This window comes from Chionomys nivalis, chromosome 9, assembly GCF_950005125.1.
Source record: "Chionomys nivalis chromosome 9, mChiNiv1.1, whole genome shotgun sequence".
NCBI lineage: Eukaryota > Metazoa > Chordata > Mammalia > Rodentia > Cricetidae > Chionomys > Chionomys nivalis.
In genome coordinates, this window is record NC_080094.1 from 41,593,221 (window position 1) to 41,665,309 (window position 72,089).

The window sequence follows — 72,089 nt, forward strand, 5'->3', positions numbered from 1 at the left end:
GTTCAAACACAGTTATAATGTTGCTCCCACTGGCCTTCACCCTCTTTTGTTTGCCTGGGATGATACTGTTTTCAGCAACAGTGAGAGATGGGTGGTTTTCCTATACTCCAGTGCACACCTTGCTTCTTGTCTTTGCTCACCCCAACACTACAATGGCTCTCCAGATGGAATAAATGGGAGCACCAGGCCAAAACGCCATCGATTTTCTCAGTGCTTACCTAAAGTTCGCTAGAAGTCTCTTTGCTTTGTTGGCATGGCATCTATTTTAAGGGTTGCCCTTGCTTTTTGTAGGGTTGTGGGAAATCCTACCTCAAAGGACAGACTTTGTGCCTTGGAAGTACTAGCAAAGGAGCTCCTAAATGGAAGAAATCTAGTTAATATCACCCCATTCTAGAGTAAAAATCAACAATTAATTTGGAATTTGGAAATATTGGCCAAATAGCGCATGCAGAGTGCAGTCATATATAATACGTGCATGTTTCTCTTTACATATGCTATTTTAGTGTGAGACTACGGTAACCTTGTTCTGGCACTGATGTCACAACACGCAGTGGGAATAAGTAATGCATTCGTTTGTAAGACAGGCTATCGTTGAGAAAATCATATAATCAATTTTTACAAATGAACATTTCAGTGTTGGGAGAACTCTGTTTAGTATTTGTTAACATTTACTCTTCCAAGTCAAAAAGTAGTTATTTTGGCCTCCTCTGTTTGTAACTATTCCTCCCCTCCCCCATCACTCAGGATTTGGGGTATTTTTCTTTTTTCTTTCTTTTCTCATTTTTTAAAAAAAGAAATGTAGAAGGGGCAAAATGGAAAGGAAAGCAACAGCTAAATTCCCAAGGCTTCACTGGAAGCCAAGGCTGCATTGCTAAGAAACTTTGATCAAGTAAATTGCCCCTAAGTGTCTCAAATTTTCCCTCTAGAAAACTGAAATAATGGATTACCTTTGATGTGAGGATTTGTCAGAGTGTTTGGAGACTGAATAAGACCCATCAGCTGAGGCTGCTGTTTCTAGGAAGAGGCAGTTGCTATACTTTGCCCTCTTTATCCCTGGGCAGTAGATAAACGACAGACAGACAGACAGATGATAGAATCACTGAAAGGTGAGGGAGAGGCAAGCAGTATATCAACATTGGGGCCTGGAAGACAGGTTTTTGATAGTTTCTTTTTGCTCCATATGTCCCATACAAGATGATGAAGTCATAACATATACACACATACACACATGCATGCACACACACACACACACAAATTTTTATCTAAACATCCCCAGAAATGAATCCAAGGTGGACCACAGATTTATTTTTTTCTATTTTATTTTTATATGTTTTAATTAAATTACATTAACCCCCTTCCCTTCATCACTCTAGCCTCACCTAAATCCTCTCCCTTCAACTGTTGCTGTATCCTCTCTCTCTCTCTCTCTCTCTCTCTCTCTCTCTCTCTCTCTCTCTCTCCTTTGCTTTATTTTTCAAGACAGGGTTTCTCTGTGGAACAGCTCTGGCTGTCCTGGAATTCACTCTGTAGACCAGGCTGGCCTCAAACTCACAGAGATCCGCCTGCCTCTGCCTCCCAGGTGCTGGGATTAAAGGCATGCGCTACCCCTGCCTGACTCCCACACTCTTTTATCAGTAGACAATTTTATTGATTAATATCGTTACATAAATATAACTGGACAGCATGGCTTCCTTTAAGTTGTGTATAGGTCAGCAGTGGACAGCGAGAGAGAGCTCCCCTTGTCCTGTCACCTCGCCAGCATCTCTTGTCAATTGCTTTTTTAATCTTGGTTATTCTGACTGGGATTAAATCTCAAAGTTGTGTGAACTGGCATTCCTCTAATTGCGAAGGATGATTAAGAGTTTTTGAGTTCTCTCTTAGCCATTTTTATTTCTTCTATTAAGAACTAAGTTGAGATCCTAAGCCCATCTTTTGCATTGAGTCACTTGTTTCCTTGACTGCTTTTGAGTTCTCTGTATATTCTGGTTATTAGTCTTCCATAGGATATATGGCTAGCAGCCGTTCTCTCCCATTGTGTGGGTTTCTTCTTCATTCGGTCGATTGTTTCCATAGCTGTACAGTAGTTTTTTAGTTTCCTGTATTCCCACTTGCCGATTGTTGGCTCTAATGGCTGGACAGAGTCTTACTCAAAAAGTCTTTCCTATACCTAAAATAGGATATTGCCCATGTTCTAGCAATTTTGACACCTTTACCTATCTTGGGTACTAGAGTAATTAATACCAGCTTTATAGAATGAGTTTGGGGGTGGTCTTTCTATTTCTATTTTTTTTTTCATAATTTGAAGTATTGGTTGTAGTTATTTGAAAGTTTGGTCAAATTCTGCTGTGTTTCCATCTATACCTGGATTATTTTTTTAGTTGAAAGATTTTTTTACTGTGTCAATCTCTTCTCTTATGGGTCTTGTTAGGTTGTTGATATCTTCTTAATTTAACTGTGGTAGTTTAGGTAAATGAAGAAATTCATTTGAATGAAACCTAATTGTTAGTGTTTGTATAAAGGTTAACAACTGAACTATCACTTATACCAGTTTGGAGAGGGACAATCAGTTTTCTTCAATGAGTGACACTGAACAGGTCAACTAATTCAGGGCAAGCCTCATGTTCAGGAGTAATTGACCAACAACATATAGTTGGACTCCACAGGATTTTCTCTGTGCTTTTATTTGGTTACAAGTTGGGCTTTTTGTTTCTTTTCATTTTTTTTCTTTCTTTTCTTGGTATGACTTTCTTGTTTCTAAGTTTTGGAAGATTTTATTGTTGTATAGAAAGAACTTAAGTTGGGTGAGTAGGGATGGGGAAAAGATCTGAAGGGACTTGAGGGAGAGGAAGAATATGATCAAAGTGTATTTGAATTTGAAAATTGTTTTAAACAGTAAAAAATATAATAAATTAATTTAAAAATAAATTCATTCATTTCTTTTTGATTTTCTAGCTTGATTGGGTATAGCATTTTAAATTGTACTCCCTTAAATGTTTCCTATCTCTTTTGTATCTTTTATAATGTCATTTTTCTGTAATGTTCATTCCTGATTCTGCTAATTTGGGTCATCTCTTTTTTTTTTCACAGTTGGGCCAGAGGCCTGTTAATATTGTTTATCTTCCAAAATAAGTCTCTTAGATTCATGGATTTTATTTTGTGTGTACAGGTGTTTTGCCTGCATGTATGTCTGTGTACCATGTGTGTGCCTGGTGCCTTTAGAGGCCAGATGGCCCCAGAGCTCTGTGGGATTAAAATTGCAGATGGTCACGTGCTACCATGTGAGAGCTAGAAAATGAACCCGAAACTTCAGGACTTGGGAAGAACAGCCTGTGTTCTTAACAACTAAACCATCTTTCCTGTCCCTCATTTATTCTTTGTATTGTATTCTTTGTTTTTTGTTTCAGTAATTTATGTTTTGATGTTGTCGTATCAAAGAGTTTCACAATAGCCCAGAATGGAATATAACAAAAGTTTATTTATTTGGGAATAAACTCACAGTAAGGGTAGCACTCCACAGTCGTCTGCGTATGCTGGGACCCCAGAAGGATATAATACTACCTAAGTAAACAGAAAGTGCATTGTAAGCAACTTCCAAAGCTCTAAAATTGATAGAGATATCTCGCTGCCTGAACAGTCACTCACAGGGCTTCTGTAACATTGGAGCATCCATCTTCAGCCTACAGGTCGATAGCAGGAAATTTGAAAGACTGTTTCACCTATATTGGCAGTTTGTCAGTAACTTTCTTTTCTGTCCTGCATAATGTTTGGCAGTTTCTTCTGTGAAACATGAACCCTGAAGGACGATTCTGTCTTTTGGAAAGTTTAGCAGTCACTTTTCTGTGGGTCCTGCATGTCTAGTTCATGTAGCATACTGTCAAGCAATCCAGGCAAGAGCACTTTCTTGCCCAAATGGCTAGCTTTGTCACATTGAGAGCAAATCCCATAATAAGTTTCTTTAATGCCCATCAATCTCTCTGAAGTAATTGGTGCTGTCAGAAGCAGACATATTTCACTGTTGAAAAAAATCTAAGATTTTAAAACATTTTGAATGCCATATTCTGTAGGTCTTTAAAGGTTTGAAGAATACCTATCCATCTGAAATATATCTTTTTACATCTAGAAAAACCTAACATGACTACAAGTTTGACTGTTACAGATGACTATCTGTGAATCTATAATTTTTAATTATACATTACATTTTAAAATGAACTGCACAAACACAATACCTTAAACTAAAGCAGAAAAACAAAATTGACCTTAAATTTGTATCAATAGACAAAAATCCACATCAATGTAAAGTATCCATCTCTATATCATATCCCCCTTTAAATGAAAACAAACATTTTTAAACAATAATTTTGGGAATTTGGGTGTTGTTTTTTTTTTTTTTTTTTTTTCTCAAACTGCTTTCTGCTGTTTGTTGGGTGAAGTATTTTTAAGGTTGATGAAAACTTTTTGGGGGGTCTTGTTCCATTAAATCACATTAGCCTAGAATGAATTCACAGCTTTTCATCTTCTGTGGAAACAAAAGCAGAACCTCTTTTCCAAAGCAATATATCCTTAGACCCAAATTTTGAAGTCAAGATACCTTTAATTTGGTTTAACTTAGCAGCTCCCGGAATCAAATGTCTCTCTGAGGTCAAAATTTTCAAATAATAATAATAATAATAATAATAATAATAATAATATGCATAATCTAGACTGTGTTTTTTCTGTCTTTACATGGCATTTTTTTACTTTATTGCTTTTTAGTATTATTGTATTGTCTTTAGTCCTTTAATCTATGACTGTCCATACTCTTGTTTATACTATTTTTCCTCTCTTTCCCAAGCCTACATACGTTCTTTAAGTACACTGTGACCCATCAGAGGTTATTTTCCTCTGAATCTGTCTTTATTGTGCATCTATAATCATTTTCTTACCAGGAACACCTTTTTTCTTTTTTAAAGTACGAAGTGAGCACAGCTAGGACAAATTCTGTGGCCCTACCTGTTGGATGTATCCCATCCAACATGGCAGAAGTATGTTCACTGCTTCTGCTAGCCATGCTACTGCCCCAGCTCCAGGGATGCAGCAGGTCTATGCTGCCATTAACTAATATAAAACTATATATAATAAGAACAAATATCAGCTATTGTCCAGGGAAAAGAAGAGGCAAAAACATACCTAAAAATTTCAACCAGCATGAACAACAACAAAAACAAAACATCTGTTAAATATTTAGATGATGTAGGACTTCCCTCTGTATATTGTGCATATATTTTATTACCATTTGTCAATAAAGAAGCTGCTTCAGTCTATGGTAGGGAAGAATATAGCCAGGCTGGAAGAGATATATAGAGTAGGCAGAGTCAGGGAGAAGCCATCTAGCTGATGAAAGAGAAAGACACCTACTGGTAGGCCACAGCCTTGTGGTGATACATAGATTGATAGAAATGGGTTAATTTAAGATGTAAGAGCTAGCAAGAAATATGCCTAAGCTATTGACCAAACAGTGTTTCTGTGTGATTATTCAAACCTGGGTGGCGGAGAAACCAAAGTGTAGTCCCCGTCTATATTCTTCTCTTTTTCAATATTATGTTTGGATTTTTGGTTGTTGCTGCTATTGCTGATATGTATTTTCTAGGCTGCTTATATCATTTGATTTCTCCTTCAACTATAGAAATTTTTGAGCACAGTAGTTTATGTTGGCAGCTGTGATCTTTTAGAGCCTAGAGTACATTGCATCAGGCTCTCTGGCCTATGAATCATATATTAAAATATAAATTAGCAAATCATTTAGAAGAAAACAGGCAAAAGTCTTCAAACCTCAAACTTAATGAAGAGGTGTTAATTATAATAGCAATCCACAGGAAGAAAAAATCAAATGTTTGTGTTATGAAACAACCTGTCAAGAAGATTAAAAAGTGAACTATAATATATAATATTTACAAACAAAATACCTAACAAACCCATGACTAAAACATACAAAGAACTCTTAGAACTCAAAGTTAAAAAGCAAGTGAGCAATATAATTTTTAATAATTTTTCATGGAAGAGAAAAGAAAGAAGCAACAAATAAGCACTGGGCATTAGGAACTTACCCAATTACACCTGCCTAGATAAGTCATAGATGCTAGAGGAGATCTTACTACTGCCATTGTCCTAAATCAACATAATTCTGAGTTGTGTTCTAAATATTTACCATAGAGTCATAACTAAGTTTTTATTACATCCCTCAACTAAGAAACTTCTTTATACAACAGACAGATACTACTACAAAAACCCCAACTGGTAAAAATTCAGAGAATAACCAACAATGGAATTCCTAGCCCCAACTGGCACATCTATGATGCAACCACACACCTAAGACTCAGGGAACATGGTGGAAAAGGAAAGATGGAAAGATTGGAAGAGACAGAAGTCCAGGATGTATGTTGCCAGATAGTGTCTATGTGGTACAGGGAAGTTGTGGCCATGAAATCTCATCAATATGGTAGTTCAATCAGAACCCGAATAGTGAAAACATTAGTGAACATACCAAGGCAGATAGGGGGAAATTAATAAGGTATCACTCCTAGATAAAAACCTACTGGCAATCACTGGCTACTAAGAGAAGGAGACTCAGTCTTCTTCAGGGATGAAGTCCCTGATAAGTTACCCAGTCCCAATCAGTCAACCCTAAACACATGTGCATATGAGCAACACTAAATTGGATCAGTAGGTTCTGTTGTGTATGTGTGTGTGTAGCAATAATAATTATAGAAGATGAAGTCTTGAACTCAAGAGGAAATGGGGAGACATGAGAGGAGTTAGAGTATGGAGAGGGAGGAGTGGAAATGGAGTAAATACTGTACTCACAAACAAAATTATAAAAACAATTTCTAATTCTCATTTCTAAAGATTAGAACTTTGAGTGCAGCTAAAATTTGAAGAAATATTATAAGGAGACAGAGAATTATAATACAGTTGTTCTGGAGAAGAGTGTGATCCTTTCATAAGAAAACCAAAGAGTGATCATACTATGTGATCCAGCATTTATCAGAGAAAATAAAATGTACATTCATACCAAATTCCAATGCCTCCTAGCAACAGAAAGCTGTATTTTTATAACAGTCTTATTCACAATCGTCTACTTGGAATTACTCAGATGTATGGTCAAACCATAGCACACTTACATAATGGAACCCTGCTTGGCAACCAGCTGCTGCTACATTCAGGGGTCTCCTCCAAGGAAGTAGGTAGAGTGGAAAAAGGCAGTATGAAAAGTTTGGGCACTCCTTGATCTCATTCATATAATATTTACTAAATGATGAAAATATAAATAAAAAGCAGATTCATGGTGTGGGAGGTCCTTCTGTCTATGTATTGCTTTTATTGGTTAATGAATAAAGGAACTGACTTGTTCTATAGCATGGGAGGAGGAAGGCAGAGTTAGAGAAAAGTCATGGAGCCACCAGAGATAGACGCTGGGAACTTTGCCTGGTAAGCCATAGTCATGTGGTGATATACAGATTGATAGAAATGGGTTAAATTAATATGAGTTAGCCAATAAGAAGCTAGAGCTAATGGGCCAAAAAATGATTTAATTAATATAGTTTCTGTGTGGTTATTTTGGGTCTAAGATAGCCACATGGCCAGGAAGCAATAAGCAGCCTTCTCCAACAGAGTCATGGGTGGAGAGGGTTAGAATCTTGGTACCTGTTTTAGTTAGGGTTTCTATTGCTGTGAAGAGACACCATGATCACAGCAAATCTTTAAAAAAAAAAAAAAACATTTAATTGACTGGTTTATAGTTCAGAGATTCAGTCCATTATCATCGTGGTGGGACGTGACAGCAGGAAGGCAGATGTGGTCCTGGGGAGGTAGCTCAGAGTCCTACATCTTGCAGGTAACAGTGGGAAGTATCTTGGGCACATATGAGACCTCAAAGCCCATCTTCACAGACACACTTCCTCCAATAAGGTCACACCTGCCATTAGTGCCACACCCTTTGAGAGCCATTTCTTTCAAACCACCATCGTACAGTATCTAGAGGAAGTCACATAAATACACTAATGCCACATTCCAGGGTTTTGTGAGGAAGCCTTGGAAACGGACATGCAAATCTCTAATTATAGTATGTCCATGTTCTTTTTGTTTGTTTGTTTTGAGATAAAACTTCCCTGTATAGCCTTGGCTACCTGGAACTTTTTCTGTAGACCAGGCTGCTTCTTGAGTATTGGGATCACAGGCCTGCACCACTACTGCCTAGTGTATGTCCACATTATTGTTTCTGAGTTTCACCTAAAAAAAATGAATGCTTCTACATATTCTCCATCCAGCTCCCTTAAAACTTTTCAGAGACATGGCTCTGCTTGAAAGATTTTTTTTTCTCCCTGGTTATTAACAATTTTTTCTTAGCATATGTTCAAGCATATGTTCATGAGTTAGTATCACATATTAAACATGCACATATAAACTCATGCATATATATACAGACATACACACATACACAGACATACATACACATATATAGATACATATATACATACACATACACATATATCCACTCACATACACATGAATACCCACAAACATACATGGACATCCAGACTTACACATACTCACAAAAATACACACAAACATATACATATATACATACATTCATATACAACTGCATATACACAGATATATATATACACACATACACAGAGTACACCTATACAAATCATACACTTACAACATGATATATTTAAGTACACACATCCACATATATAAACACAAACATACATAAACTTCTTTCAGCCCCACAAAGCCCTGACAGTACTGGCTTGTCACTTTGCTCCACTTTGCAGACAAACATCCTCAATGAACTATTTCTGCTCCATTTCCTGCTCACCTGACCCACCTACCATGGGTGTCCATGACGATGCACATCAGTCATACATCCCAAGTATGATGTGTGCTTTCCGCTCCTGTGACTGTAGAGATGTGTTCTCCTTGCTCAGAGGGTAGCCTTGTGGTTCTCAGGACAGTCTGTGCTCTGCCTAGACTCCTCTTCTTTCCTTTTCAGTCCTTCAGGCTTCTTCGTTTTGGCTTCTGTTTTCTTTCTTGGCTTCCAGATGTCAATGCTTCTAAGACTAAGCTTTGTTTTCCCCTATCCCGTTTGTTTTGCCTGGCCTTCAGCGCTCTTCATATGCTAGTGAGTGCCGAGTTTATATTCCTAATCTAGAGTTCTCTGAGTTTGAATCTCACAGCCACTGGTCACTAACAATCTCCTAGGAAGCCCTTCTTATCTCACTTTTGTCACACCCAGACTTGTAGTGGTTTGAATAAGAATGTCCCCAGTGGTCCTGGTGTGTAAATGCTGGGTCCCCAGAGGTTTGGGTGACCTTACTGGAGGAAGTGCCTCATTTTGAGATTACAAATCCTTGCCCACTTCCAGTTTGTTTTTCCTGCTTTGTGCTTTTGGTTTAGGATGTGAGCTTTCAGTGTCTGCTCCTGCTGCTCGCTGCTGGCTCCTCCCTGCTGCAATTGACTTTTTGCTGGTTTGTTTGTTTTTCCAGATAAGGTTTCTCTGTGTAGCCCTGGCTGTCCTGGAACTCACTCTGTAGACCAGGCTAGCCTCAAACTCAAAGATCCTGCCTGCCTCTTCCCCTGAGTGCTGGGATTAAAGGGAAGGCGTACATCACTGCCACTTGGGCCAGTGGTTAATGGACTCAACCTCTGGAACCAAGTCACTTCTTCCCACAAATTGTTTTTGGTCTTGGAGGTTTAGCACAGCCACAGACGTGTAACTGATTTAAGACTGAACCCAGAAATCTGGTCCTCCTACTTACCCCTCTCCCAAACAAACTGCAGCACTGGACACTCATTTACTCAACTGAAGCATCCTTAAGCATTGAATGTTACTTCTTCCTTCTCCTCCAACACTTAACACATCAGCCCTTAATGTCAAATACACTTATAAAGCAGATCTGGACTCTGTTGCTCTGTATCCACCTTACCTCAAATACCATGAACAGCTAATTCCTTCATCGCCTATAGAATGGTAACTCAACAACTTAAACAAGTAACACAAATTTATTACCTTGTCTTTTACCTGGAGCAGAAGTCCAGGTACAGGACCTGCTCACTGGTCTGGGCTTCAACAGGGTGTTACTGGGACTGTGGCTTCACCTGAGGACCATAAACTGCTATCCTCATTTGAACTAATTGATTGTCCTCAGTGTTTATTTTCTCAGGGGTCAATGTGTCTGCTTTGTTGTCAGCCACTGACCTGGGATGGCTCGGAGCAATCAGAGGACCCCCTACATTTCCTAGTCACATGAGTCCCTATTGTCAGACTGCTGTTTGGCTTTTCTCAGTTAACTGGTGTGCTGTTCTCTTGCCTTCTACAAACGGTTCAGCTGCCTAGGTCATTCTACTCAGGATAATCTCCTCTCGATCAACTCAAACAACAGGTTTTCTTTCATCAGACTTACAGGCCGACTGCCCTTGAGTGGAAAGGCAGGACCTTCAGTTGGATCTCTTGCTAGGCATTTTAGAATCGCTCCATACACAGCCCTCCCCACTGTTCTTCATTTTCCTTTGCCTTCTCCCATCCATTCTTCATGTAGCACTTGGGCACCTTAAAAAGAGAAACCTGCCAGGTGGTGGTGGCGCACACCTTTAATCCTAGCACTCGGGAGACAGAGGCAGGCGGATCTCTGTAAGTTCGAGGCCAGCCTGGTCTACAAGAGCTAGTTCCCAGGATAGGCTCCAAAGCTGTAAAACTATAGAGAAACCCTGTCTCAAAAAACCAAAAAAAAAAAAAAAAAAAAAAAAGTAACCCATTCGAATGTGTCCAATTTCATCTGCTTCCTTTTTAGAAATTTAAATAATTTTCAGTCAGATTTAGATCAACAAAGGGATACAATATGGCTTTTTCTTACTTCCCAACCTTACCTTACATCCGCTTTTGACTAAGATGTTTCTCTTACAGCCATTCCCATCTTCATTACAGACACTAAAGTACAGAACTCAGGGGAGCACACTGGACCTGTTTTTTAAGTTGGTTTTAGAAAGGTAGTTTAATGATTAAATATTTTTAGTGAATGAATATGAGAATAATCTTACTTCTAGAGGTAAGTTAGCAGCCAGGCAGTGGTGGCGCATGCCTTTAATCCCAGCACTCAGGAGGCAGAGGCAGGCAGATCACTGAGTTTGAGGCCAGCCTGGTCTACAGAGTGAGTTGCAGGACAGCCAATGCCACCCAGAGAAACCACGTCTCAAAAAACAAATAAACAAACAAACAAAAGACAGAGCTGAGGGTGTTGAGGGTGTTGAGAGTGAGAAGAATGGACTGTGACAGATAAAGGCTCCCAAACGACAGCGGCTCAGGACTTGTTCCCTGGCCCTGCTGTCTTCTGCTGCACCATTGCTTCTGGCTTTTGCCTGTTCCTGGTACCCTGGCTTTTGCCAGCCCCTGTACTAGGGCAGAGATCAGCCGAGTTAGAACTCCTTGAGGATCATCTGCTATACCTCACAAAGAATTATGTTTGCAAAGAATAAGGACCATAGCTGTTAGTTCTAACAACTGTGGCGTTTAAGTGGAGATTCTATTTTTCAGACTCCAGCAGGATCAAACACTTTCTCAGCACAGCAAGGCTTGGATCTCAGTCCCTTGCAGAATAAATTTGGTGTCCTGTCCACTTTGTCATAAAGGTAGTGAGCGCGCAAAGTTTTGTAAAACATGCACACATGTCTGGATGGTTTGGTTTCGAATGGGGCTTACTACCCCTCCTCCCCTTTCCCTTCAGACTGGGCTGGATTTTGTAATTTGCTCCAAATGAAGGGCGTAGAGTGGAAACGACACACGAACCATTCAGTTTTCCTTCCTTTTTGTCTTGTCAGGCTGTGAAGATACTCAAGCAGCCATATGTAGATCCAGGGAGGACAGAACAGAGACCTCCTGAGAGGGGGTCTCTCAGTTGCAGACAAGCCTGCAAATGACTTTAGCGCTGGCCTACGTCTTGACTGCAGTATCCTGAAAGACGGAGACAATACCACCTGGCTTCGTCATTCCTGAATTTCCAGCCTACAGAAACTATGCAAAGTGCTAAAGCTTTGCTATTTTAAGGCACCATTTGCAGCAATTTGTTTAATAGTAATAGTTGCCTGATGCAAAGTCTGATTATTCCTTAAGTGTTCCCCTTTGTGCTGACTGGCTTTTGTCAACTTGCTGCAAACCTAGACCTACTAGGAAAGAGGGACTTTCAACTGAGGAACCGCCTCCATCAGATGGGCCACAGGTGTCTGTGCAGCGTTGTCTTTATTATGACTGACATGGGAGAGCCCAGCCCACTATGTTATCACCCGTGGACTGGTGGTCCTGATTATCTAAGAAAGTAAGCTGATCAAGCAAGCCTTGGGGGCGGGGGAGGTAGAAACCAGTAAGCAGCATTCCTCTGAGATCTCTGTTTCAGTTCCTGCTTCCAGGTTCCAACTTTCAGACAGACTTTGTACGGAAACTGAAATATGCCCTTTCCTCCCCAAGTTGCTTTTGGTCATGGTCTCTTTCACAGCAGTAGAAACTTAACTAATCCAATCCTTACATTTATAAATAGCCTACATTTGTATTGTATAGTGGGGCATTACTCTCACTATCTAACGCTCTCAGTTATTATAAAAATCTACGGACTAGGAAGGGCTGTTTTAAAAGGGGGAAGAGATGGAGAGTCTGATAGATAAAACTGTCTTCTGAGGGGCAAGCTTTTAGCTATAAGAGGCACACATTTAGCTATCTGCAAAGCCACGGGAACCATATAGACTTCAAGAACTGAAGCACAGCCTCTGCTGTCAGCTCCCTCGTTGTGGCTGTGCATAACGCTACACAGTGGTTTCACTCCAGATCTACCTTTTCCCTACGGCCCGAGAAATTCCATCACCCTGGAAGTGAATTTGAGTAATGCGGATCCACTTTAATGTATTGTTTTAAACTGGAGTTATCCAATAGAAATGCAAATTCTAGCAACGTGAACATTTAAAATTTTTTCTGCTATATTAAAAATAGTGAAATGAAATGGGAAATAATTTTCATTCAAACTTAATGTATATATATATCATGGCAAAAAGAGCGATTATTCATATGATATTTTTTTTCTGTCTTCTTAGTTTTTTTTTACTTGCCATGAAATCAAGGACATATTCAAAGCTATAGCACACTGCCGTTCCCATTAGGCACACTACCCAACTTTCATTGACTCAATGGGTAGTGTCAGCTTTATTGAACTGTGTGTTTCTACTTATATCTTGTGTAAAATCACGCACTTTGTTTCAACGGAAGTGGTTAGGGCCACACTTCACAACTGATTTGGAGATGTTGGTGAACTCTGGACCCAGAGAACTGCCTCTAATGTTCTTTTCTTCTCCCCAATGCCTTCTCCTGGAGAACAAAACCAGAAGGGCTAAAGACAATGGTGAGAAGGTCCTGTGTGCAGGGTCCTAGGATGGTCTGTGTCCTCCTAAGCATTAATAAAGGCAGGCATAAAAACCTCACGAGGACCTATCAGGACTGCCTCTGCAAACTCCTGCAGTCAGTAATTACCAATTTTAAAAAGTACACTTGCTAAGCTGATTGAAAAAGTAACAAAAACTGACTATTCAATATATTTCTAAACAGCAGTTCACGGCACTTATTCTGCAGCTGTCAAAATTAAGAAAGCTGCGCCGTTAGATGAATCCGGTATCTAATTAACTCACTGTAGTCTTTCCCATAAGAGCCATCTATCATAAAGTAAGAACAATTCAGAGCTGTAGAGCAAGCTAATCATTGGTAACTTCACTTCAAACTGTCACGTTAGTGAGAAAATGTGTGTGTGTGTGTGTGTGTGTGTGTGCACAGGAGTGCCTGTTTTCATCCTTGTGACAACACATGTCTTTCCCCCATTACTCAGAATTCCTACAGTACTCTCTGAAAAGCCAGAGGTTAAGATCAGACTCATAACACAAACACAAGAAGGATTAACCCATTTAGCAATGTTGCAACAAAGACCAGAGGAGGTAAGTGACAGTGTTTACTGCTCAGAGCAAGATAAGAGAAACCTTTAAGATAAAACAGGCTGGCTAACAGGCAACATTAGAGAGCTGGGGAATGTGAGTTGCTGCAGCCCTGTGGGCAGAAGTGGAAAGAAACAGGTCACAGCCCTGCTTCTGTGTTTTGCAATTTAATGAAGCCTCAGAGCATCGTCCCTTTCAAAGGGAGACTGTGTTTCTCCCCGGTGAGTGTGTAAATTCCTGAAAAGTAAAGAACAGTTTCAGCCTTTTAAGTTCACATTAAATTATCAGTGAGTCAGAAGAAAAATGCTACCGTCAAAATTAAAGTCAAATGAATCACTGCCCCTGGCGATGAAGCTGAAGCACTCTGACCTGTGCACACTCACTCTGATGTGTGCACCCTCATTTTCTGGGCACACTCACTCTGCTCTGTGCACACTCTTCATGACACTCACACTCATACATTTCCTCTTCTCTGTGCAGTCTCAGTTTTCTCTGCGCATTCATTCTTCTGTGCACACAATCTGGTCTGCAGAAATGCTGGTCTGTGCACACTCTGATTTGTGCATAGTCTCCATCTGCTGTGCACACAAACTCACTCTGGTCTATGCACACACTTGTTCCATAAAGTTCAATGCTGTCTAGGCACCCCCCTCCAGGAGCAGCTCTTCTCCCCAGCCTTGTTGAGGTCCTTTTGCATAGAGGACAGGAAAGTAATTTCTCCTTCGCCATGAGCATTTTCGGGAGGGAACTCAGTGGAACTATTTCTCCCCACAAACTCTGTCCCATAAAGAAAAAGCATGATAGGATCGTGTTCATTGCTCAAGAGGGCATTTTGGAGGAGACTTCCAGCAGTTTCCTGTGTCTTCAACACACCCTTAGTCTGTGATGATGTCGAAGATTTCTCTCCCTGTATTCCAGTAGGTTGATTTCTCTAGTCTCTTATCTCCACATAAGGCCCTGGCATGGGGAATGGGGGGAGGAGAAAGAGGAAGGGAGAGAAGGAGAGGGGAGAATGTGGGATGCTGAAACAGAAAATGCAAACAGGAAAATTCACACTACAGTCTTTCCTAGGAATCTGGTAAGAGATGGGGACATGATTCCAGAGGATAACTTCTATACCAGCCAAATAGATATCCCCCTGCCTGGGACACCTTGTCTATCTGTTGTACAGGTTTCCAGAGCACTGTATCGGCCCATAGATGCCATCAAGAAAGGTTTTAATTTTGTCACCACTGGAATTAAAATACCACCTGTCATTTTTCTAGGAACTTTATATAATAACTGGACTAACCTTCAACCCCTGCCCTGCAGAGTTCCTTCATTCATTTTCCAGGATTAACGGTAGTGTTACACTTTCAGTGTCTGACCCTTGATAACTCTGGATATGGGAACCCTCTGCCCCACTCTGAGAATAGACCCAAATGTGTTGTCAGATCATTCAGCCATACCCGCTATGCTTCGTCATGCCACACTTTTAAAAAGTACCTGTGTGAACTTGCAAGTGTACCGAAGACTGGGTGGTACAAAGATGACCTTTCCATCATCCTGACTTCAGTCTGACTGTATCTTGTCAAAGTGATTGTGAAACACAAAGGGTGCAACAGAGAGAGAGAGAGAGAGAGAGAGAGAGAGAGAGAGAGAGAGAGAGAGACAGAGACAGAGACAGAGACAGAGAGAGAAAGAGAGAGAGAGAGAGAATTGGAGGAATTCACTCATGATCCAATAGGACAGTCAACTAATGACATATTTCTGCAAAATGTAATACCTGAAGCCTGTGTATCAGTCAAGAATGTATTTTCCTTTTGGGTAGCTATTTCTGGCTAAAGAAGTCTAGACATCTTACCCCCCAACCCCACCCCAGCCCTTTCTCTCTTTCTTCATGCAAGTCCTAGTTAAGACTAATGGGAAATCAAACGTAGAACCAGCAGTGACTAAACCTAAAGCGTCTGTGGGGGAAAAGAGAAGCTAGGAGAAGTGGCTAGGAGAGTCATATCAGTGGATGCCTTCATGAGGCAAACAAGGCTGGATAACCAAACAAGTAGTAAACCGAAATGCTGTGTCTGATCTAATTGATGATGAACACAACACGATTTGGTGCAAGAGTTTTCTTATATACATATATTCTCCATCCAAGAATCTTCGCTTCAATGTAATCCAAATGAGGAGATTTCAGCACCATCATTAGGGTGACTGGGGAAAATCACAATACTGAAGCTACATCCATGTTTTCACAGTGCTAACCTGAAGGATAAACCTTCACGTTAACTTATTCTTTGGACAATGCTTTGTATTACTGTAACTCAGTCATGCCAGACATGGTTGTGTCTTAAATGTCCCTGTGCTTCATCACAGTTATCTTTTTATTGAGAACTAGTCTTTATTAGAAATTTAACAAAGAGGAAACTCTTTAACTTTTGAGAGCTTCTCTACACAGAATAAAAAGATGCCACCAGCATCACCAAGGTGGTCTTCCTCCGCAATGCCATTTAGAACGATTCCACTCTAGAAATTTGCAATGATTATGAATATGTAAATATGCATATATTATATTTGAAGTATATATGCATAAATATTTATATTTATACCACAAAAGTTACTAAGTTTATACAGCCCTTCCCTTTTTTACTGTCCAGCCTGACTGAACTTGATGGAATTAGGAAATCTTGGACGTTGGGAGTTTTCACCTAAGACTGTTATTTCTATTTTTATTTATTGCTCCCCTATGGGTTGCCGTTTTTTGCTGCCCAGTTCATCCCAAGCCTTTGGTGTTTAAACCTTATTACTTTTCATACTGACGTGTACCATAGAGAACTGCAGGCTTATTGGAGAAACCAAGTGATGGGATACTTTTTAAGTCCGATGGTGAGGTTTCTCTGTCAGAGGCTAGCTTGTCAAAAGTTCTCCGTACAGGCCAGATGGGCTTCAAATGATTCTAATTTCTAAGGCAGTTTGCGATGAACCAACCTCAAGTCCTCCTTCCTTGATCCTCCTGCCAGGAAATCCTGCCTTTAAACGAATCAGGAAAGTGGTTAAAGTTTTCCAAGGATTTGACTGCATTCCAGCCCAGGGAACCCCACAAAGAGAGGAGCCAGAGCAGCAGCGGCATGTCAGAGGGTAGAGGAGGAAGAAAGATCTCAGCGTGGAGCCTGTCAGCTGCCAACTGTGTACGCATGCGTATGCGAGTAAACTTGTGAACACAAGTCCAACTTGGCCGGTCTACAAAGATCCCGATTTTACAACATGCTCCTGGAGCATGTTACAGAAATCAGAAAATGACTTTGATTTCAAATTAGGCTTTCACGAAGGTTTTAGAAAATATGTTCAATACTATCTACCAGAAGAAAACTCGGGGAAGCTTTCTGGAGACAGTGCACTCCACACCCGGGCCCTGTGCTTCTGAACATTGCCTCGGAAAGGAATCTTTCCTTTGCTTTGAACAATCGGAGCTTGGAGCTGTAGCTCAAGTTTATTAGTAATTTAAAACACACCCTTGGAAACCAAGTTAGCTTCCAGGTGGGAAGTGAGTTCCAGCAACCGGGAACAACAGTCAGAAAAGCTCGCGGACAGACAATCCTGTGGAGCCTGACTTCAAACAACTCTTCTGGGTTAGGAAGATGGCTCAGTCAGTAGAGCGCTCTCTGCACTAATATAAGCAGCTGCATTCGGATCTTCAGCACCCGAATTAAAAACTAGCTGGCCATGGTGGGCCGTGTGTCTATAGCCCCAGGGCTGGGGGTGCACGGGTGCACGGGGACGGAGGCAAGAGGAACCCTGGGGCTCGCTGGCAGACAGCCTAGCTAAACCGATGCGAGCCAGGTTCAGTGAGAGGTCTTGTCTCAAAAGCCAAAGCCCAGGACTATTGAGAGGAACACTGGATGCTTCCTCTGGCCTTCACCTAGATGTGCACACATGTGCGTGTGCACCTGCAAACCCAAACCCAAGCATCACACACACACACGCACGCACGCTGCTCTTCTACCAGTCAGCCATCTATCCAACAAAAGGCAAGGGGATCTTCGTAAGAAACACACACCTTCTACATAAAGACGGAGATAAAAGGGTTCAGCCGCCCAAATTTGGCGTCTCTAAAAATGCCGTTTGAATCGCTAAATTTTGTCTGCTCGGTTGTCTAGCAACCAAGTGCAGAAGAGAAACTCCACCCAAACACTGTGAAGCAACACATTCGGTTCATGGGGCTGGGTGCACACGTGTGCGTGTGTAGTATCGTCAGTGTCGGGAGACAGAAACTTGCCTGCATCCAAAGCAGAGAAAGTCCTTAGTGTAGATGGCAGGAGAGGACGTGAGGAGCGAGGCAAAAGCAACAAGAAAATGTGCAATGCAGGATGAGGGTATAGTTTCCACACACTGTGCTAAAGCAAGGTTTACACTCTTAAGCAATAAAAACAAACCATTAAGCGAGGCCCAGCACCGTCAGGAAGTGTAAAACAGTTCTTGAAGCTTTGCAGTCGCTCTACAAACGCTTTTCATAAACTCTGTTTCCTGATCTTCATTAAACGTTAACATCAAGTTGCCACGGGGCAATTAGCTTGCCTCCTGAAATCAATAAAAAATCAACAATTTGGAAATAGTTGTACAGTAAAATAGTTCAATAATTATTCTCTCATAGTGTTGTGGCCAAGCAGTTCCAGGGTAAATTCGGTCCAGATGAGTTCCTGCGCCTTACGAGGGAAGCTGTGACCAGACCGGAGCTTTGCTGGGAGACCTCCTCATCAGAATGGACTGCGGCAGTAATGGACTCCCGGCAATGCCCTGGCGTGGGGCCCGGCACACAGGCAAACATGAGCTTTTAAGTGCTGTTAAAGTCAGCATCTGCTGTAGCACCTCAGAGGGACTCAATTCAAGATTTAGAGACCTAAACACAATGATAAACCCATCAGGGCAAAAATAGCACCTCTACTCTTCAGCGTTCAGATTCCAGACAGGAGCAAATTAAAATGTCTCTCAGAGACATGCATGCACGTTGGGTGTGTGTGTGTGTGTGTGTGTGTGTCTTACACCACCAAAGACTGGTTGAGATTGAGAATTTATTCATTCCATCTTTTGTTCCTTCAACAAACACTCAAATCTGAGGTGCTTGTTAATGTCTTCTGAACTGAGTAAGGAGATTCACGAATCACCCTCTGTGCCCAAAGGGCATTGTGCTAACAAGAGGTGAGGATGCGAAGCAAAGACAGGAAGCTGTTTCCATGCTGACCCTCTGCAGAGGAAAACATATCCCTTTTGGTTTTTCTCTAGCTTAAGCCATTCGCATAAGCCCTTTATTCCAAGCCAAGTGCAGCCTAGAAAATTCCAACTTCCATTAGATCAAACCTCAAACACCAGCTTTGGAGTCTTACTCTGCCCTCTAGACTCAGTGAAGTTATACCGGGTACTGTCTTGTAACTTACAAAAAAAAAAAAGCATCATTTTGTATAAACAAATGCTTCAACTGCATGACATTTACCCGCTGCCTTCACAGGGAAGTCTTTAACGCGGGTGCTTGGCACTAAGATCACACGGGATCAGCTCAGTGCACTGTCTTAAGTGTTAAAAGTTCCTTAAAGTGCATTTTTAAGGGCTTGCACCTGCTCACTCTCCTTATAGATGTACTGACACGTATTTGAGTATTTGACTAACCTGACTACAGCATGCCCAAGCAAGCAGGCGGAGCAGATTTTACAAGATAAGCAACCAAGTGTTTTCATGTCGAAGAGGAGCTAGAACACAAGTTTGCCAGTCATCTTCTAGTGGAAAAGAATGTCTTTGGGAAAACATGCAGGGCACTGTGTTAGACACCACTGCAACACAGCTTTGCCTTCCATTTCTTTCCATCTGCGCGCGGCTGTTGATCGAAGGGGCTACACTTGATGGAACTTCTGTAGTTCCGACCGAAAGAACAGTCAACAGAATCTTGCCGCTCAAACTGTAGTCCTCTGGCAAGTGATGCCTGGTTTCACCAGGGACTTCATTAGGAATTCAGGACCTCGGGCCCCACCCGGACCATTGTGGCAGGATTTGTAAAGTAGCGTGACTCCGTGAGGGCTGTATTCACATCAAGGTTTTATTTCCCTCAAGGCATTACTGAGGATTGAGGTACACGTTAAAGCCGAACCAGTTTTATTTAGAACGTAGGCACTGCAAGTCAGGCAAAAGTTCACTTTGAAGTCTGTAGAGCAGGGAATTGGTCAGAAAAGTCTGCCCTAGAGAATATCGTAGGCTGTAATTTATGCCAGCTACGTGAAGGAAAGGAGAGATGCAATTTACCTGAGTGGAGCAGATGTTTGGGCCTCCCCCTAACCTCACCCTACCTGCTCTTTCCCATGCAAGACATGAAACAGAACCTGGATATTCTGATTTCCTCACATTGCCAATTTACACCCACCGCCTTTTTTTGTTTGTTTGTTTGTTTAAATACTTTGAGCATTCTTCACTGCAAAGCTCTGTTCCTTTGGCCTTTCAGTCGAAGGAAGGAGAGCGTGAGGGGTATGGCGTATTAGTACCCAACGAATCAGTATCTCAACAGCAAGCCAGCTGAATAGACATTAGCTAAGTGATTGGATGCAGCTTTGATTGTACAGATGGATTTCCATCCTAAAAAACTAGAGGGGAAACCTGAACCACTCAGGTTAGGGAAGAATGACACAGCTCCATCTCTTGAGAAACTTCTACACCTTAATGGAAACCAAAAACGTAGCCATCCACGTATGTAACACACATAATCTTCATATATGTGTATGCATAAATTAGAACAGATACAAACTGTATATATCGCTATGTATATACATACACATCACCTGGGACCTCTTGTTCCTCAAGTAGTTTTGACGAAGAAAATCAGAAACAGTGAAGCAGAGAGCATGCCAAGAATGGCCCTGCCAGAGGATGGAATCCTTGTCGGACATTCCCACTCCTATCTCGAGAACTTGGAGAAACATGGGAAAACATGGGCCATTCTTTTTAAGATGTTAAGACTGTGGTTTGTTACCAGTACCCATGACAAGACACGGCAAAGAATGAGTGAAGGACTTGGCTAGCCATAGTTGGCTCTAATGGTTTCTACCTGTGCAGAAGGAACAGCAAAAAGGGATAAGAAAGAACGCTTTAAAAGATAACCCGGATATTCATTCAAAATAAGATCTCTGAAACTTCAAAGCCTCTAAAGGTAAGCATGCTCAAGGTCATCCCATGTTAATACTGGAGAAGAATTTAATTAAAATAGCTCTTCTCATTGTGAGCACACTGCTTTCTGATTCCGTTTGAAGACAGGGGTTGAGAAAGGGGGTAAAAACTAGGCTTCAGCCATGAGGGACTACAGGAGGACCCACATTCTGGAAACTGACCTGAAACACTGCCTTAACCTGGCGTTGTGGATTCCCTGGTCTGCAAAAATAGCCACAAACCCTGCCTAGGTTGCACTTCCAATCTGAGTGTGGAAGCTCAGCCACGGCTGCTGGTTCACCCTCCCGGGCTGCATTTGACTTCACTCCCTTTGGGCAGCTGGCCAATTGGCAGATGTCTTCACAGAAGCTGATCCCAGACACTCTCTCCTTCTAATTTGTTGGCATTGTGGCCTCCATTGCAAGGGATGGCATCTCTGGAACTTTACCTTGGGCTCGTTCTGCAAGCTTTGCCTTGTTCTAGCCTTGGCTTTCCCTCATTTTCGTTCCCGCTCCTGAAAACTAACTCATGGGTAAGTCCTTTGGTGCAAATGGGGTTTGTTTGGAATTCTCCAACTGTTTAAGCCACCCCCTCCCTGCCACCTTTAAATCAGTCACTTCAGCAATGAAAATGCAAACACAGATAGACCCTGGGAACACTTAACAATGCACTATTTGCTCTCATGGGTTAGATTTTATAGGATGAAATGTCAGAGTTTTTGATATTTATTATCAGAAACAGGGTTAACATTTGGAGAAATGTGTCCTAATACACATCCCTGGGAAGAAAAGTAAGCCGACAGGGCAGAGAACAGGGTGTAGGCAGAAAACAAAGTGCTCAATGTTGCTCAGTGTTGGGCAAATGTAGAAAATTAGGTGCTTTGGTGAATAAAGAGCTTGCTGATATGGTAAACACAAAAATACAAATCAATTTCCACTTCTTTATGAGGGCCACAAGATAATCAATTGTACATATATATGACCACAATGTTAATAAAGAAGAAATATTATATTTTATTTAGTACTTTGGCCAGATCAGCCCCCTGGAAGGGATCATAGGTTTAGGAAAGAACAAGACGCCATTATCATTTCCTGACGTGGTCACAGTTTTCCTATTCGTTTCTACTCGTTCTGCTTTATTCTTTCTGCAAGGAGAGCTTTGCTAGCAGATCAGTAATGTCTGGTTCTTATCCAAATATCCCCCCCTAATAAGAATGAAAGTTCTCACGGATTGGACAACCACTCTGCAACATTCCTGAGAATTGAATAATATAATAATCTTGAAAGTCAGCAGAGTGGATTATCCTTTTTTTTTTTTTTTGGACTTGAACTTGTGAACTTAACAGTAGTGCTGCGAAAAACAAAAAGCAAACGTGCAAGCACTTTGCCCAGTAACCTTCCATGTAGACTTCGTATCTTAAATACACACAACTGAGAAACAACTACAATTTTTGGAAAATTATATACAAACCCGATATTTCTTTTGATTACATATAAATACAAATTAACTATCTTTTTTTTTTCCTAAAAAGTGGTTATAATAGTAAATAAATACAAAATAACTCTGACCATTATACTTCATGTGCTGGAGTTGAACCCATATAAAATGTACAACTAAATACATTTTAAATCTTTAAGGAATAATTCTCTGATTAAAATATTTGCTTTCCCAACTTCTTTTTCGTAGATATAAATATATTTTCAAAATAGCTGTGTTTTTTTCCATTCTGTTCCATAAATAAAGTCTTCATTGGGAAATATTAAAGTGTCAGCTGGTTTTTTTGGGGGGGAGAGTAGGGTTTTTTCTTTTTCTAAAATATATATATTTATGTATTTATTGTCGCTGTGCTAACGGCACCCGCAGCCCTCCACAACCATGTCCTGATAGTTTTTTAGCACAACCTTTTCATTCTCGTCTAGGTACAACATGGAGATTGCGCTGAGCTCCGTTGGCACACAACATGCCTTCGGGATCTTGGAATTCACAGAGTTCACGAGCGTCTGTACTATGGCATGGTTAGTGGAGTTCAGGTGATCCGCCAGGGGAAAGGGACATTCCCCGTGGCAGTAAAAGGCATGATAGCCTGGAGGGGCCACAATCCAGTCGTTCCACCCCACATCGCTGAAGTCCACGTACAAAGGGTGTCTCTTGCAGCTGGACTTGAGGCGCTTCCGCTGTTTGTGCTTGGCTTGACGCTTTTCTCTTCTGTGGAGTGGATGTCCTTTGCCATCGTGGCCAAAAGTCACTAGCAATGGCCTTATCTGTGACCAGCTATGTTCATCTTGGTGCAAAGATCTGCTAATCCTCACATGTCTCTTGGAGACACCTGGTTTCTCCTCCAAATGGGTCACTTCCACCACAAACCCATAGTTGGCATGCCCCTGTGCAGTCCACCGCGTCACAGCTGGGGTGACATCAAAACTCTCCCACTGACTTGTGTTCTGATTCACTAATCTGGTGTCCAGTAGTCTGGTCACAGGGAATTTCAAGCTGGTTGCTGCAGGCTTTATAATTTCATAAATATTAATTCGGTGCTGGAAACTATCGTTTCCCAAAGTTTCCTGTATCTGTTCCCGAAAAATCTGGAGTTCCGCAGACGTGATGAACTCTTCCGTGGGGACAGAACTTAGGTTGAAGAAGAAGCGGCGGGCTGTTTTCCCACTCATTTCTGGGAGTTCTTCTACGGCTTCTAGTTCCATCAAAGTGGGGAGAAAAAGGAAAGCATTAAGTAAGAGAGCCAATGGTAACTGACTTCTCTATGAAAAATCTAAAACCTCAATGTACAATTCAAGTTAAACTGCATCAAAGTTTGCAACCAGAAAGTAAAAATGTCAGGGCTAGAGGGACCCTGTCTGCCTCCTTTCCTTGGCCCTGGGTTTAATGCTCAACACTTTAAAGGAAATAAAACTATCTCATCTCTAAAGTGAAAATAGAGTCTCATTTTCCTTCTTCTATATGATCACATTTAGTTTGTAATTGCTATGCTTTTAATCCAATATCTGAACATAGCTCCTAGGTAGCTATAATAATGGAGGAAATAGTGAAACACTTCTTTGGAATTCACAGACTTTAAGGGGAAAAGTCAGTACTATAGTTAGTAGAGGGCTAATGACTGAGGGGTTGAGGAAATGATTGCATTTCCTAACTAAGAAAACGAGCTTTCATGTCAATCCCTGAAGCGGCATTTGAAAACATCACTCTACAATTTAGATGATTTACAAATCTCAATATACAGATTTCAGTCTCTTAATTAAAGACTCCGAAACGCAACATCAATGATGACATTTTACAAAGCGCACCCTACCATTTTGCTCAGAACTCTAGAGACAAAGGTATGGGTGGCGCTAGGACACTGTAGTAATTAACGAGAAAGGATTTCAGGAGAAATGGCTCCCGACTGCCTGTTCTCTCGTCTCCATTGCATCCTTATTCAATCCCTGTGCCTACATAGCAGTCTTAGACTCTGGCCTGCATAACAGTTGCTCTGGGAAGGGGCCTGCGAGCCTACATTTCCATCAAGCATCTTAGTAAGAGATGCTGCGAGTTATGAACCACGCTTCAGTGTCAAGGATATAAAAGATGTTTCTTGCAAACAAAGGAAGAGTGACAAAGAAGCAGATTTGCAAAGCCCCTTTTATAGAAGAGGCCTAAGTATTGGCCAATGAGTAAGGATTCAGGCTACCATCATCCAGCCAGGGACTGAAACAGGGGAGTCGTCTAAAGCTCTTCTGCTTTGATATGAAGAAGACTAGGCCAGCTGGGTACCATTCATGGTCCTCTTGTACCTGCTTGCCAATAAGTTCTTGATGATGCCCTTAGGGGCCCATTCATGTTCTGAACTCCACTATCAGTTAGTGGTACTTTAGGGCAGGCACGTTCCTAGAAAGTCTGAAGGACTCTATGTAGCTTCTTTTGCAAAAACTCATTTTGATTGCTCTTCCTGGATCCCTTTTCTGCCTGAGGCACTTCTTCAAGGGAAAAAGAAAAACAGTAGCAACATCCCCCAAATCCTAATCACACCAAATCACACTGACTTCTCCTGACATTGGCACAGCAAGGTACATATGACTTCCTTTACAGACAGAATATAAAGGCAAATAACCCAGGGCCTTCCACAAACGGCTGCATTAGTCAAGAGAAAAACACAGTGGCAACAAAATTCCTGAATCCCAATTCACAAAGAAGGAAAACATGACAATAATAAGTATACATGCATGCATATAGACACATACATGACCATAAGACAAAAGCAAAGGGGCAATCCCCAAGATAAATATGGGAGACAGGTCATTGAAACAGCAGAGAACAATATCTGTCAGCCAGAAGCATAGAAACAGTCATTTCCTGTGGCCTGTCTATCACTCAGTAAGGAATATCAGCAAGACAGAGTAAGTGGCCTTCACAAAAGAGAACAATGCACTACCCAATACTAATGACAAGAGAAAGACCTATCTCCAATCTCCCAACAGCATTTCTATTACCTTAATCCTTAGAAGACCCCATCCCAGCCTTCATTCCCATGTATCTACTGTTACTGTTCACTGAGACCATACACAGAAGCCAAGAATTGAAAAAATATCTCAATGCAGGAGGCTAACTGCCTAAGTAGGGTCAGGACACAAACACCTTTTCTCTTTCAGGGGACAAGGTGCAACCTCTTCTTGAGGGTGGGGAATTGAAAATCTCTTTTAAATAAAGTAAATTATAGGAAAAGGCCTCTACAAATCATGGCAGCAAGCCTGGGGCCCAGAAAATACAGAGAGGGTAATGTATACTTTCTGGAGGCTGAACTGGCTGTTAATTCCTGTAAACATCCCCTGTTGAATCAGCTGAACTTGCTAAGGGATTTCAAGATTTTTACCTGGCTCCAACCTGAGTATCAGACTCCTAGTTCTTAATCAAATGGAAGGAATGATATTAGTTGCAAAAATGTTTTTAAAAAGGGGGGAGGGGGAGAGAAAATAGGACAGCAATGCCATTCCATTTTTTTCTAGAAACAAAGCCCAGATTTAGCATTCCACACTATGATCATCTGTCTATGAACTACCTTACAACAAGCTCATTAGAGGGGAACCGTGATTATTTCCATTTTGTGAATGAAAGAGCTGAGAATTCAGAGAGTTTAGGTGACTTCTGCAGCAATGCCCAAGTTCTAGCCATCGGAAGGCGTGAGAAGAGAAATCAAATCCTAAGCAGCAGTCCAAGTCCTTAGGAATTGGTGCCTTATACCATGGTAACTGCCGAGTGAGGTTTTGTTCTGGGAATCAAAACATATTGCCCAGCTACCCTTTGGACATGCAGACAGAGCTGAACGAACAGAAACGTGAAGTGACACAGCCGAACGGGACGCACAGACATTGTTCGGAACCTGCTCTCTGTGGCTACTTGTTTGCCCTAAAGTAGGGCGAGTTTTATTTCAGAAGTTATCATTAAGCTTAGAGGATTTTGCAACCCTTTTTGGACAGAACACATTCCTCCATCCAAACAACAACAAAGCCTGCGGCTGCTCCAGACCAGCAGCTGCATCTCACTCCTGCAACAAGATGCAAGGGGCTCTGGGCCACACATGACTTTCTACAGGATAAAGTCAATGACACACCAAAGAGAGAGAACAAAGTTAAAATACACAGAATTAAGTTTCAGTCTTTGAGATAACAAAGGAAGTGGTGGGCAAGGAAAGCAGACCCTGGTGGTTGCCAGTAACTCCACATGGTCTCTGCTCCCCTGAGCACAGCACCTTCAGGAGGACTCTGCTTCTGGAGGTCCAATCAAAAGACTGAGTGAAATACCCTAAAGTCACAAGGACAAAAGCAGCCTGGAGATGAGTCAGGAGGGATCCAAAGGGACCACTGACAAACAAGAGGCACTGAAAACATCAGTGGCAAGGACTATCTGCAAACTGAGCAACTGCTTTCCCCACAGGGTCTCTGTAATCACACCATTACAGCTAGAGGCAGATAGATAGGAGCATTCCTGGTGTCTGTGTCCAAACGCATACTGGAATTTTGGACCATGCTTTCACCATCACAAGGCAAAGCCACTCAACAATGAACAGTCTTGCAAAATGTCCTGTGTGCGTAATGATGATAGAAAAGAGATGTTACAATAAAAATGACATCTAATTACATGATAGGCTAGTGAATGTTACTCTAAGCAAGTCGATAACTTCTATATAGCTTTACACATGAAAATCACCTTTAAAGACAGAAATTTTTGTTATGAACTCAAGCACACTGAGTGAAACTATCACAGAGAAGCAATGCTTTGCCTGTGTTTATCAAGTCACTTCCAAGGGAAGATTGAGAAGATGCAGATTTTACTCAGGAAACTTTCATTCAATTGTAGCTTTGTGTTTTAATGGACTTAAATGATCCTTTTAGCTTCGTTTAAACTAGGATAAAGTATATACTTGGTTTCTACAAATAAAGAATAGTTTTCATGCTAGAAAAGACTAGCAAATAAAAAAAATACACAAATAATCAGGTTTTCACGTTATATCTCCAGAGGCATCAGGGGAAACAGCTGTGTGCTCCCCCCACCCTCTTATCTACAAAAGCTTTCTGATCACTGTAAACTGGGAGAGATTAGCTTTGGCCAGAATCACCTCAGGGTGGTGGGGATGGAGTGAAACACACCTGAGTCTCCCTGCTCTCTGCAGGCGGATCCTGAGGACCAGGATGGGGTCTCACTATCTTTCAAAACTGAGAAATCTGGTTGAAAGAGATAGATTTTAGAGTGCCCTTCCTAAGTAGCTGCCTCTGGGAAGATACACTTCCTGCTACGTGACCTGCCTGTGGGACTTTTTCCTATAATCAAGCAGAGCAGTCTTCTCAAAGTTTAAGCCATCTCTTATGGGGGTGGGGGGGCTACCATTTCAGGGCACAGATGTTCTTTTGCTTGAAATTTATCGTCTCAGCAAGGCAAAGCAGAATCTTAAAAGGGGAATGTCTCTCCTAGCTCCCTACTGTTCTAGAAATTGCTGTTCACTGACAGAAAACTCTGCATGCTTCTAGAACTTGAAGGAACTGATATTCTATTTAGAATACATTAACCCAAAAGAACATTTAAAGTCACACACACACAGAGAGAGAATTGAGACAGAATTGAGCTGGGGAGTGATGTTTAACTAAATGAACTACGAACTTTGGTGCAAGGAACTTCAGTAGGACCTCTAAGATATTTCGAACCCACTAAACGTCTTTCTGATGAAGTGAACAGAAATGCCACACCTTGGGAAGCCACATTCATACCCAAAGAAAAAACCCACTGCCTTGCCTAGGAAGGTAGCACTCAGTAGAAGAAACAGCTTTTATCTGAAGGCTTGCTCTGTCTCCAGTTGGTGACTAAGATTTAAACACCAGACTGGAAGGTCACTGTGGAAACAATAAGATTGATTGTGGAATTGATCTCCCACGGGAATTAGATAGGTATTCAAAATCTTTCAAACTAGGCCCAGATCAACAGTAAATCTGAATGCTTTGGGGCCCTGGACTTTTAGTCTGTTAATATTATCCTTGAACTTTCGGCCCTTGGTTCTGTCTAGCTCGAAACTCCAGCGTGAACACAAGACACAGAGCTTTCGAACAGATTTTAAGGAAGCCAACCCTCCACCTTCTGTGCAGTTCAGGCACGTTTAGCTGACTAGGGACTGGCCAGTCTTTTACCCTCTTCCCCATCACTCGTTTTCCCTCCAGTTCTTGGAGGAGGAGTCTGTCTTCTGGCTACCTGCCAGGAAAGGGTGCGGACTCACCAGTGGGGAATCCCTGGCTCGGGGCCACAGAGGGGACGGTACAGAAGCAGAGGGGCCGTCCGCTGTACTAGCGGAGGCCCGGGCTACCCGCCGAGTCCCCGCCCGCCGTCCCCGCCCCGCCGCCCGCCACCAGCTCACCTTCGTGGTGGAAGCTGCGCACGGTGTTGGCGCGGCTGGTTGCCTTCTCCAGCCGGTGGTCCGGGGCGGGCGCTCCTGGCTGGCCCGAGTGCCGGCGGTACAAGTCCAGCATGTAGGGGGGCACCACGGCGTCCTTGCTGGGGGTGGGTCTCTGCTTTAGGCCGAACATGCTGAGCAGCCTCAACTCAAACTCACTGAGAACGTCGTCCGAAGGCCGGGACAAGGGGCGGCCGGATGCCGCGGCGAACTTCTTGCGGCCCAGCTCCGGAATGAGGCCGGCCGCGCCGCCCAGGAGGACCTGGGGAAGCAGCAACACTAGAAGACAGCGGGTCCCGGCCACCATGGTCGACCTGCGGACAGGGCCGACGTGAGTCACCCACGTTCCCCGCCCAGTCCTTCGCCCGCCCCCGCGGCCCCGGCTCCCATAGGGCTCGCTGGCCTTCTCCAGGATGCCCTCCTGGCATGTCATGCTCATGGCTACAACCCGGATGATCAAGAGGATGGAGGATCCCAAGTCCCTGTGCTTTCCCTCCTCTCATCCCATTCTCTGCCTACATTGGGCTTCTCACTTAGGGCTTGGTCTTCACTCCCAATAAAAGTCAATGACCATCATGCACCTTTTCATATGACAACCAGCTAGGAAGGTGGTGTCAAGAAGCAGGGAAGCCACCGGTTGGTCTGACACACTGCATCTCTTATAAAACTATACTGTGCTGCACTCGTTTGCACATAAACAGACACAAATGTACATGTGACTTCCTTAGAAGCGCTGTATAGAACTTCCTGGTAGGCGACTATACCTAACTTGTAGATTCGGTAAGCGCTACATTCAAGATTACAACTTCGGACTCCACTTTCAAGTTGTGACCCAAGTTCCTAACCTCAGGGTTGACCCACTGGCCACTCTGTCCCCTTCCCTAGACCCCTGTTAAGTCAAGGAAGTCATGCTCTTTACTGCAATTATGTAAATGGCAGTTTCTCTGAATGCACGTGTAAACTGTGACACATCACATCCTTGCAGTAAACACACAGGGAGCCCAACTGTAAGTACCTTCCTTCCTAAATGGACCTAGCTCTTAAGACAGACTCCTGGTCTCAGGCATAATTGAAGGACAGCCAAGGTATCTCTACCGCAACTAACGGGTGAAATCTACTGAGTTTCTGTAACTTTTTTTTTTCTTTTTGGTAAAGCTATTAAGTCACTAACAGACCTAATTATATACCGAAAATTGGGGAGAAGAACGGGCCGGCAGAAGAGCGCAGGCCAGGTGGGCAAGGCAGAGGGGTCTGGGGTTTGTGATGCCTGACCCCTCTAGGGCGGGCTTCGCTGCACGTGCACCGGGAGAGGGTCTGTTTACGTCCACTCGACCGGTCCTCCGTGGCGCTCAGCGCCGCATGGAGAGAATGCGGTGTCACCCGTCAGCCCCGGGTCCCGGCCCGTGTCCTCTACCTTTAGGAGACCGCAGTCCGTCTAAGAAGCACTCGAGGGCACGTCCATTGAGAGAGTCTCCACATGGAAAAAGCTCTGTCCGAGGGACCTGGAGCAGCGACCGGGTTTCTGTTGTCTTTCTTCACCTTGTCCTCCTTCTCTGGGTGTCAGCCGCTTCGTCCTTCTCCCCGTGGGGAACGGTGTCTTGGGGTGGACCAGGTCGGCCGAGGAGCAGAGAGGTGACGGGGTTGGAGGCGGCAAGACTGGATCCGCCGGGCGAGGACACCAGCGCGAAGTTGGGAGCCCAAGTCACTCTCCCGGCAAGTTCAAGAAGTCTCCAGCCAAGTGCTGACACACAGCCTCAAGCAGGGGGAGGAGTGCGGGGCAGGGACGGGAAAGGAAGGGAAGGCAGAGGCAAGGCTGCCGCTGTCGTCGTCCTCAGGGATCAGCGCTGGTAGGGCGCCGGGTGGCCTCCGGGACTCGCCGGGCGAGGGTCGGACGCTCCGCGCTAGCTCGGCCGCGACCCATGACTCGGGGCAGCCATCCTGGGAGACGCCGGGTCCGGGGAAGGGCGCAGCGAAGATCTGGGCGGCGGACGGGCCGCCACTCCGCATCCCTCAGCCTGACTCTGGCGCACCCCCATCAGCGCTCGCCAGCGGAGTCCGCACGGCTGCGGCGCCCCGGCGTCCTGGGGCGCATTCTTCAAGCCAGTTCAGCCGCGTCCCGGGCCGCCAAACCGGGTGACCTCGCGGTCGGAGCCCTCGGGCCAAATGTCTTTTGTGGCAGCCTGGGGTCCGCTCACTCCTCGGCTCGCGCGCCCCGGACGCTCGGTGTTTGGTTGGAGTGGCCCCGCATTCCGGGCGCGGCGGGGCTGCCGACTCCGGGCTCTTCGCGTCGGTCCGCGGCTCCGGCTTCTCCCGGGCAGCCGAGGCCACAGCGCCAGGCGCGCACAGTCAGGAGCTCCAACCCGAGGCGTGCCGGTGTCTCGAAGCCACGAGTGACCCGCGCGCCGCTCGCCCCGAAGGCGTCCGGTGACCGGCGGCGGCTGGGGAGGCGACGTCTCGGGCTGCCTATCCCGGGCAGGCTGTGGGAAGCGCAGCGGCGGGCGCAGCGCGAGCCGGGCTCAGCGCGGCGGGGCGAGGACTCCGGCGGCGACGGCGGAGGCGCCGTGGCGCGGCGCTCGCGGCTTTTAAAGGGGACGCCGCCTGCCGGCTCCCCCTTGGAGGCGCAGCGCGCCGGGGATCCCCGAGCGGGCGGGAGCGGCGCGCAGGGGTGTGGACGGCGCGCCCAACGGGGCGGCCGCGGTGGGGCGGGGCGGGGCGAGCGCGCGGCCGCTGAGGGTCGGGTCCCGGACGAGAGTGACGCCGACCCTCGGGGACCTGGATTTGCGCCCACAGCAGCCCAACTCCAGGGCAGATCCAGGGTCTGGTCGCTTCTGGGTCCCCCACTGGGCCGTTATTCAACTTGAGTTTGAAGTTTTTAGGTAATAGAGCATAGAAAAGCAGAAAAGAACACGTTATCAGACATCTCGGCAGAGATTCGGGCAAACACCTCTATGTTTTGAGTGATGAGAAGACAATGTCAAGAAATACACATTGAGTGCATTGTTATATTTGTGTATATATATATGTATATATATATATGCATGCATGCATATATGTATTCACACCCATGTGAGTGCATTTATCTATACTCAAAAATGCATATAATGATATAAAAAGATGCATATATTTTATATGTATCCATTTATGTAAAATATACAAATGAAGGCACAGGTTCTGTACACAGATATACACATGTAAAATGGATGTCTCCTGTGTAGTTTGTATGTGTGTTTCCCCATGTGAGGTGACAATGGGAGTTGATTCTTTTTCTATAGAAGCTGTCACTTCACTCCTCGCGATATTTATCTCGACTCCCACCTCTACCAACAGAGGCAGGTAAGAAAACAATTCCGGTTTGAGACCTTAGAATTTTCTGCCTGGCCCTGCTCCACCAGGTCTCCAGAAGCAAGGCTCTGGCTGTGGCCAAGCCACTTTTCTTCCTCAGCTGGAACGTCCCCAAAGCTGCTGAGCCAGGGTTCTTTTGGAACTCTTTCCACTTCTCCCAGAATTTCAGGAGTCTTCATGCTTTCCAGCCACCTGGTTGCCCACATGACCCCCAAAGCCAAGGGCAGAATATTTCTCTAGAAGACCGGATTGGTAACATCGGCTTTTGAACCAGATCTTTCAAGTTTGCGAAGCTGAGACAGAGAAAAACCAGAAGCAGGGGCGTTAGTAATCTATTATCCATGTGTATTAGCATTTCAGTTGGGGAGCTAAAATAACTCAGGGTTCCACTCACCTAAATCGGATTAGCAACCCACAGAGGGAAATGAGGCCCTGGCTGTTTCTAGAGCTGTAAAGGTCAAATAAGGTATTTTGAAGGAAGACTGTCCACTAAGAAAATTAAAGGAAGGGAAAAGATTCAGGAGTCTGCTACTGTGTTGCTTTTTTTAAAAGGTGTTATAAACGTTGTCGCTCTGAATCATGAGACACCAGACAAGTGAGCAATAAAACACTCTACTCAGACACCTAAGAGTGCCCCATCACTTCTGCGACCGTTTCCTTCCCTACCAAGTTTAACTGAGAAGTTAACAATTGCTTCTGTCATCAGGAAGGCAGGAGAAGCAAACCAAAATCCCAAACCTACGTGAGATTTAAATCAGAATGTTGCCTTCAGTGAGGAAGAGAAAGCTGCCAGCTGTTGGACCCACCCCAAGTCGAGATGAAAATGAAACCTCTGGTGATGACATCAACAATGCCTTGCAGCTTTGGGCCTTCAGAATTCCACAAGTGGGGGTTGGTTGTTTCTGATCCCCGTAGAAATCAAGACCTAAGAGAAAAGGGATGCTTCCGGACAGTTACTCCACCTTGGTGGGGCCCGGTGGGTTTTCTTCTGCTTTGGTAGGGCATGCAATCCCTGACTTGCTGCCGAAAGCCTTTCCGGACACTTTCCTCAAGTTTGGCCCAATTTCTCTAAAGAGCAGGACTTTTTTTTTTTTTTAGAGCTGGCTGCCCTCTTGTGGTCAAAAAGAGTGCCCACACCTGGGAGGAAGAAGTGAATCCAGTTTGAAGAAATTCTTCTCTGAAGGATTTGGAGTCCAAAGTGGATGATAAAGTTCAGTCCATTTTCCGTGAAGCATAAATAGTAGAGAAGAAACATATACAGATATTTATTGTTTTCTTTTAAGCATTCTGCTTACGGTCACCTTCCATCCACAGCTAAGGATATGTGGTTACTTAATACTCCAAGAGGGCAGTATCCATCTTCTTCTGAGAATATTCAGGCCTCCTGACCTGGCTTGCTCTTGCTATTCACAACATTTCTCTCAGACCCTGTCATTTCAGAAAGTGGGACTAACTCAAGTTTATCATATTTAGTGTGCCCGTCAGCAAATGTGTAAATAAGTCAGAGGAGACAGGGAGTGTTGGGGGCACGATCTGGTAAGAATTACAATTCCAAATTCTTCAGGCGGGACAGACAAGTTGTATCAAAACACAGACTACTGGCAGGGGTTCTACATAAAAGAGGCTGCTGCTATTCTATTCTAGTCAGTTCTTGCCAGTTTTTCAAGAGGTACCGGAAATCCTCATTTGATTGTGTGTGGACATGACCTGGGATGAAATCAAGTACTTAAAGAGTCATTCTCTGGCAACTTTTCCTTCAGCAGTTCAGCCCAGATAATGTTTAATTTTATTGCATCCTGCAGCTATTAGCATTCAACACTGTTGCTGCTAGGGCCGACCATTATGCAAATTAACATTAAAATAATGATCCTCATGTATTGTAAAGGTCACAGCAGGCGTGACATGATCCATCTACCTTGTAATTGTCATTCCATTGGAACCCTTGGCAACTCCCCTGAGAAACCTCTTAGCCTGTGCATCATTTGTTACTGGTGTGACACCCAACCCAGGCCTAAAATTCTTTCCTAGGAACCAGAAGCCACAGCCAAGAGTAGCATTTGCTCTACCAAGGGCTTACCTAGTCGATGTTTGATTAGACACAGTAGGAATTATGGGCGGAGTGATTTGTATGGCAAACTAGGCCAGGTTGGCCAAGTCACATTGTTTTGGACAGCCATCAAATCTCATTTAATTACCATACAGCAATATACTTGCATTTGTGACCAATGTTATTAAAATGTTCTGCTATTGTCTTAGATTGTGGAGAGGAGGGTTTGGAGGAAATAAAGGAAAGAGGAAAATGGTGTAGCTATCATCTCAAAAAATAAAAGAAGTCATTGTTTAAAAAGGACCCAACCACAGTACTAATGCGTTTATGGCTTAGCTACCAAGTGAGGGCTCTTGGCCAAAGCTTCCGAATCGAAGTGTTCCCACAACGCAAGTGTTCATAGGTGTACGTTGGGGGATGTGACTGGACCATAAGGCCTTTGACTTTGTCAGCAGATTTATCAATTGACAAATTCCAGTTTGGACAGCTTTATTGGGAGGTGATAGAAGTGTCAGGACGTGGGGACTGGTTGACAGAAAGACACTGGAGATAGGCTTTCAAGTTCCTTCCCGGGTTCTTGCCAGTTGCTCCTTCCTGGGTTTTTTCCTGCTGCCCCTTCCTGAGTTCCTTCCTGCTGCTCTTTTTGCTTCCTGGCCACCAAGATATAAGTGACCTTCTTCTCCATGTGTCTCTCCCACCATGCTCTTCTTCAGTTCAGGTCTAGAAGACAATGGAGCCCTGAACCATAGATGAAAATTTCTGAAAACCAGAGTCCAAATAAATATTTCCTTTTTCCAAACTGTTTTAGATATTTTTTCGGCACTAAAAGCAAAAGCAAAAACAAAGCAAGAACAAACTGACTAATACACACTTAGTCTATTTAATCTTTACTGAAGTTCTGTGAAGCTCATAACACCACGTTATTTGGATCCAGTGGATAAAGGACATGTAATCTCTGTACATAATTTATTTAGGAGTCAGTGGAAGAAGTATGATATGTCCAGAGGTTAAATCAAAAACAAAACAAAGGGCAGCAACAACAACAACCGCAAACATAAGATGTATGATGCGGCCACTTTAAGAGAGCAAACAGCCGCTGGAGGACTAATGAAAAGCACCCTTCCTTTTACAATGTGGACTCAGTAAGTTCTTAGTAAAGAAAGGATTGTGGTTTGGGTGTGAAATGTCTCATGGACTCTCTCCGACTTGAGCACTTGGTCCCCATCTGGTGGCGCTATTCCAGAAGGTTGTATTATAGGAACACAGAAGGTAGAGCAAGTAGGTCACTGGGGCAGTGGGCTTTATGTATGAGGTTTGATACCCAGATTCTCATTGGCTCTGTGCCTCCTGCTCTGCTGAGATGTGTTCCCGCCTCCATTAGTCCTCTACCAGCATGCGTTCTTCACTGAGATGGGCAGTTTCTCTTCTGTTTTAATAGCCCAAACTGACCCTGTTGATTCTTGTCAGGGCTTTTTGTCACAGCAATAAGAAAAGTAACCGGTAGCAGCAGCATTTCGGGGTGTGTTCAGGTGAGTACAGCAGCCGGGAGAGCGTTCAGTAGGTGAATTCACAAACACCAGCAGTGGAAATCACATAGGAACTATTCATTATTACCTTCCTTCCTTCCTTCCTTCCTTCCTTCCTTCCTTCCTTCCTTCCTTCCTTCCTTCCTTCCTTCCTCCTCCCTCCCTCCCTCTCTCCTTTCTTTCTTTCTTTCTTTCTTTCTTTCTTTCTTTCTTTCTTTCTTTCTTTCTTTCTTTCTTTCTTTTCTTTCTTGACAGGAGTTCTCTGTGTAGTCCTGGCTGTGCTGAAACTCACTCTGTAGACCAGGTTGATCCACCTGCCTCTGCCTCCCATGTGCTGGGATTAAAGGCATGCACCACCACGGCCGGCTAATTTCTAAGCTTTACACACTAACTGCCATGTGTTATTATTTAATTTAACTTTCACAAAGCCCAGTTCTTGGTGGGTGTTATTAGTTAAACTGCAGTAAAGTATTTTTAGTTTATTTTTATTTACAAGCTATAATTATTCTATTCTCACTTTCGTATACATTTATTTGAAAAGTGAAGGACTATCAGAGAATCAAGTAGATCTAAAGAGGTTCCTCCTTTGACTGTAAGCTGCTTAAAGTCAGCAATTTTAAAACTCAATAAATCAAAATTGTTATTAACTGAATGCACAGAATATTTTCAAGTCCTTGAAATGATTTCTGAACATGCCACATTAAAATAATCAGTTTATTTTACATTTTGGGTGGGAGTGCTCTGTTCGCTAATTGGTTTTGCTTTGGTGTGTGTGTGTGTGTGTTTCCTTGTTTCCTGAGACAGTGTATCTTACTGGGATCTGAGGGCTTGTTGATTTAGCTCTGCTAACTGGCCAGGAAGCTCTCTCTATCTGCCTGTCTCTGCCTCCCCAGTGCTGGGACTACAATTGTTTGCCACCCTGCCAGCTCTTTAGAAGGGTGCTCGGAACGAAATTTGGATTCTCATGTTTGTAGAAAGTCCTTCCCATCTTGGCTATCTCCTTAGTCTCAACAATCAGTTTTTAAATAAAAGTTCGGCGATTTTCGCAACTGTTGTAAATGTTCTTTAGGAACTAGTTTTCCCTTTTATGCTTATTTTTAATAAGTAAACTGAATTTGTAAATGGGAGAGGTGATAGAAACCAAGAAATAAAACAAGGCCGAGTTATCAGTAGAGGAAGTGAATGTCCACATAGTGACGTCTACTCTTTTCACGGCTCATCGCAGAGGATGAGCTGGCATCTTTTTGATGATTTAAAGACTGGAAAAATAAGATTTTCTAGTTCTGGAGACCTTTAGCTATCAACCACAGGTTCATGTGTTGGCCTTGTTGTAGAATTTCTATATGAGTATTTGTTCATTACAAAAATCAATCTCATGAGAAAATAATACCGATGGAAGCTCTGATGGCTAAGGATTTGTATCGCTTAAAACAATTTGAAAGCTTGTGCACCTTCAACCTGGTAGATCCCACAGGATCTCTTGTGCCCAGCAAGTTGCCTCCCAACTGCTGATTGTTTGCTTCTCTCCACAGGACCATGAGGGACTGACAAACTAAGAATTCTACTCATCTTGGTTACTCATTAATTCAGTGAGAGAATTTTGCAAAGCAAACAAGAATTCAAGAGAGGTAGCTTTAAAATTCAGTTTTGTTTTTTGTTTTTTTGTTTTTTTTTAAATCATTTGGAGGCTGGAGAGATGGCTCAGTGGTAGAGCACTGGCTGTTTTCCCAGAGGACCTGGGTTTAATTCCTAACATACATATGGCAGTTCACAACTGTCAGTAACTCCAGTTCCAGAGAACCTGACAGACACCTTTATACCAATGCACATGAAGTTAAATAAGTTATAAAAAAAAAAAAAACACTTGGGTTGAACAATACCATCCTAAGAGAATTACTTTGACCACTAAGTCTTGGTGGAAATACCATTTAGGGATTAAAACATTTTGCTGAGACATAAATGGTTTCTTCATCCCCATTCCTCTCCTGCAAGAAAACAGTGTGGGGTACACATGATCTTAGACATTTAGAGGTGTATCTTTCTTTTGAGGAGGGGAGCATTGTCTTGCTGTATAGTCCAGGTTGACCTTGAGTGCTAGAATTTCAGACAGTTGTCACCAGATCTAGTGAGAAATACCGTATTTCACCTTTTAGTGTTTGCTCTGCACTTGTGCAGAAAACCAGATGTGGCAGATGTGTATCCCCACCACAGTCCCCACCACCCTGGCCAAACCAGTGTTGCTTTGCCTGTGAAGCTTCTCCCATTCGGTGCAATTGGTGCTTCTCATGTATGCTGCTGCCCACGCCCTCGACCGATGACCACTGAGCATTAAATTAGCAATTCCACAGTAGCTGGCCCCCAAAGCTCTCCCTGGCTTAAGACCACATCTGCATCCTTTGCAACCCCTTCTCCCTTCCTTTTTTTTTTTCCCTCCTAACTTGGTGTCACTCAAATTCTTGCCACCAAGTCAGAAACACTGGCTGTCCAACTGACATGAGATACTGTTTATCAAATTGCTTTGACTTTAAGGTTGAATTGCACTTTGACAACAATGAATGAAAATCGCGGATTTCAAATGCTCCTTGCTCTGCTTGAGTCACGCATTCCCTCGCGGACTTTCACTTCTCCGAGGACTGCGAAGTTTGTGGATGACAAAGCCAAGCACGTCAATTTAACAAATCAACCAAAGAGAGGTTTATACACGGTCCAGAAACTGAGCCAAGAATAGAGTTCCCACCTTCACCTGAAGGTCAGAGAAGCTTTCCTGGGAGGACGCAACACTTGCATTGGATCATGAAAATTGAGCAGGTGTTAGGCAGATACCCAGGGCTGGAGGAGGGAATTCCAGGCAGGAAGAACAGCAGGGGGATAGGCAGAAAGGCATGAAACATCAAGATGCATTAAAGATCTGATCTGCAATTAAGTGGGACTGGATGGAGGAGGGGAGAGAAGTGCCAGCATTTTGCTGGGCAAAGGAATTTGGTCTTTTTTCCCCCCATAGGATCTACTTTGCTCATGAGAAAAATATTGTTGGTAGAAGAGGACATGATGGCTTGGCGTCGAGCCAGGTTGCAGGCGAAGACAAATTAAAAGACTGTAATTACTTAGGCACAAGATGGGGAGCCTCCACTCAGCGACTGCATAGTGGGAAGGGGAAGGCTTGAAGAAATTGAGAAGATAACATTAGGTGGTACTTAATGGCACACAGGGATGAACAAAGAGTTGGGATGACAGGGTGCAGAACATGCAGGAGCGTGCTCTACTTAAAAAAAGAAAAAGAGAAAAAACAGTACAACGAAAATACTTAAGAAAACCTCATTATGTTCCCCAATCCAAACCCTCAATGCCCACAAGGGTCAATGATGAAGTTCTTATGGTGGTTCCTTTAAAGCTGTTCGTGGTAGTAAATGCGTATTCAAAGGTAAGCAAGTCCTTTCACCAGGCAGGTTGAACCTTAGAGAGCCCTTTATGCTTTAACAACGCATTACCAAAGATCATCTGCATATATAAAATACTAATGGGGGGAAAAATATTTGGTCTGACCTGGAATGGAAGCAGTTATAAGACCAATAAGGAAAACAGATACGATTCCATTAAATGTCTTGAAAATTAGTCTTAGCTTCCCCACAGTTGAGCTTTTGCTGATAAGGCATTGACTCAGTAGATGGCTGTTTCCACTTTTTTTTTTTTTTTTGGACAAAAACTACTAAATTCCCAGGAAACATTGGTTATTTTGATATGCGGTTGAATGAGTGATGATGGGATATGTAATAGTTGAAAGGTGAAAATAAAAATAATCTTACAATTGTATGATAGACTGCATATAATCATGAGAAAGTGTCAGTGAAAAGGATTAAGTGTGCTGAGGTTCCTCTAAAGAAAGTGAAGGGCCCTGTATCGCAAAGGTTGCCCCTTGAGCCAGCTGCTTACCAGGAAACAGACAGAAGCTGTCTGTTTGTCCTGACCACCTGGAAAACTACAGAGGAAAGCAAAGAAGGAAGGAAAGAAGGGATAGGGTTCAAGAGACCTCTGGGGCTCCCAATGTTCTACTAATTCAGAGGGCTCTAAGCCTTTTCACTTTACAGAGCCCACAGTACCCAAAGTGGCTGCCGGACTCAGACAGAATCAAAACTCTGGTTAGTTTCGCTGTGATTTCCCTCACTTGCATCAGGAGTGGCTATCACTGTGGAGGTAACAGAAAGATCTGAGCTTCCTTCCTTCAGAGCCTCCTACATCTTCAGCAATAAACAAACACGTGCTGTTAGATGGGAATGAGCTTCTCCTGCTTCATGTTCTCATCAAAAATTAAAGATTCAAATAGCAATCCCACCATTCTGTTGATCTCATGTTCACCCAGAATTAAGCTACACAAGGAACTGAGTGAGAATGGCTTCTCCATGGTCATCTGTGCCTCTTTATTAGATGACTAAGCTTATTGCTATATAGAGCTCTATGTCCATGCTTAATCAATTATTGTCTGATTTTCTTTGTAAGGAGATCGAGTGAGGGGCTGGAGAGATGGCTCAGAGGTTAAGAGCACTGACTATTCTTCCAGAGGTCGTGAGTTCAATTCCCAGCAACCACATGGTGGTTCACAACCATCTGTAATGAGATCTGGTGTCTTCTTCTGGCCTACAGGCATATATGGAGGTCAAATGTTGTATACATACTAAATAAATCTTTTTTTTAAAAAAAAAAATCAAGTGAGGCAGATTAGCTGAAAAATTACAACAGTGATTTAAAGAGCACTTTCAGGATTAATTCTGAATTACTTCTCCAGGGCTTTAAGCTGTGTGTGAACTCTATGACCCCACCTCCAATTCTACCTAATCAGAAGGCCTCAATACATATTTGATTGTTTTACTTATTTATATTAAAAGAATATAATTAGCAAGTAAAGATTGAATCTATTCAAGATAAGCATATATAAGTTCATATACATATGTGTTATGTAAATTAACTCACAACTCCACAATCACTCAGGCTCTATATTAAATCCATAGATCTTGTCCATGCTGTAATAGATACTTGGTACCCTACCCTTGATCCAAACTCTCCCCATTTCCCACCATTATCCTCCAGGTAAGCACCATTCTCTCTGCATCTGTGAGCGTAATATTTTTGGATTCCTCATGCATGTGAAATCAGTTTTTGTTTTTCTGTATCTGCCTTATTTCTGTTATCACAATGTCTTACTTCATCCACGTTTTTACAAGTTTCCTTCTTTGAAAGCTAGCTAGGACACCGTTGTACATACGCATTACAAATTCTTCCTTATTGTGTTTGCTTATGCATTTGTATGTGCATGTGTGTTTCTCTGTGTGTGCACATGGAGGCCAGAGGTCAACTGTTGACCCTGTTCTGTTGACCTTAATTTTTGACACAGAACCCCTTTACTTCTACCTGATGCTTACCAAGCTAGCAAGGTTGGCTGGCCAGCAAAACCCAGAGATCTTCCTGCCTACATTCCTAACGGTGGAATTATAAGCAAACACCAGCATGTCCAGCTTTCTACCTGAGTGGTGGAGTTCAGACTTAGCCCCACTTGTGTGGGAAGCACTTTCTTCATCGACCCATCTTCCCAACCTGTACACACTCTGATCAATTAACTTACCCAAAAATTCTTAAGCTACTTCTGTTTCTTGGTTACTGTGACTTGGACAAACTTAAACAAGGCTGGGAAGGATGTGAACACTGGAAATGACCCAATAGTGATGGAAACAGAAGGATACTTTGAATAAATGGACGAGATACTATGTGCGTATGAACTAGAATATTGGGAAAATTCAGTCTACCCAAAGTCATCCACAGATCCAGAACAGTCCCAAACAAAACTCCAATTCTGTGTTTCTGCCAGAAAATGGGGAAAAAAAATATCCTAAAATTCTTTGTAACTAGAGAAAATCACAAATAACCAAAGATATTTTAAACAAAAACAAAGAAGCAGACACATCATACCAATTTAAAACTATATTCCAGAGCTGGATTAGTCTAAGGAATATGGTCTTTGCTTTAAAAGCAAACCATTGTAACAAACAACTGAGAAATAAAGCCCCACACATCCCGTTAACTAAAATTTGACATCACCAAAAGTACACCAACTCTCCATGTTCTGAGACTTTAACAGAATATCCAGGAATTTATAAAACGTAGATATATGGGGGTGGGGATTATTAAACAGTGACAGCATGTGTCTACTATGTGAAAGGCCTCAGGGTTTATCCTCAGCCTTACATGCAAACAAAACAAATACCACAGATTTTTGGAAGTCACAGTTGTAGGGGCTGAAGTTCATGTCAGGCGGTTGCTTCTCTCGAGAGCTTGGTGTTACACGGCAGAGCAGCTGAAGGGTGAGAGACCATAGGGAGAGCTGTCAGGACAAAAGCGGTGATCTTCATGTATAGCCACTTACTCCTGTAATAATAAACCCAGGCCCGTGAGAACAATATTAAATCTATGCTTGAGGGTGGTGCCCCCATGATCTAAGATTCTGCCACGCTTCAGTGTTGCAGCATTAGAGTCTAATGTTCTATACTCAAATTCTTTGGGACATACAGAAATGTGAAAGAGAGAACCTCTTCACAGGATGATGCTGGGGAAGTGACCTTCACGTGCAAAACGATTAACTCTGACCCTGTCTCATACTATAAAAAATGTTAGGAACATGTTAAAGATTTAGATATGAGATTTAATGCCGTAAAAGGAAAACTTAAAAAGCCAGTTCCTAGACATTGGCCCTGACAATGTTTGTTTTTTGTTTGTTTGGTTTGTTGGTTGGTTATGATGTCAAAAATAGGCAACAAAAGCAAAAATAAGTAAGTAGAAATACATCAGGCTAAGTGATTCTGTGCAGCCAAGGGGGAAACTCGAGAAAAGGCGACCTGTGGTTGGGAAATGCCAGCTTAATGGACTCCCTTTTAGAAGCAGCAGGTTCAGGGCCTGGGAAGAAGACCACACTCTCCCATGTGGATCAGGCATCTGTCAGGGCAAAAGGAGCAGGCACCTGCAGGTTGTTCCCATAATAAAAGGAAAATGCCGGCATAGCCCTTAGAATACCCCATACTTGGGCTTTACAAATTTACAGAACCTTTCAGGGAATTGTTTTCATGTTAATAACAAGGTTTATAAATTATGAAGACTTGTGCAATCACATAACTTTATTGCTAACAGTATTTTATTAGAGAAAAGTTAAAAAAAAAAAGTTACCCAGAGTTCTCCTACTGGATAACCTAAAAATAGCGAAAGACCCATATGTTAGAACATTTAAGCAGCACCAAAATGTGTAACATGTAAATAATAATCTTCTTTTCTTCCTTAAGTGACCTTCTCCAAAGGTCACCAGATTAACAGGCATGTAGATGAGCTTACTAAAATCAAAACATGATACATTTGCATGTAGATCTTTGTATTTCATCATTTTCTCAGAGAGCTCTGGTATCACAGATACTAATCCACATCTTTTTTGCTCTTCAAATTATTATTTTATTATTATTATTTTGTTTCCATGGGGGGTGCTTTGCATACCTGGATGTCTGTGTACCAGGTGTGTGCCTGGTGCCCACAGAGGCTAGAAGAGGGCATTAGATCCCCTGGCACTGGAGTTAAAGGTGGTTGTAAGTTGCCATGTGAGTGCTGGGAATTGAACCTAGGTCCTCTGTAAAACCAGCTCACTTTTAACCAGTGATTCATCTCTCTAGCCCCCTTTTCAATTTTTAGAAAGCAAATGTATCTCAGAGATCTTTCTACACGTTTACCTCACTGTTTCTCAGTGGGAGCATTGTTTGATTGGGATTGCTGCTTCACGTCACTTCATCTCCCCTTCTCGTGGGCATTTAGATCTTTCCTTCCAGTCTTTCTGCGATAGGGAAAACGCTTAGTAGGCTTATCTATAATTATGCCATTATTTCCAGAGGGTAAACTTAAATTAGATTTTCTAGTTACGTGTATATGCTTCTTAAAGCTATACCTAGTGATAAATGGGCACTCCAGGAAAGTGTGTATTGATTCAATCTCCAGCCAACAGAATCCCCCTTGTATCTGCACCCTGACGCACGCTGGTAAACGGGAATATAAGAGGGTGCCTCATTTAATTGGCATTTCCTATTGTGTGTTCAGTTGCAAAGTCTTGTATTTAGTATTCGCTCTATTTCAGTGTTTGATTAGATTCTTTTAGGGTTTTCAGGGAAGCAACTTGCCTCTCCCTCATTGACCGAAAAAGCACAGACCCAATGCAGTGATCATTATCACGCTCTCCTTTGTAATCTTTACAGGTTATTGTACATTAAGGAAATATTTATCTGTATATAGAATTTAAATATTTATGTAATTGAGTATATTAATCTTTAGTTTTGTGTGCTTCCTGTCTGTGTATGTGTGCATGTTCAAGCTTGGGAATGTGGGCACTTGGATGCCAACTCCCTGCATGGAGGTCAGAGGTCAACCTTAGACACCAGGCCTCACTTTCCACTTTGTTTAGAGACATGTCTCTTGCTCATTGCTGAGTACCCCAGGCTAGTTTGCCCAGGAGCTTCTCAGGACTTCCCTGTTTCTGCCTCCCATCTTACCGCCAGAGTGTAGGGATTATGGATTCTAGCTACTGTATCCATCTTCTGTGAGGTGTGGGGGTTGAACTCAGGTCCTTGGTGTAGCAAGCACTTTCCCCACTGAGCCATACACCCAGCTTCCAAAAACTTTTTCCTACTCTGTTTATACATTCACCAGTGTCTTTTCATAATATTTTAACGGATTCATTATTTCTCTTTAAATCTTGACTCATCTGAAATTTATTTTTATTTGTCAGTTTCCCATCACATTTATTGAGTTATCTGCCTGTTATTATTGGCTTGAAATGATATCCTTAGAATATAATTTTCGTTTATATTTGGGACTATTTCACTGACATATTTTTTGCTTATCTAATTGCCTTGGTTGGTCTCTTCTCCTCTGACTGTAATGAATACAATGTGGGAGGGAACAAAGGGAGTACATACTTTGCTTATGGTTATGTGTAAACCACTTAAAATAGTAACTGAGAAGAATGAAAATAGATCCATATCTATTGCTATGCACAAAACTCAAGTCTAAATGGATCAAAGACCTCAACATAAAACTAATCACACTGAACCTCATAGAAGAGAAAGTGGAAAGTACACTTGAACACATTGGCACAGGAGACCACTTCTTAAGTAAAACTCCAGTAGCACAGACACTGAGAGAAACAATTAATAAATAGAACCTCCTGAAATTGAGAATCTTCTTTAAAGCAAAGGACATGGTCAACAAGACAAAATGGCAACCTACAGAATGGGAAAAAAATCTCAACAACCCTACATCAGATATAGGGCTGATCTTCAAAATATACAAAGAACTCAAGAAATTGGTCTTCAAAAAAAAAAATAATCCAATTTTAAAAATGGGGTACAGTACAGACCTAAACAGAGAACTCTCAACAGAGAAATCTAAAATGACTGAAAGACACTTAAGGGAATGCTCAGTATCCTTAGTCATCAGAGAAATGCAAATCAAAACAGCTCTGAGAGTCCATCTTACACCTGTAAGAATGGCCAAGATCAAAAACACTGATGACAACTTATGCTGGAAAGGCTGTGGGGTAAAGGGAACACTCCTGCATTGCTGGTGGAAGTCCAAGCTGGTACAGACCCTTTGATATCAGTATGGTGATTTCTCAGAAAATTAGGAAACAACCTACCTCAAGACTCAGCAATATCACTTTTGGGTATAAGCCCAAAGGACGCTCAATTGTACCACAAGGACAAGTGCTCAGCTATGTTCATAACAGCATTGTTTATCATATCCAGAACCTAGAAACAACCTAAATGTCCCCCAACCTAAGAATGAATAAGGAAAATGTGGTATATTTACACAATGGAGTACTACACAGCAGAAAAAAATAATGACATCTTGAATCAATGGAGTTAGAAAACATCATATTGAGTAAGGTAACCCAGACCCAGGAAGAAAAATATCATATGTACTCACTCATAAGTGGCTTTTAGACACAAAGCAAAGAAAAACCAGCCTATAATTCACAATTCCAGAGAACATAGACAACAAAGAGGACCCTAAAAGAGATGTACATGGATCTAATCTACATGGGAAGCAGAAAAAGACAAGATCTCCTGAGTAATTTGGGAGCATGGGGAGCATGGGAGAGGATAGAAGGGGAGGGGAGAGACAGGGAGGAGAGCAGAGAAAAATATAAAGCTCAATAAAAACAATTTAATAAAATAAACCAAAAACCAAAACAACAACAGCAACAAAAAGCAGTAATTGATATATATGAGCCATTCAAATGATATATGAATATGAAACGGTAGATTTCCTTTACTATAATATATCTAGTCTCCATACAAAAATGTGGAAAATAACACATGAACACATCTCCCCAGCTTTGCCCCCATCCTCTCAATATCTTGTTGCTCTTTTATATTTACATTTTAAAGAATGAGAGTATAAAACTGGGCATAGTGGTGATTCCTACCACCCAGCTACTAAGGAAGGTGGAGATCTGTGTTTCAGAAGTTCAAGGTCATCCTTACCTAGCTAGTAAGTTCAAGACCAATGTGGGATACTTGAAACTTCTCCCCCCCCCCAAAAATGAGAAATGAACCCCTTGCCATGTGTTCCACATCACCTTAATCTTAGTTCTCCGTGTGTGAGCCCAGTACACACTCCTCAGCCTTCTGTGTGTGTGTCCAGTCTTTTACCTCAGTCATCTGTGTGTGAACCCAATACATACACATCAGCCTCCTGTGTGTGAGTCCAACCCCTCACTTCAGCCTCCTGTGTGTGAGCCCAGCCACTCACCTCAGTCTTCTTGACTTCTTATGCTGGAATCGATTTCATTAAGAACAATGCATAAATTTCACGAATTTTTATATAGTAAATTAACATTTACATAATACATTTAATATATTATACAGCAACATAAGATATTTAGTAAGTGTAAAGTAATTGAATCATAACAATTTACAGCTTTGGATTTTTTTGTAGCTGGTTTGACTGACATTAAACGTACATGTCTCTTGGCTTGCTTAAATTTTTACATCAGACCTCTATTGTGGGACATACCACAATGAATATGAAGCTATTTCTCTACCCTTCAGCAAATAGATATGGCTTTAAAGATGTCTATGCCCATTTATTTTCTCTACCTGCATTGCCTAGAACATCATTGTGATCTTCGAAACTATAATTTTATGGTCCATACCTATGCTTGTCATCACTAATTTAGTTTTATATAGAATACAGAACATAAATATTGAATAGACTTGTTAGTTCAAACGTTTTTCATGCAGACAATATTTTCTTGTAGTATATACATAAAACCTCTGCTCTTTCCCGACTCTCAGGAAATTCCCTCGTGGATTTACTGGCCTGTCCGCACACCTTCTGTTACAGTCTTTCCTCTGGCAGAAGCACAGTAGAAGTGAGGGCCTCTGGGAAATGTTGAGGGCACACAGGGTCTGCCGCTTCCCGCCGATCTGGTTTTGTCCCCCTGAGACATGTGCCTTGCCTTTTCTGTTCTCTAGTGGTATGTTTATTTTTCTCCTATTTCCTTTGAAATTCTAAAGTGGCAGAGTGAATTTTGTTTCACTTGACATTTTTTCTTCAAACTACACGTGTCTCTTTGTTTATCTGGCAGGCAGTATTTCAAGGCCTTGATTAAAGCCATCCCCCTTGATTATCTGACAATGTCATCGACAGTGGGTTCCTCAAGGGCCACGAGACCACTATGTTAGAGTAGGACCTATTTGACTTTGTTCAGGGATGGTGGCAAGGCAATTTATATTCAAGAGATATAAGGAATCTCAGAGGCCTCCTGTAGAATCGGTGGTAGTCATATTTACTGAGCACTTAGGTTATGTCAGTCATTCTGAACATACATTAAGTCATTTGATCCTTTCAAGAATGTTAGAAAATGGGTATTTATAGAGGATAAATAAAAAGCCCAGAGTGGTTAAGTAGCATATCCCAAACCACTCAGGTCCAAGCTGTAGAAGTGGGATACAAATCCTAGTGCTCTTGTCTAGTTTTGCTATCTAACATGGGTGAAAGCCATATCAGGCTCTCTTTAAATCACATGTGCACTTTGTAAAGAAGGCAGAGACAGCTTTCTGCTGAGGTCAACTTGGTCAGCTCTGTCAAGACATCCCGTGCACAGCCAGCCCAACGACCGGGTTTATGTACATTCGCGCTAAACTGATTCAATTTGGTTTCCTATTGCTTCAGCCTTAAGCAATAAATACAGCTTCACGGATGGCTCCTTTAACAATTGCTTGCACACTCAGAAGAGCAACAACAGGCCAGGAGAGTGTGAACAGTCACTGTGCAGGGTTGTCATCTGCCTGAGTGTGTAAGTGTGAGAGGAAAGGACAAGGCCTGCCGCATAGTTAAGATGAACCCCGGCTGTGAAGGGGGAATGGATGAACCAGTCACTCTCTCTGCATTGCGTGCAGTGGAATTTCTATTGTAGGCCTCAATACAGAAGGAAATGTTCATCTTTTGAAACTTTTCACTATGTACCAATCAAATTGCTCCTATGGGATGTATCATAAAGAAATATCATTGGATTCTCTAATTGTGGCAGTCACCACAACTATTTTATTTAAAAAAAGTAACATTAGTCAAAAAACTCAGTTGTTAATCAAAACCAGAATTCTGGTAAATGGAGTCTTTTTCTAATATTTTTCAGCTCAACATATTTTTCCCAGTCTCCGGGGTCATAAATTGAACCTGCACTCAAAAGATTTCAGCAAACTGAGTTCAGTGCTTTACAGTGAAGTTAATGTAGAGAGCCTGCATTTCTCACCAAAAATGATGCACACACATACACACATACACATATACATCGACCAACACACACACCTATACACAGACATACATACATCCATACACACATATATACACACATACACACACAAACACATACACACATATATACATACACACATATACACACAAACACATACACACATACATACACACACATACATCGACCAACACACACACCTATACACAGACATACACACACATATACACACATACACATATACATAGACCAACACACACACCTATACACAGACATACACACACCCATACACACACATATACACACATATACACACAAACACATACATACACACACACTCACACACACACCAATACTGTCACCTCACCTTACCAAAATAGTTTACAAATTCTTCACTGAGTATTGCTCAAAAGTGTCTGAAAGTTTAAGGTTTAAACTTGGCAATTGTACAGTGTTCACAAGGGAGAAAATCCAGGGGAGTTTAAAAAAATATTGGCTTAGCCATGTGTTTTGAATACAGGTAACAGAACATTTCTGTGTTGGTGAAACTGCATCAGTAAACCTGAGCCAGGGGAATTCTTGTTAGATGTCATTTAGAAGGCTGGTGGAGTTAAGGGAAGTGTCAAAATACGAGCTGGAGCAGAGACAGACTGCCTGAGAAAGACTATTACCTGATGTGTGTGTGGGTGGTGTGTGTGTGGCCGTATGTTTGTGTGTGTGTATATATATATATGTGTGTGTGTGTGTGTGTGTGTATGTATATCTCACATATATTTACAAACACACATATATATGTATATATGAAGGCCAAATACAGGCAGTCATAAGGCCATTTCAGCGAATAAAAACTAATCCACCCCAATGTGTACCATATATTGCAGATACTGGTGCTAGTATTTTGTTCACCGTGAGGGAATCAAAGCCTGACTACAAATTCTTTGACACTCTGCCACCCCTCCCACATATGAGTAGGCTTGTCACTGCTGTGACTGAGAGATTAAAGCAGACATTACACTCAGTGACTTCTGAAGCCACATCATCAAAGGCCAGGCAGGTTCTGCCTTGTTCACTGGAACGCTTGCTTGTGGAGTTCTGCGTGCCACGCTGCAGCGCTCACTGCCTTTTGCCTGCCATGTTGGAGAAACAGAAGAACAGCGTGCTGTCTAAGAACACAGGCAGAGAACTAGACTGCCTCGATTCTGACTGCCCGTGGCTTCACGGCAGAACTTCAGGGCTGTAATTTCAACTCTGCGTGCTTCATTTCTTCGTCTGTACAATGGAAAAGTGACGCTTACAAGTTCATCAACTGAGCCTCTCATCAGCTCCTTTACACTGCTGCTTAAAGAGTCAATATGATAATATGATAATACATGTTAAACATTTTGAATAATAAAGCATCGAGCACCAGGCTGTTAATTAAACATGCATGCCCTTGCAGACGAGCCTACCAGGCTCAGAAGCAGATTCCACTCAAGGTGATTCAGAAGGAACTCGCCTCTCTTTCGGATGGCAGAAAACAGAGTCCCCTAGGCAGTCGTCAAAAGAAAGGACTATGAAAACTCTGAAGAACTTGAGTGGTTCATACCAAAGGGAATAGCAGGGAAGTTGCTAAAAGACTTCTTTTGCTAATATTTCCCTTCCTACATCCCTGATGTTTGCTGTGTTTACATCATAGAGCCAGGTATTGCCCTACGCCTGTCCTAACACTAACATATTTGAACTTATAAAATTTACAAGTCTAAAATAGTTACCAGCGTGTCCTCTCCCACCCCCACCCCCAGCTTGCCTCACCCTCTGAGGGATTAGGTTATAAAAAAGAATGAAGTCATCATTCCTGTTTACTGGATAACCCTACTGCTAATATTCAGGAAAAGTAGATGAGAGAGGGGACAGCAGAGAACATTTGAGAGAAAAAAATAGTGGAGAGAGACTGGTTCGGAGGCCAAACCATGACATGAATTAGTGGCAAACACTGACTGGCTATATTTGTCTTTCAATCAGTTTTAAAATAAAACTTCACTTTAAAATGATGTTAGAACTTTCCGCTTTAAAGTCCCCTCGAAAGCCAGCTTAATGAGCTAATATAAACACAAAAGCACTTAGTTGCTGAGGTACTGAGTAAGTGTCAATGTTCAGATCTAGAATCTGCTTACCTTGGCCTGGCAGGCACAGACACAGGGAGGTTCTATGGGAACAGTTGATAACGGAGGTAGGACAAGTTGGGTGGCTCTCCTCAGCTCTATTCTCCAGGTCTCTGGCAATGAGGCTCCGCCGGGATTCCCTACCCTTTGGGAATACCCCCATTGGTGGTTCCTTCTGATGTGAGCACCCTGTTTCTGGCCTTACTTGAGAGCATTTTCTCTTAACCTTTGAGGCGGTAACTGATTCCTGCGATTCCCAATCACTGGGTGACCTCACTGTTCCCTCTTGGGGCTTCTTCCTCCCTGCCCTGACTCAAGTCCTTTTTTTCAATGATTTCTGTTTGAATATTAGAATATTTTTGCTTTTCCAGACTTCATCAATAGCCACTACCAGTTCTTTCTTATTTCTGACCCAATAAAGAAACAGATGGCATTATTCAGTTGACCTCACATTTATACATAAGGTGTGTCATTTGCCTAAATTGAGGTTGCTCCTATAGGCACATCCGTTTTGATTTTTCCCACAAGATAACATGCTTTTGATAAAGAAGCAGTATGTCTAGTTGTTCATTTAAGTATTCTCATGATAGAACTGATCAACTGCCTGATGAAGCCATGTTCTCTTACACTTAGTTTCTCTAGGACTCTTAAACATAGTGTTTTCTATTAACTGTTGCATCAACTGTGTAGCATGTTAAATACACACAGGACATGTGGTACCTAACTCACTGCTCAGCTGAAGAAGTGACACACACTATAGGCTTTAAGAAAAATATTCGTCTTTACACTGAGGATTCTTTTCCTCCAATAGACCTTGCGTTGGCCCTCAGGACCACCAAGTATCTCACAGCCACAAGCTCCGGTCACCGATTTTGTTCCCTTGGACAGCATCACTTTGGATGCTGGATATAGAATATAGGTCTGTAAATCGTGTCGCTGCCCACAGGGACCTGCTCCGCAGCAGAGAGGTTGGGACCCAGCAGTCAGAGGAGACTTGTTTGTGCAACAGCTTTACTGCAGCTGCAGTCTTAGCACATATGAAAGGGTTTCTGTACTCAGTTTCTGGATAAAGCACATTGCATCATCAGGAATTCCTGTCCTCTAACACATAGTGACCAACACGCTTTAATAAGCATTTGCTTTTTTATTTTCAGGTCAATAACGTAATGTTTTCTGTTTATTATAAACCATTTTTTTTCCAATTTTCTCTTTTCTTTCAAGCAGAAGGAAAGACATAAAATAATAATTCTAATCCTCTGGCTCTGGTATATCCTTCACACATGTACCAAGTCAGCTGAGCTTAGCATGCTAGGGCAATGTATGCCGTAACCTAAAACAGCATTTCCCAGGCACAACATCTGGCAACAGCACTTGTTGTCAAGGGAAGAACCTTGTGTATCTTTCCATGAGGTAGATGCTCTTGGAGAGGGGCAGGAAATTGGCCCCATGCAAAGTCAAGGACAGCATCCTCTTAGCAATGGAGGGGTCAAGAGCCAAAAGTTCAAAGTTATCATTCTTTGGTTAAAAAACACTAACAGCAGGAGCTGAAAGACACAGACACAGCAAACAGGATGAAGCCCATCTCAGAAAGCCAGAGGATCTGTGTCCAACTGCAGAGCACAGCAGAACCATACAGCCCCCATCAAACATTGCCGAGAAAGAGGGAGGAAAAGCAGAGGAAGGTTTTGACCAGAAGCTACAGGAATACAGATCTGAGAGATCTAGCCCCAGAGTTATTCTTTAGTGAGCATATCTCCTAATTTCAGCGTTACCTTGTTTCTTTAAAGTGCTTCGATATCACTTCCAGTACAGTGGCCCCAGAGGTGCTCTGAAATGTCAGGGAGAGCAGGGTGTTTTAGCACTCAATTCTCCATATGGATGGAGGAGCCTTTAGCCTCACAGGGACAAATAATAGCGCAGACAGGTTTTCTCTGGGGGAACTGCCCAACATAAAAACTCAGAATTCTGTGTGTGTGTGTGTGTGTGTGTGTGTGTGTGTGTGAGAGAGAGAGAGAGAGAGAGAGAGAGAGAGAGAGAGAGAGAGCAACATTGAATCTTCACCAGTGTGCTATACCAAGGCAGCGGAGTGTCCCTCCTAGAATGTGTAATTGCTCCACAGAAGCCAGTGTCTCTGTTACATACCTGGTCTTGATTGCCATTGTTATTACATTTACAATTTACTTTGTTAATAGACAATAAGATAAAAATATGTATTGTGCCAACAGTGGTACTGAGTATAGAGAACGGATGAATATGTAATATCTGTGCATTAAAAAACTAATGCTTTTACACTTCAGCCATTCACATAGAAATTGCCTGCAGGGCTGTTGTAAACATTGCATTTTGTGTCTGACTTAAATACAGTAGAAGGATATGAATGACACTGAGTTTGACAGCAACAATCTACAATGTAAAGAAGATCACTTTGGGGAGCATCATTATATTCACCTTTATTTTGTAGACAGAAACGTGGATATGGACTTGAGAGACATAGCAATTGACTCAGCCCAAGAACCTCCCCCAACTTGGATCATTAGGGTTTATTTGACTGGTCCAATTACACTTTTGTAAGAAATGCTTTCTGGAAATAGCTTTAAAAGGCTGAGTGACACCATGCTTACTAACTTTGTGAATGATTACAGAATTTTGTACGAAATCTGGGATTGGGGAAATGATCAGTGACCTCTTTGAATCTGGCAGGTTTAGACAGTGGTAAGTTAGAAGGCACATGCTGCCTCACAGTCCAGGCTCTAAACAAGCAAGTGTGGCTGCCTCCATAAAAAAAAAAAACAAAATAAATTGTTTTTCTTTAAAAGCCTCTGCTTGAACTGTAAAACTCTTTAAACACACACGTGTGCGCACGTGCGCGCATGCACACACATGCACACACACACACAAGTTGTTGGAAATACTCTAAGGAACCCTGAAGACAATATCTCCTCCTCTAAAAAGCTATAGCCAAAGCCTTTGTTTAGGCTACTTAGCTCCTAGCATTATGATTTAAAAAAAATAAAAAGTAGAGTTAAAGTTAATTAAGTGCTCTCTACAGACCAGGAAGTTCACTCTGCAACTGTCTTATCATGTGATTCTCACATCAACTCAGAAGTAAGGTGTTGCTTTTTATCATATGCTGCATATTTTGATTAGGGAAATTAAAGCTTAAAGAGATTTAATCATTTCTCTGAAGTTACATTATGTAAGGGAACAACTTAGACTCTAACTCAGGTCTCTCCGAAGATATTAGAGAAAAGTAGCACATCCAAAAAAATTGGATCTGAAATTTTCAAGGGACTGAGATGGAAGAAGATTCTGGTTTCTTCTGCAAGCCCCATGGGCAGATCCATTCCAACAAGGCAGTCAAAAACTGTGCCCACAGGTTTCCACAGTTGGCTGCCAGTGCAGTGAGAGGCAAGTTGCCATGGAACTTCTGATCTCTAGCTTTTGGCAATTCATGGAGGGAGAACCCACCCTCCATGGCTCATGCCAAGCTATGAAATCTGTACCACCAGGTCCAGAGTTGGGAAGACCGATGCACAAGCAGCCAGCAAGTCGGCCTGAGCAGATGTAGATTTTGCTTAAATAAAAAGAAGAGCTATCCAAATGAGTGAATCTCTCTTGTCAGTACCAGATATTCAGTAAGCTGTCTTGGGCTTTATAGAAAGAATTCCCAGGCTTAACAGGGGCAACCCTTGGTACTGAACAGTTTGCATTTAGGGTTACATGAAGTCTGTATGAAAGGGAAAGATGTGATTGTTACAAGATTCTAAATCAATGAGAAGTAAAGAAAGGCAAGGCAGGGGAAGATCACAGGAAACCTGAATTTCTTGATTCCTGTTTCTAGCCCTGTGTGAACCTGAACAAATTATTAATTTCAATCTCTATACCTTTGTGCTCTCACCTCTAAAATGGAGGTAATAATTTCTCCTTTCTTGGTGCATGGTTAAATATCAAAGTCTCAGAGAAGTAATAAATGCATTTTCCATAACGTTCATTCCAATATATCCATCACACTCACACCTAGGACAAGGAGTCTATATGGGAACCATTTTGTAAACATATATATTTATCAAATTAACATTACATTTTCTATTTTATGGTTTGAATTGTAGGATTAAAAATGTGGATAATACATTGAGCTGTATTGCAACCTGGTTCCATTTCAATTGGCTGGAAATTAAAGCAAAGAGAAAAGGAAGTCTAATAGACTCTTGACCAGGTCTAGCTGAAGGCCAGGGGACCATTCTGAGACACTCATATTAGAAGCCATGCCAGCTGGAATTGTTGGGTAACCCTGCCTCCAGTTCCGTGCTATCAGAGGAAACAAACCAGCGACCTGCCAAATTGTTTTTGGATGCACCAACCTAGGCTGGCACCGCACAGCAATACTCAAGAACAAAATTTGAGTCTTCCTTTCCAAGCCCTGCGTCATTTCAAGGGTCAGAGTCAGCGTGTGGTTCTCCAGCTTCCCTTCGCCTCTGCAAATCATGTCCAAATCTTTCAGGAAAGAACAAGAAAGCCCTGCTACACATCACTTGCGTTGTTCACCTTTCCCAGCGCCCTTCTTGAAGTGGAGCTGCCCAGGCTATAACTGCATCCATGGCAGCAGAGAGGCACCGGACTCAGCTGTGCATTAGGAGTATTTCTTGGGACGGTGAGCAGATAGAATGATGGGGATCTTACAAAAAGCAACTGATCAGCCTTGGGTCAAAAGCTTCAGTACAAAGAGCACTAATTCGACTACAGGCGAGAAATCCTCCTCAATTTTAATTTTTAAAGTTTGTTTTGGGAGAAGAGGTTTATTTCAAGTGTCATTACCTAGTATAGGATACTATTAGACAGAGAGGCAGACAACAAAAGACAGATTATTTATTGCTAGATCAGCATAAATGTCTACAAAGTATTTTGAATTTTAAGACAGAGAGACTAAGATCTCTCCAAAGAATACCGAGAAAGAAATTGACCTCTTGTTTCATTCATTTCTCCCGACTTTTCTCTGTATTATCCTGCGGGTTCTTCACTATTGCTCTCTTTTCCTCTTCTTACAAATGGGAAAATGGAGATGCTGAATCACAGAGAAACTGCTTAGATTGCGAAGAACTCATCTGGTAGGTGCTGCTACACTCGGACTCCAAATTGTTCTCAGCAGGCTCATGGCTTTGAATGTCTGGTCCACAGCTCATAGTGCTGCTTAGCAATGTCATGAAACCTTTGGAAGGTGGAGCCTAGTTAGAGCCAATCTAGGAAAACTGGGGAGGGCTGGGGCTCAGCTTCCTGGTCTGCTGAGAGGTGAAAAGGCAACCATCATACACTTACACCACCCTGAAGCCATCCCCTATGATAGGCTGGTCTCTTCAAACTATGAGCCCCTCTTCCTTAACTTGTATCTTGTCAAGTATTTGGTCAGAGTGATTGTTATGTAGAACAGGTTGAGTGTCCTATCATACTATAGAATTATTTCAGCTAATCAGCCTTCCTGATGATAGATTTGGGTCTATTTGGTTTTATAGGTACCTTTCCTGGCATGCCAATAGGCACTATCAGTAGCTATTTTGCCCCCTATGTCAGGGAGTCTTCTTTTGATTGAACATGTCACTTCTGTTGAGGGATAATAGGCGATGTACACTCTTCTGTAACTACTTCATGCTGAGACTAGAACATTGTTGTCAGGGCCCAGGAAGGCTGGAATGCTAGTCAAAGGCAAGGAGGGAATTCAGGCAATGGGGCATTCATCAGAAGCATCTGGTCATTGACCCAGCTGAGAAGATAGGGAACATTCACATAAGTTGGACTCATGCACATCAGCTTTCAGTAAGCACAGGACTTCAGTCATTTGGAGAATGATATAGTCAGCAGCTGATGCTTGAATGTGTCTGTCAGCCAAGTGGAAATCTCGATATAGACTAGGGACAGAAGTTAGAATTTAGGAACTTAAAGGAAAATCTTACATTTGGAACTTTCAGGCCCATAGTCCTAGTAATTATGGGAAAGGGGAAGCCCCAAGATGAAGAGAGAGAGAGAGAGAGAGAGAGATCCCATCCTTAAGAAAATGCAGATGGGGAAACATAGGTTTTACTTATCTGGAATCCCTTTGACCTGTGAAAGATAAATCCAAGTCTTATGACTCCCTCAAGTCTCTGATGCTTACATGAATATTTCAGTTCAAAAGACGTACGTTTTAGATATATTAGCATTACCAATCTGTACTAAAATTCACATTGTAGAAAAATCAGGTAATTAGTGTCTGTAAAACAGCTGGAGTAGACTCACACTGCTGAGTCCTAGCAAAAGATACAGATTTGTGTTAAAACGCACGAACAGGTTTTCCTCAGTCCAGAGAACTTTTTATACATTAGACAGAAATGTCTTTAACCCAAGGAAAAGCACGTTTGAGTCTATACTTAGAAGACAACCAAAAGAAATCTAAAATCTTGAGCTTGTGACTGAACAGTAAGTAGTCAGTGCTCTATCAGCTTATCCAAACTCCATCAATCAATGTTAAAACTCCGAACTTTTGAAATCTTAGTGTAGCAATAGCTTAGAAGGAGAAAGGAAATCTCAAACATTTTCCATTTGCATATATCTTAAACCATTGACTTTTATCTTTATTACTTGAATTTATATCTTAAATCATTTTCTGAGACACTCAAAGCTTACTTAAGCTTTCTCACCCATAGATTTTCATCTATCTTCGACCCTCAGAACTTACATAGACTCTCATAACATCAGACATTTACATACCTTAAAACATGTTCTTAGACTCTTAAAACTTGCATAGACTTTAATATTCTTTCTTTCCATCTTATCGTTTACTAGAGAATTATTTCAGATCATGTTCCTTTAGTGAAAAGTTACGTCTGAAACCTGTTTATCTTTTAATATGAAGCTTGGTATAAAGGCAAACCTATCTGCTTTTTCTCAATAGGAGACCTAGTATCTGTAGAAAAAAACAAAGCTTGATTTTTGTATATGAAATGAACTAACAAGATGGCTGCAGTCTTTGGAAAGAATCTGGTTGCCTGCCACTGATAAGTTAGCCTACATCCATACCATCAGAGATCTGAGAAAGATAAATTATAGCATGAAGTTTAATCCAAGTGGTCTGCGTATCAGTTAAAATGGCAGAGACTAGTTCATATCCTAGATGGGCATTCCAGGCTCCTGTGGTCTCCATGGCATTGGGGGCAGAGATACCAGGACAGCATCAGTCTTCTGCTGCAAGGTCCAAAAGATTAATGTCTTCCTGTGGAGGAGGAACATGGGAGAGATTGACTTTACTTTGTCTAGGCAAAGTGGGGTAATCAACTCTTCAGTGTCCTATTTGTTCACAGTTTTGGCTGGGTCCTGGAAGCAGGTGCTGCATTGGGGCAGTCATGTCCAGTGGTTAGCATTACCACAATCCAGGTAGAGACATCATGAGACCCACCATCTCCTTTGGAGACCTTGTGGTCACTGCTAGGAGCTGGGAGTTTCTGTCTGTCATAGTAAGTTTTTTTCCATTAAACATTTTCAATGTCACATTTATCAAATCTCTCATAAGTTTGAGGACCATAATCTATTAAGCATATCTGAGCTAAACAAACCTAACATACCTTGTAAACATACCTAACATGATTACAAGTTTGATTATTATAGATAACTAGCTACTACCCTGTATGTCTTAACTATACACCATTTTTTAAAATGAGTTGCATAGATACAAACCCTTGCATAAGAGTAGAAATATATATACACTATAACAAAGATAACCTTAAATTTGTAACAATATAAAAAATCCATATCAATGGGAAATATTTGAGATTAATAGTTGTTTTGGGGGTTTAAAAATAGTTTCAATAATCTACCCTTTCCTATATTCCATCTTCTTTTTTGGAAAAAGATCTCTGAATCTAACCTCCTTTGTGCTTAGTTTTCTCCTTGAATATGAACAATAATAATTTACAATCAACCCCCATAAACAATGACAATCATCCACCAAATGACCAGAAACTCCCCACCTTAACTCTTGGGAATATGGGCATCATGTTCTCTGGACTGCTTCCTGATGTGTGGGGGTGATGGCATCTCTAGTGGACCCTTAGAAAATTGGGATAATGGTCAAGCCCTGGGATAGCTAGCTGTATTATTTTTTATTTGGTCTCTGTGATGGGAAATTGTAGAGCTTATCTGAAATCTTGGCTGGAGTAATCTGTGAGGCTGGATCATCTCAGCTAGCATTTTTGCAGTTGTTCTGGATGTAGATTTTTGAGGAAACCATAAATGAGGCATTCTGAGGATGGATCATTTGGTCTACTTGTCTTGTCTTTATTCATGTCCAGTCCTTTTGTGCAGAAAACAAACAAGCTTTTAAAGGCAGCCTGCACATCTGTATTAACTCCAATATGGAATGTGCAGTGTGCACAAACCATTTAAAGATGACTTGTTTTATGTTTGAACAGGTAAGAGACATCTGTCAACTTTATAAGTCTTTTTGTACTGTATCACAGTTAGGAGGGCTCTGTAGCCAACAAGATTAACCATGTTTTATCCAGTTTCAGCGCTGTTCCCATGTAGAGGGATCAGCATACACAACACCTGTCCTGCAGTCTGTCCTGGCTTCTTCCCTCACATCTGCAGCCAAGATCTTCAGGAGGTCTCCCCACTTCCAATTTGATCTTTATTAGTTTTTAAGGAATCCATAGCTTTTTGTTTCCTTGGAAACAAATGCACAATTTTTCCCAATACAACACATTTTCCAATTATCACTCTGAAGCCAAGACATCCCTAAAGTATATAACGTGGTTTAACTCAGTAATTCCTTCCACAATCCAATGTCTCCCAGCAACTAGTGTTCACTCATTGGCATGTAAAAAATTCAAAGTCAACAAAGCAACATACAGGATCTAGGCACCATGTGAATTTCTCATCATTATCCATCTTAGCTTTTAATATTATTTTATTCTTTCTTTAAAGACTTTTGTCAGATTTTTCTTAATTACCTATAACAGTTTACAATAACTTATTGACTTTCTTAAGACTAAAACTTGCTGGGGTAGGGTTTGCTAGCAGGGACTGGGGGAGCCTAGAGGGTAGCATTGCCTTTGACAAGCTAATAGGCACCACAACCATGTTTTAATGGAAGGGCCACAAGTTCCTTTTGCCAGAGATAAGGAGAATGACTCCCTTTTTAGCAAACAGGAATTTCTTCAAACCCCTGAGGAAATGGGAGCTTTTGTCTAAAAGCCTGACCCGGGGAAAAGGACTTTATAGCTTCATCTCTGTTAAGTTTGTGCCTTAAAAAACAATTTCTGAATTGAAGCTTCTTTAGTAACCAAATAAACCTTTTAACTCATAAACATAGTCCACAGACAGACTGGGAAGTTTCTGGATCCTTTTAAACTACAACAGAATGTAAGTTTATCAAAAGAGTTTAAGCTTAGCAAAGTTTGCAAAATAAAGGAGGCTAGGCAAACATTCCTAAGCATGAATAGACCTTAGGTAAGGAGAGATGTTCTCCATGCCAGTGAATCTCAACCTTTCCATCCTTCCTGCCCTTCAATATAGTGATCCGTGTTGTGCTGACCCCCACCTGCAAATCATTCACAATTATTTCAGAACTGTAATTTTGAAATCGTTATGAATCAATGAGAAGATCCAACAAGTAGGTGGTCCTAGGCGATCCCTGTGGAAAGATCTTTCAACTTTCAAAGGGTGGAGACTCAGCCTGAGAAGCTATTCCAAGCCCTTTATCAGATTGCTTAAGTCATTGTTTTGATACATCATACAATAAGAATATCCCAGTTTCTAGTGTTTAGTATTTGGTGCTCATAGCTGTGGCCTTAATTTATTGCCCTTTGTTTACTTATTTTGAAGTTCAAATATTGATAATATAAAATATTTTATAAACTTAAAATATCTTATAGCCTTTTACATTTAAATATTTTAAAAACTATTTCTTAAAAAATACCCAGTTTAATTTTCTGTAAAATCTAAAATTTTCTCTACTATCAAAAATAAAGTACTTTTTTTCACTTCAACAAGGGGAGAAAACAGGGCATAAGCACAATGTGCATAAGGCAAAACCAAGTTCCAAAAGTGCAAATAATTCCAAGCTCAGTATCTGTGATTCACTCACAACCCTTCTGGGTTTCTCAAGAAGCTTGAATCGCCAAGCCTCTTTGGCCCCACCCTTGGCAGAATATACATGGCCTGCTCCATTTCATTGTGTGCTTCTGTGACAATCGTATGAAGCATTTCCAAAACTGCTAAGGTCCACCATGGCAGCTGGGTTCCCTTTAGGAATCTTAGCCCTGCCACACATTTGCATACCACAACTGTTCTCCTTGATCCCTTCATGTCTTTAAAACCATCATCACCTAGGCAACTATTGAATTTTAAAGTTTAGCTGCCAGAGCAAGGTACATTCTTGCTTATAAAAGTATGGTAGTACAGCTTTAATACCTTATTAAAACAACCATTGTTTTTAAATCCCATCTTTCATAAACCTTGTTTTTAGGACAGGACAGGGATTATTATACAAAAATTCATTCTAATTCAAAATATCTGGGAGACAGGTTGTTTCCACCTTGGTAGGCCCACTTCATGTGATCACCTTTAATCAAGATGGCAGTGAAATCAATATAACATCTGTCTTCCCTAATCCTAGCAATGATGGCTGTCATTCATGTGGTCGCCCAAACATGGTGAAGTCATATGACATCTGCCCTCTCCAACCCAAAGATGCCAGACATGTGACTGCCCAAAGATGGCAATCCTATAACATCTAACCCCTGCTATCTGAGCAAAGACGGATGCCAGACACATAGCTGACCAAAGAATATGAAGTCACATGACATGCACCTTTTCCAACTCTAGCAAAGATGGCCACTAGCCATGTGACGACCTGAAGATGGCGGCAATCCAAAATGGAAACATTACCATGGTTCCTTTAAAATTACCCATGCATAGATTTTTAACTATCAACTTGTAGTGTGTTGCTAGTTTCAAATTTTTACCCAATTTTACAGAATTTTAATCAAATGCAACAAGCAAACTTATAAATCTTCAGGTACAGAATGTTCACAAAGATCAAGTTTATTTATTCATTTGTGGATGTATTTATTTGCTTATCTACTTGTTTATTTAGCTGCTCCGCTTGGCTTTCTTTTCCCTGTCACTGTATCAGGTGGCTGAGACTAACACAGACTATAGAGGAAGTTTTTAAATATGTTTAGATCTAGAGAAGAGAGAGTCGTAAACCAACTCTAGATCCAGCTTTCAAATAAAATAGAACAGCATAAAACAATTTTAATGTTAAAGACACCAAATGACATCCGAACTCCTGCTAACTCAAATCCAGGGACCGGAGAGTTCAAAGGCAAATTCTGAGCCCCCAACCATAAATGTGGCCATATGGTCATTGGTGGCTGGCACACAGAAACAGCAAAAATAACTGACTCAGAATTTTCTGTCTCAGTTCTAAGCTTGCAGCAAAACTTATGAACACACCAGAAAACACAGACATAACTATCCAAGGAAACAGGGAGACGCAACTTTCAAGAGAAACGAACAGACAATGCTGTACAACAAGACAAACAATGTAACAAAACTTATCAACAAAACAACCAGATACAATGTTTCCTAGAAATAGAGAATCAAAGCTTTCCAACCAGAACCAGATATGTGGGTGACGCCTGTCTCACTATGTGTCCTGGACAGGAGAATATCAATGTCCCGCCGAATCCCCTCCAGATCCCAGATAGAGAGTCCATAAAACAGAACCAGACTATGACTCACCAGGGGGTCTCCATAGATGTTTGTTGGATTTCTCAGCATGACACTTCTCTCCCACAGTCTGCAAACTGACGCCAACCTCGGAGACTCCTGAAGCGGCCTCCCAGCCCCGGAGTTCTGAAGGGAAGGTTCAGCTTTAGAATTTGGGTGAATGGTCTGAATCTCACCGGGGGCCTCCATAAGATGTTAACCCCATCGATTGAGAATAAGACTACTACCATAGCTTAAAGCCAAATTTGAAGCAAGTTTTAAATACTGGCCAGGTGGATGTGCGCTGGCCAGGTCCATATATTCAGGTTCTCCAGGAAATGGCCCAGAATCAAGTATGGTTAGTGCTTTAGAAGGAAAACCCATAATTCATTGCATTTCTCATCAGATCCAAGCAAGCATGCATCCTGACATACCTCCAACCTACATCCAATCAGGGCAAGCATACATCCTGACATACCTCCAACCTACATCCAATCAGGGACAAGCATACATCCTGACATATTTCCTATCTGTGGACCTCCCACCCACACATGATCAAGCACATTCAGTGCAGATGGGTCGAACAAACTTGCTTACGGAAATGAAAACTTGTGGCTTGTTTTCTCCTATAAACAACAGCCTCCACCATGTCAGGAACTATCTGTCCTTGAATAAGAGGCTTGCAGATCAGAGGCATTTTTGTTTCAAGGATCTCTAAGGCATAGTAATTAAAACTTAAAATATAACTTTGGCTCTCACACGATGAGTAACGTAATTAACACAGTTCTGAAACTGAAGAACAGCCCTAACCTTAAGACCTTTGTTTTTTCTTTTTTTAATTATTTTTACTGTAACCACATCACTCAACATCTTACACTGCTTAAGTCCTTGAGTGGTTTTAGTCGGTATTAAATATCGACACTGAAGCTGCTAGGCATCAGGGTGACTGAACAAATATTCCAAAGTCCAGCTCCACGGGATCCTGGCCCACTCTCCTGGGAAGCAGGCTCAGTGGGTTTGTGTGGACGAAAAGAACCCAAAGAGTTATGTGCTAGCCTGGGAACTCTGCCTCTGGTTGCAAACAGCAGAAACAGAGCAAATCTGGTGGCTTCCCAGGTACACATGAGGTAGCTCCATGTGTGAGAGGCAAAAAAACAAAACAAAACAAAACAAAACAAAACCACCTCAGTACATGGAGGAAGGTGGAGGATTTAAATGTTGTGGGAACAGGGGTAGAGAAGGAAGTCTTCCTACAAGGAAGGCTTGATGGCTAATCTGCCTCTGCTTAGGTTAGGGGATGGGTGGAAATATACAGAACTGAAAGTTAATCTGAGGGGGACATGCACAGCAAACTTACAAACAATTTCACTGAAGAGCAGAAATAAGTACTGAAAATTGTGGGCACTGTCCATGACGAGGTCCCTCTGGGACTCTCAGGCATTGCCTAAAGGGTGGAAATCGGTTTATGGAAGTTTCCAGAATACTGTCAGGAACACAAGCATGTATAGATCTGGGTGCACTGTGGAAAGTCGGAACAGAATACTCTGCAGTACCAAACAGGAAGTTCCCAAACAGGATACCAAGTTAAAGAAGCCTAGAACAAGGGTGCATTCAGTAATTAAATTCATATTAGTTTTTAATGCTAGAAATTAGGTCACTCTGGAGTTTGAACAGTTACTGGATGAGACATTAAGGGGATTTCTGGGATGTTGGAATATTCTTTTCTACTGCCTGATGCTTGTAACATGGGTTGTTCAGTTTTGGAAACTACAAGGCTATGTACTCGAGCAGTATAAAGCATGGTGGCACATGCTTACAGTCACAGGGCTCGGGAGGCAGGAAGAGGAGAATTTTGTGTTTGAACTCAATCTGTGCTATAGAAGCAAGCTGAGGCCAGTCCTGGTCACCTAACAAAACCCATCTGGAGTGGAGCAGGCATGTGTTTATATGTGTTCTCCCCATCTCTCTCAAGAGAAGAGGGACTTGCCATCTTTTCCTCTGTCACTAGTATCCTGTGCTTGATTGTGGTGGGTTCCTGAAAATCTTGCAATAGCTCCAGGGAAAAGTTTTGGGGGTGGAGCATAACTTTCTCTTCTATGTTCCCTGCCTACTTCCCTCTGTACCTCCAGACCTGTCTCCTCCTACTAAAACATCAGCTAGTCACCCCCTCCACCTGTCTAGCAGATGTGTCTGTCTGAATATGGCTGGGATTGCATCTGAGTTCTAAGTAATAAACTACAGGAGTTGACTCTTATGATTATGCATAGCTTCATTTTCTTGCTCAACAATGAAAAATACATTAAAACTAAGGGGGAAAAAACCTACCACTATTGACAAGCTAACTCATATCACGACAGTTTCTTCAGCAACAAAAAAAGTATTTAGCATGTCCTCCTATTATTGAGATCAAGTAACGTGCCTGTGTCTGAATGACACAAAAGGGCTTGAATTGGAGTCAAATAATTGTTACTTGTAGCAGACATAAACTTTTTTGAGGGGAGTGGTGAATGAGGATTAAAAGAAAATTAACGAAAACACGCTGAAACAAAGCTCACATCTAAGAATTAAGCTTCAGAGCTCTTTCAAAAGGAGCTTTTTTTTCCAGAGGTGAGGAGCAGGGCGAGAGGAAGAAGAGGAGGAGGAGAGGGAAGGGACAGGGAAGAGTGGAACAGGAGAGAGGGAGGGAGAGGAGGAAAGGGGGGGGGAGATGCATTCCAGCAGTAGGAGTGGTTTTCCCAAGCTGTGTTTCCATACAGGGGTGACCCAGCCTGGGTCGGAATGTAATCATGTGATCAGTTAGGACCGCGGCAGTGACACAGTCTCAGCACAGAAGTTCAGACTTTCTGCAGCATCATTAAAATAATTGGAAGAGAAAAAAAAGTTAAGCTCCACAAGCTTGAATCACAAGCCTCTTGGAAAGGTTAATAAGCTTTCTGTGGCGTGCTCCCCTCCCCTCTCTTTCATGCCCCGCCACCCCCATCCTTCCACTTCTCAATGCTAGACCAATTGTCAGTTCCTGGAAGGGAAAATTTGAAATAAAGTGTTTTTGTTTTTTCCAACAGTAGATACCAGAGGGACAGGAGATTCTTGTTCATGGTGGCTGGTTGTGGAGCTCCTAGAGAGGGGTCAGCTTTCCCTTTCCGGGCTGGGAGCTCCCAAGCTAGATTCATGGGTTCTAAAAGAAGGCAGTCTTGCAGTGCAAAGGTATGTCTGGCAGAACGAAGGAGAAAATACTGTACCTGGTCATGGCGGGGGGTCGGGTGGAGGGAGTTGATGCCATGTGCAGGCTGGGTTTACACTCTGCTCATGAAAGGCAAACAGCATAGATCCAAGAAGGAGAGGCAAGAGCCGACGCTAACTGGAAAAGCAGAAGCCCTTTTGGTGTGGCTCCCAGAGAGTGTCGAAGCATGGGCTTGCTACACTACCATAGATGCTGTGCCAGCTAGAGGGCTAAAGCAATTGGATAATTGGATTTGTGTTGGGCAAAGAAAGGGAGAGAAGAGAGGAGGAGGAGGAGGAGGAGGAGGAGGAGGAGGAGGAGGAGGAGGAGGAGGAGGAGGAGGAGAGGGAAAGGGGAGAAACAGAAAGGGAGAGACTGACAGAAGACTGAAAGATACTGGGCAAAGGAATTAAATTTCTTCTTTCTCCCCGCTTCTTGAACTACTCTGTAATTGATGGAGGACGCCCCTGGCAGGGGTGTCTGCACAGGTACCATCACTTCCCACACCCCTTAAAGCCTTGGCTTGAAACCGGCAGGACATGGTTAATGATTCTCCTTAGCAGAGACACACTCTACCTACTTAAGTCCAGCTGGTGCCCTTGCTGGTGTGTAATGGAGGCCAATAGTGCTTTCAGTTTTGTGAAGTCAGAGGGATCTGAGTGGGTGAATCCCTAGCAGAACAAGAACGAGGTTTATTCTATCAGAGGGGCGCTCAGCAACGGTGAGCAGAAGAGCAACGGGCACCCGAGGAAATGCCTCCCAGCCCTCTGCCCAAAGAAAAGTCTCTGATGGATGGCGAAGGAAACATGAATATGAGCTGGGATGTGGGAACCAAGCAACACAAAGGCTCGGTCCTGGATGAGCACAGCTGCTTTCTTATGGACATCAGCTGCGGGCTGGGTGTGCCGCAGGAAGCCCTTCCATAGCAAGGCAGAGCTCTTTAGCTGGGTGTGCTGATGGTGTCGAGTGGACCTTCCCACTTTGCTTAATCAACATCCCGTCCCAGTGACTACCACACTGTGTGATATGATGGGATAGGCAGCCTTTAATAAGTACTTTAAAAAAACAGCCATGTTTAATCTTTATTGATTGCTTATAAGAAACCATCCACATGTTCTGCAGTGACCCAGACATCCTACCTTTTCACTCTCTTAATGATCACCAGGACATTAAAACCCATCTCATCCTTTAGCTTTGAGTAGACAGTAAATTGTAGGAAAAAAAGCATCCATTTTAGAATCCGCTGTTAGAGAGCACCATATACTATCTCTGCCCGCGTGCCACTGCAAAGACTTGATCACACGGTCTGTGATGCTAATCTTGATTGCCAACCTGTTTGGGTCTGGGATCAACATTCTGGGCCAATCTTTGAGGGCATTTTCTGAAAGAATTAGCTGGATAGGGAAGACACTCCCCCATGGTGGGCTGTACCTTCTCCTGGTAGCCCAGGTCTAAAGCAGTCCCGAGGAGCCACAGTGCTGCATTTGCTCACCTGCCTTCACTCTTTGCGTGGGAATGCATTTCCTCTATTGCTGTCCCTGCTGTCAACCTTTGCTGGTGTTAGGGCTCAGCTTCTTCGGCCTGTTCACATGGAATGAGGACCAGTGGCTACCTAGGAATCTTCGAGGCCTTCAGTATCAGATTAGGACTGCTAAGGCACCCAGCTTTGTGAACTGAGTAGCGGCTGAGTTCTCGACCTCTCCAGCATGCTGATCGCCATTGCTCGACTACCCCATGCACATCATCAAAGGCAACCTGATAAACCTCCTTTGCGGTATATAATTCATTCTCTTGGTTCTGTTCCTCTAGAGAACACTGACTAAACCACGGTCCAACCCAGCTCCAAAAGGGACTAGAACTAGAGAAATTTCTCTCGCGCCATTAAAGGCAGAGACTAACTTTACTGTAACTAAGGCTGTATCTGGCACTCACTTCTGCTCCAGGGGAATCAGAAAAGCAACTGGAGGTAGCGACAGCTTCACAGGACTGAGCACAAAATGTGATAAGGAACACTTTTAGAAGGAGCTAAGGTCTCAGAGCCAGGCGCATCAATTCTCAGCCTGAAGCAGAGTGTCCTAACTCATCTGTCCAGGGGCTGTGAAACATAAATTCTTGTTCTTCACTCCTAATCATTGGGGTGGTTTGATTGTAGCAAAGACTGATGAATAGGAATGTTTACTATTTTGCACAGCTAAGAACACATACACACACACGATGGTCCCTGGTGTCCTTGAAGGCCATGTAAAACCACTTTTAAAATAAAAGTCAAAACAACCTTTAAAAAGTACCACTCATAAATTACAATACTATGAATAGATTTTTATTTATTATTGCACTTGGTGACCTTCTACAGACAGTGACCAACATGGTGAATGTAGACCTAGGGAGAATCAAAGTTGGGAGAACCAAGAAAATTGGCAGGATACAGGACATCCGGGTGATCTGGTGGGGTGGGGATTCCCTAAGAATCAGATGTGTTAACTTCTGGCTGGCTGAAAGCGGTGGAAAGTCCTTAATTGCAGCAGAAGTGGTCCCCCTGACTTAATTACACACTAGGGAAACAGATCCAAAGGCAAGTGGCTGCTCTTTGGGCAGAGAAGCAAATTTCGTATGATAACTGCATGAGATTATTTATAGTACAGTTTCAGACAAACTGGAGAATGTGTTAAGGGGAAAACACATATTAGCATAAGTGACTGTCTTATTTTTAGGTTAAATGAAATACACCAGTCAGAAATGATCAGTGCAAAGATCTCTCAGCTCCCCATCCGTTCCCCTGGCCAAGCACCCCCTCCAATGTTCCTTTTTCTCCTATTCTGAATGCATCAGTGTCCCAGAAATTCTGGCAGCCCTCCTAGGCCAGCTGCTGCCTCTGACCTGGACATTCCCAGCTTTCTACAAGGTCACGGGACATGCTGTATCCTGGGATTCCTCTTGTATAAGATGGGAAGGGCTTAAAACTTCATGTTCTCCACTGGCCCCGTGACTCCATCAGTCGGTCTCTGACTGATGGGTACTTTTTTACAAACTCTGGCTTTGACATCCAGCTTGTTGCTAAGGTTTGGTGGGCTTGAATTTAATGTCATTCCAAGGTTACAGCTCTAATCCTTCAGCTCCATGACTGATCAAACAGCTCCTGGAATAATAGCAGCATTCTAATTTTCTAGAGAGCAGTAAAGAGGGAGACCTTCAACGAGCATCCCTGAGATCACATAGAATGAGTTAAATGCCTTATATTTTTAAACTTCAGGAGCTGAGAAGTGAGAAATGACTACATTTACTTCTCAACTGTTTGAAGCATTCTCTCCAGTCTTCTAGATCCCAGACCCCTCCTAGAACCCAGAGTCCTGCTGGGTCTGTGCAGGTTGTGTCCTCCAAGCTGCTTGTCTCAGCATCTTAGCGGGGAGCCTGTGATTCACTCACAAATACCTTGGGCATCTCTAGAATGTGAGCACACCGTGAGTTTCCGGTCACTTCTTGACTGTGCCTAATTGGAGCCTGATTACAGCTCTGTCTGGTACATGAGCTGTCATAACAGAGACTGCAGAAGGGAACCCACAGACCCTGCCCGCCATCTCTTCCCTTTTCTTGTTTCTATGCAGAAGAGACAGAAGCATATGCACAGGTACTTAAGGAAAAGGGAATCAAATAAAACAAAAATAAACGAGGGGGAAAGAAAGCAAGACAAATTTCAAGTTGTCAGAAAAGGAGGAACTCCAACTTCTGGCGCAGACTCAAACCTGGAAACCCAGGGAGGCTTGCCCGTCACTAAGGACCACGTAATATGTTCCCAGGGGAGGGGCTGAGGGCAGCTATTAAAATACCACACTTCTGGTGCTCTATGGGAGAGGATCCTTCTGGGACACGGGTGCCGTCTGTTTCCCTCTTGGGAGTTAAAATTGCAAGTGAAGGTTGGCTTTGCAAGGTAAAATGATGGGGAAAGCAGCTGGGGAGCCTTCTTTTCCCAGCCCAGGGTTTGGAAATGCCATGTTGTATCTTTTAAACATGGTGATGGGCCAGCTTGTTAAGTGTGCTCCTGGCTGGTTTGGTGAGTTACTGGCAGGGAGCCGCGGGCAGTGGAAACTAAGTCATCTGTGGAGTATGAGGAGACCAAAGTACCCAGAAGTAAGCTTTTGTGATGTCTTCCATGGAAACAGTTATTTCTAAAGGTATTGGCAACTGTTTCCTGCTAGGTAGATATGGCTGTCCACTGTAGTGCCCAGGGGTCTTGACGTTTTGAGTGACCCCCATGGTAGAGACACCCTAATTTGACCATGGCCTGTAGATTTCAATAGAAGAGATCAGTAAAGGGATTTTAAAGATAGTTTTTATTGAGGTTTAATTTAATGCAGATCAACCATTTTAAGCGAGTAGTTCAGTGTCTGAGCACATGTATAAACTGATAACCCCTACTGAGATCAGGACAGGACATTTGGATTACTCCAAAGCAGCTCCTCTTCAAAACCATAGAGCAAACTGCTTGCTGGCTTCCTCACAGGTTCATGCTAGTTATAGCTAGCTTTCTTACATGGCTCAGGACCTTCTGTCCAGGGAATGATGCCACCCATGGTGGGCTGGGCCCTCCTCTATCAACTAATAATTAAGACAGTTTCCTACAGACATGCCCATAGGCCAGTCAAATCTGGACAGTCGCTCAATTGAGAATCTCTTCTCTCATGAGTCTAGGCTGTAACAAGTTGAAAATTAATGTTTGCAAGGACATGGAGTTAGGGAAGAAGCAGGGACCTAGGAGTCCATGTCATGGTCAGAAGTCAAGAGTAATTGTGGCAGTGGGTTAAGGTACAATAAGTAAGCCATTAAAATCTACTTGGGAATGTAAACACAAGTGCTAAGTAAATAATCATCCGCTATTAAAACTTATGATGTGAATCTCTGGAGTGAATCTGTGGGAGTTCTGATCCTCACTGTGGCAAGATAGGAAAGAAGAGTTGACACTAAACCTCTCAGTCCCTGATCTCTTTCAGCCCCTCATATCCCATGAGGATTCCTGTAACTGTATATTCAGGAGCTCTCTTTTCCTCTTTTTTATTTATTTTTTTTTATATATAGTTTTAGATCCTAACCCATACCATCCACGTAGGGGAACTCCCCACCTCTATTAACCCAAATCTCTCGCAGTCATGTCTACGGGTTCATCTCCATGGTGACTCTTGTCAAGCTTGCAATAAATATTGACCATCACAGTTCCACTCTAGTCAACCTGATAGCCTTAACACAGCCCTTTGAAGCCTCAGACTTCCAGCCTTTCCCCCACAGGCTCACGATCTTCTCATAACACAGAAGTCATATAGTCGATTTCAGATTTTCCTGTAGTCTCTAAGAATCCCAGCCCTGTTTAAAAGTCCAAAGTCTGAGCTGGTGAGATAGCTCAGTAGGTAAAAGTGCTTTCCACTCAAGCCTGGGATCATGAGTTCAGTCCCAGAAGCCTTGTAAAAGAGGAGGGAACCAACTCCATGAAACTGTCTTTCTCTAACTTCCATGCACGCGCGCGCACACACACACAGAGAAACACACACTCATACATTCTCTCTCTCTCTCTCTCTCTCTCTCTCTCTCTCTCTCTCTCTCTGTCACACACACACATGCATGCACACACACTTACACACGAAGTTTTAACTATTTCAATATCTAAGGTACAGAGTCTCTTCTGAGAGTACAAGAGTCTTTGCAGTCTCGGAATTATGAGATCCTATAAAAAAAATCCAATCTGCATAATGCCACTATTCAATGGTATCGATTAAAATCTTATTCCAAAATAGAAGTCTGGGAACATAGCTAGGACTGGCAGGATTAAAGGACGAACAAAACCCAGCAGGGAATATACAAAATTCCACAGCTCCACACCTGGCATCCAAGGATCCTAATGGAGTCATCTAGGTAGTTCGGTCCCCACAGCTCCGCTCTCTGCAGCATACAGCTCCCTCTTGGGTCTGTTCCACCCATGGTTACAGTCTTCTTCGGTGGCCATCATACAGTTCTGGCATCTCCAACATCCTAGAGTCTCCATGGCAACTTAAACCTCACCTTTCCAACTTCAAGCAGTAGCAGCCAGGACCTCTTTGAAAGGATTCAGACTGCCCCACTGTGTGGCCTCGGCAGCTCTCTGGAATATAGTAGCTTTTCATGCCTGCAAAAGGA

At 42.5% G+C, this 72,089-nt stretch overlaps 1 protein-coding gene across 1 annotated transcript; it reads right to left on the reverse strand.

Moving 5' to 3' along the window:
- Positions 1-22,488: 22,488 nt before the first annotated feature.
- Bmp2 (bone morphogenetic protein 2) lies at positions 22,489-31,657 on the reverse strand. Its single transcript, XM_057781027.1, has 3 exons — positions 30,498-31,657; positions 29,048-29,397; positions 22,489-23,848 (listed from the first exon to the last, which is right to left on the reverse strand). The coding sequence occupies exons 2-3, from the start codon at positions 29,388-29,390 to the stop codon at positions 23,007-23,009; spliced, it is 1,185 nt and encodes a 394-aa protein (XP_057637010.1). The 5' UTR covers positions 29,391-29,397; positions 30,498-31,657; the 3' UTR covers positions 22,489-23,006.
- Between the last annotated feature and the right edge of the window lie 40,432 nt (positions 31,658-72,089).

What these genes read in the sequence shown, in the direction of transcription:
- Bmp2 (XM_057781027.1), bottom strand. Translation starts at nt 29,390, where the DNA reads ATGGTGGCCGGGACCCGCTGTCTTCTAGTGTTGCTGCTTCCCCAGGTC. An exon ending in GCGCAGCTTCCACCACGAAG is followed by an intron (nt 23,849 to 29,047) that starts GTGAGCTGGTGG and finishes TGATGGAACTAG; the next exon opens with AAGCCGTAGAAGAACTCCCA.